The following is a 72,089-nucleotide window of genomic DNA, read 5'->3' as shown; positions in this document are numbered from 1 at the left end:
CCGGTCGCCTTGCGTTCTACACTTTATCACCTCTGAGACGGGCGTGCGCGCCAGTCTCAGAGCCATGCGCTTCGTTTTCCCAAAAAAAAAAAACTACCAGATAGCGCTCATGTCTGACGTGTGTCGTGACTTGATGCGTTCGTTCACCTCCGCTGTACGCTCGAGGCACTCTAACGCAGCGCCTCCAGAATACCATTTGCCAATTTCTTGCGCAGAACATCGAATGTTTTGTTCACTCTCTTTACACGCAAGATCGTCTTTCGACGACATTTGCTGATTAACATGCAGATACAGGGCCAATATTTTTTTTTCCTTTCTCACTTTACACCCTCTTCCTTGCACCTATTTCCCCACTCTATGGCAAGGGAGCAAACCAGATGCTAATATCTAGTTATTCTCTCAGCCTCTATCTTCAGCTTTCTTTTGCTCCTTTTCTGCTCATGCAACTCAAGATTTCGTGCTTGATTTGTCAGGTCAACGTGTTATGATGATTTCATGAGATGGAATCAGCGTCATCTAGCTCATATAAAGTCTGGACGATGCATAAAACACAAACGCACAAAATGACCTATGTTGCTGTGAGAACACGAGCTATATGTACATAGAGTGTCTATTCTCGCAGTAGCCGAGGAAACTCCAGAAATTAAGTTTATCTGTCAGTTGCACATACATATATGTATACCACGTTCAGTAAAATTTTTGTGGGGTTGATTTTAGCGGCCTTAGTGGGTCTAAATCCAACAAGGAGCCATGCAATGGAAAGCAGAATAGTTCGGGTGGAATTAAATGGCACGTTACTTATTGTATGCGTAGAAAATAAAATTATTAAAATTAAGCAGCGCCTTTCTGCCTTATTAATGTCCCTGAATATGAGACAGCTAACGCACCTGAAATTGAAAATTTCGCTTGTACGCACAAGTCCGAACTGGTTAAACAAAGCAAAAAACTATGGCGTCTCCTATATTCATATGGTGAATTTGGGACGTTAAACCCGCATGTAGATCAAATTATTCAGGTTTAAAAAAACCATTATTGCTGACGAGCAGCAAATTCGCGAACATCTTCCACAAGTGTCAAATATTTTTGATGAAATTCTTCACTTTACCATCGAACAATTCCGCAATTGTATTTGCATTAAGCGTATATCTAAATAATTTTGGTGCCATTCAGGAAGCCTTCACAGTTTTTGCATAGTGCGCTTTGGTTTACTGGTGTTGAGTGCTGGACGTTGACGCAAAGCGTTGTATGCCACGTAAAAACTGCTGCCATCCAGCTTCAGCTCTCCAAGCCAGGAATTCATTGGAAGTTACGACAAGCATCCAGTTTTCTTGTTGGTGGTGCACAAAGACATATCAAAGGCGATCGTATGAACATAGTGCAATATATGCCCCGAAAAAAAAAATGCACTAAATACCCACGAGCAACTTGCGAAGATACTTTATTTTTTTCGTTGCAATTGCTTGACAGCGACCACATGGCTGCACCTGTAAAAAACATGTATTCTTCGCGCTCATGTGACACCGTCCGGCGCAACATGTTTGAACACCTAATCGCGATACAATTAAAAGCTCGCACTCGGCATATGACTGTATATGAAACGATGGTAGTCAGTGCATTTGCTGCTAGAAGGGTGACATTGTTGTATCTATGTGAAGCGATACAAGTGATCTAACTGGTTGACTTTAAGTTGTCACAATTGGGCTAGTAATGTTTCAAAATACGAATACCAAGCACTTTCTTTTAGCTTTAGCAAGAAAGCTTACGCGTATAAACCTTGGCAGAATTTCACCTGGACGCCTAATGTATGGGCTAAGGGAAGCTTTCAGATGTCAAAACGCTTGAGTTCTCAAGTTGTTGTACCATTGAAGAAAAAGATGTTTCGGTGCGTAATAAACTTATCACACACCTTTTTTATCTTGAATAGGGAAGCTTGAGACATGGCTAATAAATGATCAACTGCACCAGTGATTTTAGATGAACGGGGCCGTTGCCGGAATTAATGACATTGTTAGATCCGCGTGCGCTGGACAGTGCCCTTTTACTGCTGCGTTTCTGTAAAACATCTGCTAGTACAGCTAGGTTGAACTACCTTTCCAGCACTATTTTTCAGTTTATTACAGTACAAACTCATACCACTTTATCGCATAAAACGATAGATATTCTTTATAAAACCTTCTTGTCTGAACAATGCTGAAGTGGCTAGAGGCCAGTGTCCTGTGCGATGTTAGTGCACGTTAGTGAACACCAGATGGTGTAAATTTCCGGAGCCCTCCACTGCGGCGTCTCTCAAAATCATATCGTGGTTCAGAGACGTCAGGCGTAGGCGGCCCGCTCAGCGGAATCGATTCAAGAATTTGGTGGCATGTTGGCTGACAAAAAGAGCCAACATGCCGCCGCATTCTTGGATGAATTTCGCTTAGCGGGCTACCTACGGGGATACGGAAGGCATACTTCTTCCAATAACTTTCCTCATTAAACACGCGCTCTTCAGAACCCATCCGTCAGCGTTTACCTTCGACATCTTGGTGTTAAAAAATACGACGCCTGCTTCCCCCCCCTCCCTGTTTGTAACTGCTTTCTTGTTGTATGTCTCATTCATAGGTTTTCGGGAACAGGCGTACACCGCTATAGTCGGCAACCCTTTCTGGTAGCCGGCCGCGGTGACCGTCTGTTGACTCCGAAGCGTTAAGCTATTTCACTTGTTCGTGTCTGAAGCGGCCGCCCCACTGTGGCCGCCCCTTTTGCAGCACACCGCTCCAACTTTGCGCTTTTCCGTTTTTCCCACTCTCTGAGAACATTTTTGAATCCCTACCACCTGATTTGAAGTGAAGCCACATTTTGTCGATAAGGAGCCCTAACCCTGGCTAAACCTGTAGGTTTAGAAAAAATGGTTGACGATTTAGAGTACATTGTACTGTACTATGGGAGAGCAGATGTCAGAACTACTTGCTAATCTTCAAGAAATGTCAATAGTGGTTGCAGTGCTGCCTACCCAACTTTTTAAACATTACATATTGTAGCGATGCTGAGGCAGACTGGCTAAAAAACAAGCAACTTTATTAGGGCGAATTTGTGCCCACAAGTCTGATGACTATGGTCGTCGAGTCCGAGTAGCCGAGAGGCACAGATTCAACTAACTTCCTCTTCCTCGTTGTTGGAGCGCGCGAACGCGTGGCGCATGCCAGCCGGGTCTTGCTGGTGCTCTTGCCATGATGATTGCGGCGGGCTACTTGAACGTGGCCAACCTGTCGCGGCATTATCCCCCTCCTCAGATGCATCGTCCCGATGCTTGAGAGAGTGAAATGATACATGCGCCCTCTCACTCGTTTTCCGACGATCTGTCATGATAGGGCTTCATGTGGACTACGTGTACCACTTCCGTGGTATTGCGGTGTCTTGAGCTCACGTGTCCCGCGGATCTGACTTCATAAGTGACGTCGCTGATACGGTTGAGTACTTCATAAGGGCTGAAGTATCGACAAAGAAGCTTTTTCAGAGAGTCCGCGGCGGCGCACTGGGATCCATATCCACACTTTGTCACCGGGATGATAGAGTGCATCACTGCCTCGCTTGTTGTACCGACTAGAGTCGATGCGCTGCTGACGGCGTATTCGGTATCTTGCCATTTGTCGTGCTTCTTCGGCTCTTTGCAAGAAGTCATCTAAGTCAGGTGTATAGCTGTTTTCGTCCTGTAGTGGTAACATGGCATCCAGTGGGGTGGTCACTTTTCGGCCGAATACTAGTTCGAAAGGGGCAACGTGGGTTGTTTCTTGAACGGCCGTATTATATGCGAATGTTACGTAGGGTAATATTTCATCCCACTGTTTATGTTCAACATTGACATACATTGATAGCATGTCGGTCAGAGTTCGGTGGAGGCGTTCGGTTAAGCCATTTGACTGAGGGTGATACGCCATTGTTCTTCTGTGATCGGTATTTGTCATGCGTATCAGACATTGCATAAGGTCTGCCGTAAATGCGGTGCCCCGATCCGTAATAACGACGATGGGCGCACCATGTCTGAGCACTATGTTGTTCACAAAGAACTTGGCGACTTCGGCAGCTGTCGCACTGTACAGAGAGTCAGTGTCAGCATAACGGGTCAGATAGTCTGTAGCTACGACAATCCATTTCTTGCCTGCACATGATGTCGGGAAAGGTCCTAGGAAGTCCATGCCGACTTGTTGGAATGGGGCATCCGGAGGGTCTATTGGATGGAGAAGGCCGGCTGGTTTTACGGCTGGAGTTTTGCGCCGTTGACATTGACGACAAGTTTTCACGTAGCGCTGCACTGATGCGAGCAACTTAGGCCAATAGTATTTCAGGCGAATCCTGGCGAATGTTCGGCTCACACCCATGTGGCCAGATGTTGGCTCGTCATGGCATGCATGCAGAATTTCCTGTCGCATGGCTGTGGGCACGACTAGTAAAAACGTTTCGCCATTAGGTTCAAAGTTCCTCCTGTAAAGGACACTTCCTCGAAGGCAGAACGTGGAGAGCCCTCTGGAGAATATGCGAGGAACTTGAACGTCGAGACCCTGCAGGTGTTGTATAAGCGCCAGCAAATCCGGGTCATCTCGTTGTTGTTGAGCGATTTCGAATGCGTCGACAACGCCTAGAAACGGGAAGTCTTCCTCTTCAGGTACACTTGGATCGACGGGAGAGCGTGACAGGCAGTCGGCATCACTGTGTTTCCTTCCAGATTTGTATACGACCGTAATGTCATACTCCTGCAGCCTAAGGCTCCGTCTGGCTAGTCGACCTGACGGATCCTTGAGATTTGCTAGCCAGCATAGAGCATGGTGGTCACTGACAGCTCTGAACGGTCTACCATAAAGGTAGGGTCGAAACTTATTTATTGCCCAGATGACTGCGAGGCACTCTTTTTCAGTAGCAGAGTAGTTTGCCTCAGCTTTTGAGAGCTTGCGGTTGGCATAGGCTAAAACTTTTTCTTGACCATTTTGCCACTGGACTAGGATGGCGCCGAGGCCGACATTGCTGGCATCGGTATGGACTTCAGTGTCGGGTGTCTCATCAATACGGGCAAGTATTGGTGAACCCTATAGCCGTTTTCTTAATTCATCAAAAGCTTTCTGTTGTTCGCTTTCCCATGTGAAGGGCACGTCGTCTTTCGTTAGTTTTGTAAGAGGTTCCGCAATCTTTGAGAAGTTTTCCACAAATCGCCTATAGTAGGCACATAAACCCAAAAATCGACGCACTGACTTTTTGTCTTTGGGTGTAGGGAACCTCTGAACAGCGGCTGTTTTTTCGGGGTCAGGACGAACACCGTCAGAACTAATGACATGTCCAAGGAATCTCAGCTCTTCGAAGCAGAAGTTGCATTTTTCGGGTTTGATTGTCAAGTTTGCTGACCGGATGGCTTGTAATACTGTGCGCAGTCGCTCTAGATGTTTGTCAAACGTTGCAGAGAATACCACCACGTCATCCAAATACACTAGGCATGACTGCCATTTCAATCCCGCGAGGACAGTGTCCATCATTCGCTGGAACGTCGCTGGCGCGGAACAGAGGCCGAATGGAAGCGCTTTGAATTCGTAGAGGCCATCTGGTGTTACGAATGCCGTTTTTTCACGGTCCCGCTCGTCTACCTCTATTTGCCAATATCCGCTTTTCAGATCCAAGGCGGAGAAAAACTTTGCGGATCGCAGCCGATCTAGTGTATCGTTAATACGTGGCAACGGGCAGACATCTCGTTTAGTTACACTGTTGAGTTTTCGGTAGTCGACACAGAATCTGAGCGTATTGTCTTTATTCTTAACGAGCACTACGGGGGACGCCCATGGACTATTCGAAGGCTGGATGACATCATCCGAAAGCATTTCCTCCACTTGCTTCTTAATGATTTCCCGTTCTTTCTGTGACACTCGATATGGATGCTGGCATATAGGCCTCATGTCGTCTTGCGTTATAATTCTGTGTTTCGTAATTGACGTGCGCTGGACCATCGAGGCAATCGAAAAGCAATCAGAGAATTCTTTTACTAAGGCGTAAATCTGTTTCTTTTGACTGTCCGGAAGGCTCTGGTTGATGGTCACGGATGTCGATGTTGCAGGCCACTGGTCGAGTGGTTGACGTGGTTAAGCTGCATAGTTCGGTCGCCATACAGAAGTCGTGTAAATAGGCAATAGCCGTGCCTTGAGCGACGTGTTGAAGTTCATTGGAGAAATTCGTAAGTAGGACATCTGCACGGCCAATCGTCACGTGAACAAGACCCCGAGCTACGCAGACACCTTTTTTCAAAAACAGCCCTAAATTTGTATCCGCTATGCCTTCGCGGTTGTAAAATGCGTCATTCTCTACGAGCACCATTATACTGCAGCGTGGCGGCACAGTTACGTCATCATGAACTACGCGTAGAGCAGTTAGGCTTCGCTCCTCAGATTCCTCTACGGGTATAGCTCGTTCAGTCGAAAACGATACGCTGGACCTATGCAGGTTAATTACGGCGCCATTAGCTCGCAAAAAATCCATTCCTATAATGAGGTCTCTTGAACATTCTGGTAGCACAATGAAATCGGCAACGTAAATAAAGCCCCGTATTTCAAGTCTTGCGGTGCATCTGCCAAGGGGCGTAATAATGTGACCACCTGCCGTGCGTATCTGTGATCCACTCCACTGTGTCACAACTTTGTTTAACTTCTTAACCATCTTGTGACTTATCACTGAATAATCAGCACCGGTGTCGACTAAGGCATTCAGCTCCCATCCTTCCATTCTCAACCGCAAATCTGAAGTAACGCTTTCGTGGCTGCGTCCATTTACCGGAAATACACCGTCGTCGCCCTCAAGCCATATTGGAGGATCTTCGTAATTGATGTTATCAGCGGCCTCACTTCCACAGGTCGCTTGCTTCAGTTTTCCGGGAGTGGACTTGGAGAGCGATGACCAGGCTGTCTTGAAGGTGCACGTGGGCTGGATGACCGGTAGCGCATAGGCGATGGTGACCGTGACCGACGCTGGCGTATAGGTGGCGAGTTCTGGCGCGTGGACAAGAACTCCTCAATCTCCGCTGGTCGTTCGCCGTTTCGGGGGCACGGTGCATACGACGAAAAGCCTCTTAATCCGGCCTGTCGGTAAGGGCAGAATCTGTACAAATGACCCGCTTCGCCACAATGGAAACAAAGAGGCCTGCGCTCGTGATCACGCCAGACGTCACTTTTCCTGGGCCTAGGCTCCACATAGTGATGCGTGCTACGTGCTCCTGGGGGCAGATAGGTAGCCGTTGGTTCCCGTGGACGAGGTGCGCTGCGTGCTGTAGATGGGAGAGGAGTCGCCGCCATCGCAACTGCTGCATTGTTGTGTACTGTGGGTTGTCGGAGAACTTCAGAGTACGTTCGGATAGGTCGAACCGGCTGCAGTTCACGCTCTGGTTCTCGTATGACCTGCCTCAGTTCGTCACGAACAACGTCTGTAACAGATAGTGCAGTTGGAGTCTGGGGCATTTGCAGTCTGCTCAGTTTTTCCCTAATAACTGATCTAATGAGCTCTCGCAGGGCTTCAACGTCGTTTCGCACGCCTCCAGAGAATACCTGTGCAGATGCGCAGTTAAGATTCCGGTTGTACTGCCGAGCGCGTTGTTCTAGTGTTTTTTCGATGGCTGTCGCTTCCGAATAAAACTCAGCAACAGTGCTTGGAGGGTTGCGGAAGAGAACGGCGAACAGCTCTTGCTTCACTCCGCGCATTAGATGGCGCACCTTCTTATCCTCAGCCATGTTGTAATCCGCACGCTCGAACAAACGGACCATGTCCTCAATGTACATGGCAGCACTCTCGTTTGTGAGTTGGTTCCTGGATTGAAGAGCAGCTTCCGCTTTTTCTTTTCGGTCCATGTTCGCGAACGTAGCCACCGCTTGTCGTCGAAATACCTCCCAGGTAGACAACGAGGTTTCATGGTTCTCAAACCATGTCTTTGCGAAGCCCACCAGGGCGAAGTATACGCGACGGAGCTTCTCTCTTTCGTCCCATCCATTCAAGTTCGCCACTCTCTCGAACAAGTCCAGCCAATCTTCAACATCCTCGTACGAGTCACCGTAGAATACTGGTGGCTGGTGCGGTTGGCTAATGAACACTTGTGCCGGTGTTACCTGGGTAGTCATAGTGGTGGCATTCATAGTTTGAATTCCCCTTGGTGTGAAGTGAAGAGGACCGAACTCAGGTGAGTCACCTCGAAGACGGCGACTTGCCCTCTGGTGTACAGGAGTCACTTCCACGGGGTTGATACGCTGGTCGTCGGGGCTACGCTGTCTTGAGCTCGCGGGGCTTCGATTCATACCCAGCAACTCCACCAGAAATGTAGCGATGCTGAGGCAGACAGGCTAAAAAACAAGCAACTTTATTAAAGCGAACTTGTGCCCACAAGTCTAATGACTATGGTCGACGAGTCCGAGTAGCCGAGAGGCACAGATTCAACTAACTTCCTCTTCCTCGTCGTTGGAGCGCACGAACGCGTGGCGCATGCCAGCCGGGTCTTGCTGGTGCTCTTGCCATGATGATTGCGGCGGGCTACTTGAACGTGGCCAACCTGTCGCGGCAATATGTACTCGTTTGATACAGCCATCCAGTCGGGTTAACCTGAATTGTGGTTAGTTGTCATGCGCTGAAGTTTATTTATGTAGCTGTGTCCAGGGCCAGCATCCTCGCTAGCATCAGCGCATCATATCAGCTTCTGGTGTTGCTAATACGCATGTTCCAGTTGGCATCATCGCGCAAGTGCAAATAGTTGGTTATATAAACATCTGCAACTCTTCAACATGCGTCTGTGAGTGCAAAATTTGTACATATATTTAGCGTCATTTGATGACGCGTTCTATTTTTTTTTGCCCACCCCTCTTGCTATGTCCCTCAGGAACGAATGTAGCTCAATCAAACATTGCAACACGGTCACCTTCCCTTCGCATGCTTCGCATAACGTCAATTCCCAAGTACGTGAGATCTGCTAATTTTTTTTTAAATTTTTACCGCGAAATGAGGGACATTGAGACACGAGACAATGCTGCCTTCGTTTCGCATGCGTTTGTACTCTGACGCTTTGCGCTTCGTGTCGACGCAGGGGGGGGGGGCTGGGGGAAGAGAGAGAGGGAAGTAGACATGCACACGCAGTTAGGATGGTCACGCCGCACACCGCACTGAGCTTGACGCCAAGAAGCCTCAGATCTAAAAAAATTGGCAGCATATCCATGGAGTGAATGATGGAGAGGGGGGCGAAGCATTCGTCCGTCCATTCGTTATTGCTTCCGTCCGTCCATGCGTCCGTCTGTGTGACCGTCCATGCGTCCATCCGCCCGTACGTGCGTGCGTCTGTTCGTGCGTCCGTCCCGGCGTTCGTCCATGCATCCGACGCTGCGTCTGTTCATGCGTCCATCCATGCATCTGTCTGTGTGTCCGTTCGTCCATCTATTCAACACTCCAAGTACCACCATCTCGCATCTTTTCATCATATATTCCCCATATAGAAGCATAGCCATGCAGCGGACATTCCAAGGACTAAACAAGAGGTGGCATACGCACGCTTTCTTACGGCTTGCGCTTTGGGTCTACTTCCCTCCTCGAGTTCATGGTATAACTAGTTCATTGTATTAATGGCACTGCGGCTCAACGCTCGCTAAGTCTTTCTAAAACTAAGGAGGTTGCACCCAGCGAGTATAACGTAGCAACCGTTTCTTGTCAGATAGTGCTCAATGTACATGCCAATGGCTGCTAATTGTGTCGCAGCATGTGCGTTAACTAAAAGCCGATTGCTTCTGTCTCTCATTCCCCATTAGCAGCTATTGGCATGTACATTGAGCACCATTTTTTATTGTTCAACAATGCACAGAACGGATCTCCCACCTGTATCTCCTTGGAGGTCATAATGCAACAATCGTTACACACTACGACTACGAGGGACGAACGGGTGCCACTATAAAAATCTTCGCCCCTAAAAAATCGCAGTATATCCCCGGAGTACATAATGATGAGAGGGGCGAAGCATCCGTCAGTCCATCCGTGCCTCCATCGTGCGACTGTCCGTGCGTTCATCCGTACATCCATGCCTCCATCGTGCGACTGTCCGTCCTTGAGTCCGCCTGTGCGTCCATCCGTCCGTGCGTCCATGTGTGCGTCCGTCCGTCCGTGCGTCCATATGTACTTCCATCTGTGCGTTCGTCCCTGCATTCGTCACTGCATTCGTCTGTCTGTTTATCCGTGCGTGCGTCCGCCCATCTGTGCGTCTATCCATCTGAGCATCTGTCTGTCTGTCTGTCTGTCTGTCTGTCTGTCTGTCTGTCTGTCTGTCTGTCTGTCTGTCTGTCTGTCTGTCTCTCTGTCTGTCTGTCTGTCCATTCGTCCATCCGTTTTGTGAACAGTCCAAGTACCGCCATCTCACATCTTTACATCATATATTCATCATACAGAAGTACCGCCATCCAGCGGACATTCCAAGGACTGAACGAGAGGTGGCAGGGTCGGAATAGAAGAGCGGCACGCACATACTCTCTTACGGCCTGCGCTTCGTGTCTAGTTCTCACCATTCAACGCCGCTAGTTCATGGCACTGTGGCCCAACCCTGGCTAAACCTGTGGGTTTAGAAAAAATGGTTAACGATTTAGAGTACTTTGTACTCTACTATGGGAGAGCTGAAAGCCGTCCCTGGTAAAACCGTGCTAAAACCAATGAGGTTACGCCCAGCGAGTTTAACGTGACAACCTTTTCTGGTCAAATAGTGCTCATAGTGCATCTTTCTGGTACTAGTTTTTTCTAGTAAGCATCAAATTCAAGGCAAATTTTATTAGAGATTAAGTCATTAACACTTTACTCAGGAAGGTATTTAATCAGGAACAACTATCTTTTTAATTATGAATAACGTGCGTGGGTTTCCTCCTCAATTGAAAAGGGTGCGCGCGTGCCACTGCTCTACTCCAGCCGTGGAGGTGGCTACCTACTACTACGATGACGAAGACTACTACATCGACGATGACTACTACTACTACTACTACTACTACTACTACTACTACTACTACTACTACTACTACTACTACTACTACTACTACATACATCGCGGACGCGCGACTCACAGCATAGGAAGCTTCACCCCCTAAAACGAAGCTTCTCATGGATTAGTAGAGAGCGAAGCAGCTAATGTCGATGCTCAATGCGGTGTGCGTATCCAACGGTGTTTACTGCGCATGCGCAACGGCAGGCCCAAGCGCTGCCAAAACGTGCTCACGCTCGAGTGCGTTGGGGCCTCTGTGAGGCGTAAAGTGTGAAGCAATGTGTGGTATTGGGCTATATTTGGTATTCTATAATTAAACTGCTGAGCGCAAAAAATTTACACCATCATCACAAAAGACTCTTGTTTTCCCGTCTCTAGTAGACGTGAACAAAAGGATTGCCCAGCCGCTTATCCATCGTAAGGAGCTGGGTAAGACGTTGTGTCTTCTCCGCATACACTGTCTCAGCAAACATGTGGTAGCGTCGAATGAGGTTTTCAGACGCATTATGAACCCACGTGCTCCCGCGTGGCGTGGCGATGAACCCTCGTGGCGTGCTCCAACAAGTGTTCGGGACGAGTAACAGCAACATAATCTACAGTGAATTCACAGTGTGCTCCACTTGCAAGGACGCGTTAACATCTGATAAGGTGCCCATGATAAATGAAACCCTAAGTCGACTTATGCGCTGCATTGCATGCTACTTGCTCATTGCTGCTCATGGTTACCTTAAGTGGGAGAGGGCGTAACTTTGTTCAAGTACTGATAGAAATAACGATCGGCTTCGAAATCCTTATCTTATGCCACGCCGTGGTGGTTCGGTGGTTAAGGTGCTCGGCTGCTGACGCACAGGTCACGGGATCGAATCCCTGCTGCGGTGGCTGCTTTTTCAATGGAGATGAAAATGCTGTAGGCCCATGTGCTCAGATTTGGGTGCACGTTAAAGAACCCCAGGTGATCAAAATTTCCAGAACCCTCTACTACGGCTTCTCCCATAATCATGTGGTGGTTTTGGGACGTTAAAACCTACACATCAATCAATGCCCGTCTTATGTTGACACCCGTAATACAAATATTTAAACTTGTGAGGTAATGCCGGGAAGATTGTATCAAGCATATATGTCCGTTGCAGTCAACTCCGCCTTGTTGGCCCCGCCGCGGTGGTCTAGTGGCTAAGGTACTCGGCTGCTGACCCGCAGGTCGCGGGATCCAATCCCGGCTTCGGCGGCTGCATTTCTGATGGAGGCGGAAATGCTGTAGGCCCGTATGCTGAGATTTAGGCGCACGTTAAAGAACCCCTGCTGGTCAAAATTTTCGGAGACCTCCACTACAGCATCTCTCGTAATCATATGGCGGTTTTGGGACGTTAAATCCCACATATAGTCATCCGCCTCGGTGACGCAATGGTTATGGCTTGTGGTTACTGACCCAACAGTCACGACTTAGATCAGGGCCACGGCTTTTTCACTGTGGCGAAGTGCTCGAGGGCTGTGTTCTGTGTGATGACAGTGGATATTCAAGAATACCAGATGCCACAAATCTTCGGGGCCATTCACTACAGCATGCCCCAAAATTGATTGATTGATTGATATGTGGGGTTTAACGTCCCAAAACCACTATATGATTATGAGAGACGCCGTAGTGGAGGGCTCCGGAAATTTAGACCACCTGGGGTTCTTTAACGTGCACCCAAATCTGAGTGCCCCAAAATGGCACCGTGGTTATAGCATGTAAAACCCCTGATAATAATAATATTATTGGTGCACTTAGCGATCTAGCTACGTCGTCACCGTGCGTATATGAATGTTTAGATCGTCTGTTACTTCATGACCACATTATGGCGTCGTCTTTATGAGCCGCATACGAGCGTATCTTGTGCACGAGGCAGACAGTGGTACTCCTGGCAACGATGATTCCGACAATTCTTTGTCGGTCCCGTAACATCGGATATCACTTCAATAATCCCGGTATGAAGCTTTGCTTTCTCTTTATAACTCTCTCCCAGGCGCACTCAGCGAGCATACCTGACCTGCGCCTGCGCATTGGCGCACGAACTTACGAGGTTACAAGAAACCCGGAACGAACAGCCGCCAGACTATCGACAGTTACCTATGCATGTTCGCGAGAGCGATACATGGCTGGCTTTGGCGCCTGCAACGATGTACACCTCGTCCGTCGTGCTTTTCCGACCCCGGCGGCGTGGTTAGCCCTGGCATTCCTCGTCGGCTTCCATCAGCACAATGAAGTGGGCGTCGTCGCGGACGACGCCGTCGAAGGCCGCATCAAGTCGCCCTTTACGTGCCAGGGCCGGCCGTACGGCTTCTACGCCGACCCCATGTCCGGATGCCACGGGTTCCACATCTGCAACCCGCAAGTGATTGGCGGCCTGCTGCACTCGCGCATCTACAGTTACCAATGCCGAGGAGACTGGGTGTTCGACCAGCTGCGCTTCGCCTGCGTGCCACCGAACGCGACCAGACCAGATGTATGTGAGCAAGTGGAGAGGTTCTACTACATCAACGAAGCGTTCACCATGCGTGCCAAGCTGCTGGAGTCTCGGGTTTCCAAACGACTCTTCAGCTGCGACCGAATCGCGCCTGGAACGTACGCCGACATGCGTTCGGGATGCAAGTACGAATTTATCATTTCTATTATCTTGCGTCGTATAACCTGTATGTTGTTGTGCACCACGGAGAAAATATACCGAGATTTTCGAAAATTACCGTACGTTAGATTTCGCGTCACCTGGAGCAGTTGAACACTGACTATAATGTCCTCATACACACAACATTCACATGAAACAATGCTTTGATGAGCAATTAAAATTGGAAACACCCTTGCTCAGATGTTCTGTTGAGGGTTGAACGAGTGGCATGCGTGCTGAATATTAAATCACCAAACCTGAGGTGGGGCCACCCATTGTGCATATGTGTAATTAGATCGATATCCGTTCTTTCGCAACAATTAGTGATCAAAGTTTGTCCGGAAAGAGCGGTTTTTGCGTTGGCTGATTATAAGCTACTGCGGAGGCTTCGTGGTTACTGTAGTCGACTGCTGACCCTCAAGAGGTGGGTTCTAGTCCAACCGCAACAACTGCATTTCGATGCCGCCGAAATTCTAGATGTCAGCGTACTGTGTGACATGAGCGCACGTCAAACAACCACCGATTGTCAAAATTATGCGATGCCCTCCACTACGACGTCTCTCGTAGCGTCAGTCGCCTTACAACGTTAAGTCCTTCCCACCCACACATTAACTAATTCAACAACCAACCAGCGTTTTAACAGCCTGTTCAGTTGGTGCGAGTTAAACGACATTGGACGCTCGTGTGCTTAGATTATGTTCCGTCAAGTAAGCAATGGTTCAGAGGATACCCGCTCTACATGACAACGTTACTTGTAGGCGGTTTTAAAACACTGGAACATGTAAAACGTAATATAAAGGGCGCACTGCAGCGCATACGCGTCTTATCGGGGCGTGCTAATAATTCAGAACGAAAGTTCGGGGCTATCAAGAAGTATGGCCTAACAATTTTTTTATTTTAATATCGCACAAGCATCGACTGTAAATAGGCTGTAGTTTTTAATATGGACGAGAAGCAAAGAGTCCTTCGATACAGCAATCGGCGCACTCTGGCTTGTGAAGCCATCAGTGCACAGATAAAGCAGAAAATACGTGTGCATCTCAAAGCAAACAGCGTAGCAGATGGCGCTCGCTCACGATTGATCTGAGCTTGCACATCATGCGTAAAACTGCGCTCTTCCTCGTCTACATCAGTTCCAATCATATACAGGTCAATGCGAGCACCGTATTGTTGAATTGCAAGTTGGTACGCGTATACAAATCGGGCCCTTACAGCTGTACAACGTGCGGTACGGAGCCCCGTCGTGGTGGTCTAGTGGCTAAGGTACTCGGCTGCTGACCCGCAGGGCGCGGGTTCGAATCCCGGCTGCGGCGGCTGCATTTTCGATGGAGGCGGAAATGTTTTAGGCCCGTGTGCTCAGATTTGGGTGCACGTTAAAGAACCCCAGGTGGTCTAAATTTCCGGAGCCCTCCACTACGGCGTCTCTCATAATCATATAGTGGTTTTGGGACGTTAAACCCCACATATCAATCAACGTGCTGTACGGAGCGATACATGTACGACGTTCTGAAGGAATGAACTATATTATAGCGACTGATGCTATGTCTTTGATTGATTGATATGTGGGGTTTAACGTCCCAAAACCACCATATGATTATGAGAGACGCCGTAGTGGAGGGCTCCGGAATCGTCAATCTGTAATGAACAGCGCTTGGAAACCAATAACTGCCGCAGTGTTTCCAGGGCATCTCAGAGACTTTGTCTGGCGGTTGGGCTGGGGCTTGCTCCCCACGCGGGATCGGTTGCAGCGATGGCAGGTGGTTCGCACTTCCACTTGCCCTAACTGCGTCATGGTAGAGACCAATCGTCATGCGACGTTTGAATGTGTGGTTTCACCCTTTTTTGGCGTGCGGTTAATGCTGGTTTTCGGGGACAGGGTGTGCGAACTTTCGTGTCCAACGGCCGATTGCCGCGTAGCCGCTTCTCCACTCTGTTAATAGTTGCGGGGCTGTTCAGCCTTTGGAGAAACCGATCTGAGGCCGTAGCTGCCAATTGCCGCTGGCGTGCTTTGTGGCCGGTACTGGGAAGAATGAGACGAGAGATCCCCGCGTTCCTCTTCGAGGAGCTTTTCTTCCTCGGGGAGCAAGAGTTTCTGCGGCATTGGTCATGCCCTTTCGTCAACGTGGAACACGAAAGGATACAACTAATTTTTCGACTGACTTGGTGCTAAGCAGCGCCCGTTGAGTTGTTATATATGATTTCATTTGTTGCATATCGTGTTTCATTGCATCTATTGTATCGTTATACCATTGTATCATGATATCGCATTGAGTTAATTCTTGTGTACACATATGCCAACATTGTCTTGTATATTAGAGCAAATGTCTTCACTGTAACGTAGTGATGTTAGTCGTGAAACATAGATGTGCCGAAGTGTATGTGCCCTGTTACTGGAATGGTATGAATCCTTTGTGTTCTGTACATGCTGTAAATAATTTTTTTCTAAACACTCGATTGCGCAGGTCGTACTTCATGTGCGCTATCGTCGATGGCGAAGAGATCGGAGCCAGGATGTCTTGCCCCATGCCCACTGTGTTCGACCAGCGCACCAAGAGTTGCCAGTTTCCCGACTTGGCAACCCCTTGCGAGCTGTCGGAGATGTACTTCGACGTTCCCAACTACGAATACATCAAGCTTACGCAGAAGCCGACAACAGTATTCAACCTTTCCCCTCGAGGCAATGTCCGATTGCCTAGCATGCCGGAGCATTCTGCGTATCGGAGTCCAGTTGGGAACAAGGTGAATCTCAGTACATGCTCACTGAGGAACTTGAGTCAGCTCTGTTGACTGTCCCCGTGTTCATTTTGTTCAGATAAGGGTGTGACGCAGGTGAATGTGATGAAAGCAGCTATAGAACTCGGCAGGAATTCTGTCTACTGTACTTTACAGGTGGGGAACGAAGATGACAGCCCTTACAAATAATGAAGTTTAACAAGTAATTACTCCCCTAAACTTTTACTTGGAATGACATTGCTCATAAGCACTTGCCGAAAGTAATGTCATCACATTGCTGTGTCTTTTAAAATGTAATTCAATTACTTCAGAATTACTTGAACAGAAGTGATTAAAGTGTGCGACACATCAGTCAGTACTCATGTGCACCCGTTAGCAAAAGTATACGGACTGTGGATGCGTAAGCCGCGGTCGCCGTCGCGAGCCGTCTGATGTCGAAAGCATTTCGGATATCAATGTCCAAGTAAGTTCGAACGCTTCAGGATTGGTATTCGGAATAAATGGCATTTCTTAGCTTTCTTTTTTTTTAAGGGATTTTTTTATACGTTAAAGAAAGCGGAGATGCTGTATTTTAGTGAAATGTAATCGGAACAGTAACGAGATATTGTTAAAGTTACTCGCTGAACGTAATATTAACTTGCCGGACCCAAAAGTAATCAGTTACAAACCTAATTACAGCAAAAAGTAATTTCAGTAGTTTGACCAATGTAAATTAGTTGCTGCCAAGACTGGGGTGCATAATGTTAATTCCTTTTTACGCTCTTTAACATTTACCCCAAGGTAGCTCAAAACAAACAGATAAGAGAGGAACTGCCTTGCCCTATGTTATGCCGGTTGTGGCCAGACTGGAGATGCGAGACTGCTAAACTTGAATGACCTCCCGTTAATTCCTACAGTGTCATTTTATTTGCATTTGTTAAGGTGACTTGAAAACCAACTCTATTGCACCGTGTCTAAACATTATTATTTTACTCTAATTTCACTAACAAATCAAACTTTCGTGAATTTGTAATGGTCTATTGATCTGCCAGGTCGCCAAGTTCAAGAATGGTTCATGCAGGTTATAGAAAAAGTAATTTTATACTGTACTCTCCTTTGGCCTTCTATGCATAATTTATGTACATGCGCACATTGCCCTTAACGAATTTGTGTTTTTTTTTTCACTTTCGATTCCTCTGGAGCAGTATCTCTCTAGCTGTTCTCGTCGATATGCGCCATTTGCGTTCGCTGAGGCCTTGGCACTCGCCATCTGTTTGGTCATAGGGTTTTGCCCTTATCGTTTACGACACGGCTATTGCCCTCTGCGGGAACAAACAGCACTCTCTCATCTCGCTGCACCCCACGTGACGCTTTGTTGCGAACCGCGGTTAGACAGTTCTCTGTGTCATAGACATCCGGGAAACGCTACGAAGGCTAGACAGATTCGTCTGGTTGCTCGCATTCTCTATGCATACATAGTGTCTCGCTACTCGAAATATGATTGCGTGGTGGAATAGAGTATATATAATACTTCTATTTTGTAAACGTATGGCTGAGCTATTGCCGTACGGGCGTCGGTGGTCGTAAACTATTAAACACCGCTGTGGCGACAGAGTGATAGCGGAGCAACACGATTGTCCGTATATGTCCTGCGACCGCAAGTCAACGCCTGCGTCGCGACTATAGAAGGTACTGCATCGCGTACTCTTGGCTAGCTGCCCTCGAGTGCGTCTCTCACGCCTGAGTCGATGTAACGTTGCGTGCACGAGCTGTACGATTGGAGCTGTAGTATGCTGCGTTTATTACGCGTAAAAGCATTGCACGTCACAAAGACTGCCCATCTAAGCGCGGAAAGCGAGACTTGTATGAGTAGAACATACTTACGCGTAGGTTCCACCGCGTTGTGATGGGACTATATGCATCACACAAACTCCACTTTTTGAGACCTGCCCTGTGCTTGTCGTCTATGATGTCCCGAATAATATATTCCCGGCAGAATTTCGGGGTAGTCGAAATAATAATAACAATAATAATAATAATAATAATAATAATAATAATAATAATAATAATAATAATAATAATAATAATAATAATAATAATAATAATAATAATGATGATGATGATGATGATGATGATGATGATGATGATGATGATGATGATGATGATGATGATGATGATAATAATGATAATAGTGATGATGATAATAGTGATGATGATAATAATTACCCGTGCGTTTGTGTTTAAATGCTCAATAAAAACGCCACAGGCAGAAGGTTAATATGAAGATCGCACTATGGTGTGCTCCGCCATATATGGTTGCAGTTGGCAACTTCGATCCAGGGTGTTGTCACCGCTTGCAGATTTTCCCTTGCTTGATGCACTCTAATTTAAAATATAACATCCCAGACTGAAAACAAGGATGATAGACATAAATAATAAGTGCATGTGGGTGTTTTTTTTTTGTGTATACACTTGTTTGCGTTTATTTTATATGAATAACAAACTGGCAGCCATTTCGTTTTTAGTAAAATATTTCCTTTGTCTTTTTTTTTCTTTCTCTTCGGCAACGCCATGCTACCGTCTTTGAAAAAAAAAATGCGAAACCAGTTGCTCTCATCTGAAGTGATCTTGGCTGGACTCGGGGTGAAGCACATCATGGCGAAGCACGCTGTCACGGCTTCCAACGGCCACAGCGTCCCCGAGGCGCCTCCATCGAACTTCAGCTGCTGGGGTCGTCAGTACGGCTACTACGCCGACGTGGAACTGGACTGCGAGTACTTTCACGTGTGCACCGTCGTAGTGGGCACCAAGGGACAGCGACTGTTCCTGAAGTACTCGTTTCACTGCGACGAGGGCACTTTCTTCGATCAGGAACAATTTGAGTGCCGCATCCCCGCGGAGGCGCTGCCGTGCTCGCAGGCTCAGGTTTACTACGACCGAAACTCCGCGTGGAACGAGTAAGGAAGAAGTGAGCCTGCGGACAACATTTCGATGACTGTTAACGAAAGAGGAAGTGTGAAAGGAATTCATCATTAAATGGCTACATTTACGTCAGTGAGGAAGGGCTTGATTGACGCAGTTAGAGAATAAAGCTAAGTATTGTTTAACAAACTCTGACGTTATTATCCGGGTGGTCGCGTGACCTGCCGTAGTTACGGCGAAGACGTGGCTGTCGGCTGTTCACTGCTTGACAAAGTCAGCGTCACTTCAGTTCGTCGACCATTATACTACTTTGTGGAACCAGCAAAAAAAAAAAAATCTTGTGTTTAACACGGGATCGTTCACGCAATGTTCCGACTTTAAGGATGTAGCACTGAATCCTAGTTAGCCCATATTAAAAAAAAAGTTTCTGAAGCGAGAAGCTCCCGTAACAGCAATGCTAACACACCGGTCATCTCACCAAAGCGCGTCTCCAAGAAAGCAGAGACTAAGAGTATGTACCAGTTTCCTCCTTGCACTGTTCCTCAGAGCACATGTGTTTGTGACAACTTACACCTGCATAGTCATTTCACGTTACGCGCACTTCGTTTTCCTTAGATCTCACGCTCACTTCTCCTTTTAAGTGACGGAATTCTTGCTCTAATTATGGCTCATTGTTGACGATTCACTCACCTTGAAAAAAAAAAGCTCGTTGCTTTATTATTGTCAGTGTATTCTAAAAGGGGCTCGAGGTGCAATAAATGACGCTAAGTGCATGCAAAATAAGCCCCCCGTTGCACTTATCGGTTCTTTGTGTCGTGCTTCGAGCATCACAGCCATTTTTGCGATGTGCGTACTAAAAACGGCGCCTACGCCAAACTCTACCGAGTCGCGTATGTAAATAATGCTGCGGTTGCAAGGTCGCACGTGACGAAGCCGCAGCCTTTACTATAGGACTTGCCCAGGCGGTGAAATCACCCAGGCGATGTGCACATGTTTGATGAAATGCATCTATCCTTGCCTTATAACTTGGCTTTATTATCGCTTCTTCCGCCATGTTTCGCCGTGGGTGCTATCTGTTAGAACTGTCGATGGCAGGAATACAAAGCACGTGCTCAAAAGCTTCGAAATACTATCACCGTGCGCACGACACATGAGAAAAGACGGGAAATATAGACTCCTCACTTCAGTACGCAGGCTAGGCTCTGATGTGATTTGCAAACGAATCGAATGCGCCTGTAGCCTTGTTAACTTGAAGAGTGAGGTGCCCCATCTGACGAGAACGTTAACGCCCCTGGATATCGACCGGGTCTGCTCAAGACGTTCTGCATAAACTTCTCATTTTGTTGGTCAACGAATCAATTTTCGGTGCCATCCTAAACTTAAAATATCCGTGCACCTTCGCGCCCTCAAGGATCAGAGGCCGTTCTTTCGCTTAGATTAGGAGCCGATAGATGTCGCGTGTAGTTCACGAAGTCAACGTCGATGCTTTCGCTTTTCCCAGGCTCGAAATACGCGCCTCGCCGGACTCGTTTGGTGACTCCCGCATAGATGGCACCGCTGTGTGGTCTCGTGCTTTCACGGCAGCAGTAATGAAACTCGAGCTTCCACTTGCTGAAAGCCAGGTGGGACGGCCTCGCCCTGCCACGCGCGGCTGTTCGGGTTCCTCAGCGTTATGCAGTTCCATATGCGCTTGTTTGTGCATGTAGTACCGCCCGTTGTATTGCCCCTTAAGCCTTTTCACATTCTCGGTCATGCCTGGTGCACCCTCTGACGTTGAATCTAGATTCCCAATTCCAATAAAAATAAGTAGCAAAATATAAAGTGACGTGTTCGTCCACATGTTATTCGCATATACGTACAGAGAGGGAAGGGGGTTGCCAAAGTTCCCCAGGCCACTCTGACTTAGGAATGCATGAGATAAAGGCCCGGCAACTTTTGACCAGCCCTGTTCGTGTGCGCGTGAACGTTATATTGTGATAATTGTTGGGGCTTTACACCCCAAAACCACGATAATGTTAACAGCGAAGCGGAAAGATATGGTCCTTTTGACTAACTGGGGTTCTTTAACGTGTGTACCTAAATTCAAGTGCACGGGCCTCTAACAGTATTGTCTCATCTGAAAGTGTGGCCGCTATGGTCCCTTAATGACACGACGCGTAATGACACGGACCAACAGCCAGCTATGGCAAAATAGCTGTGATCTATAGGGCGTGCGCAGGGTGCCACATCAGGGGGGAAGGGGGGCGAGGTTCATCGCAGTGCTCCCCCCCCCCCCCCGCTAAACTGCTCCCCCACTCTTGCTCCCGGACGCCTAAGCTATAGTTTTGCAACGCCAAGCATTTGCATTTCATTCAAGTTCTGGTGGTATTATGACGTCCTACGTAATGTTTCTTCTCATGTTCCATGACTTTGTTGCATGTGACCGTGTTCAGAAGTGGCGGGACTGCATCCCTTGGGTTTAGAAAGACGCATGCACAGCAGCAGTCAACGACGTCAGCTCGGTACTGCGGCGATTCACTTGATAGGCGTGCGCCACGCAGCATGTGCTGGCAGCTTTAACACAAGACGGCTGTTACGCGAGTGTGCATTAGAAACAGAAGACGATGGCTCGGCAGGCGAGCTGAGGCTCAAGGACAGACGAGTGCTGTAGCGTAAAGAAGATCATACTTTTTTTTAGCGTTCAGCCATCAAATCTATGGTTTACCAACTCAGGCAAAAACAACTATTAACGCCGACACCTCAAAAAGATTATGAGCTGTTGGGAATGCTGTTGAAAGCACATTTCTTTTTTTTTTTACTTTCATTTAAACTGCCAGCCTTTTTTTTTTTGAATGTGCAGTGCGAAGTGAGCAGCAACATTCGAAATACATAATTGACTGCGAATTTGCAAACTTAGTGGGTCGAAAACGTAGAATAAAAGCAAGATAGGCACACAAGTAGGTTGAAGCAGCGTTTTTTTTTTATTCACTGCTCACTGTGCTCTTCCTCATTATTCAACAACTAAAGTCAAAAGCTCAGCCCTTAGTATCATAGTGCGCTCAGATATCTCGTGCTTCTTTGTAGGAAATACCTAAACTGTTGCTGTACATGTTCTTAAGCTGGCCGAAAAGCCGCTAGATATAATAAATAGATGGGAATTCATTTTATGCTGGAAATAATAAATAAGTGATGTTGGCACGTCTGTGAAAAAATAGTGAAACCTACGTGCATAGCTTTAGGCGATTTATACGTGACCAACGCGAGGTTGTATTCCAAAAATTGTGCATCGTAACGAGCGCCAACTTAACATGTTAATTAACAAGCACCAAATGGCCCCAAATATCTGCGTTTAATAGTCTATTCCAGAATAGTACGTTTGAGATAAACTAGGTGATCGTCAACAAAGGTATGTATATGTAGATGTAGATCATAAACTTGTATATTTGTATATACGTATATTTTTTTGTGATCCACTTCACTTTATTCTTCAAACGCGAGCTTGTGCGCTGGAAAAAAATAAAGATATGTGCCAACAGAACCTGCTGAAAAAAAAAAAGAAACGTTTCATAGTAACAAGCATTCACCGAGACAACCCGGGTGAACCCCCTTTTTATTTTCATTTAATTTAATAGCGCGTGCACTCCCCCCTCCACCTCCCACCAACTGGATTCGACCGCCTTTGAGCAAGCGACAATCTCGTGTGATGGTTAAAACGTTGAAGGCTGCCGACAGTGACTACATGTCAAATATTTACTCACGCTGATTCTTGTTCTCAGTGAAGGGCAAAACGCGAAGGCCATGAGATCATATGCGCTTAAGCTTTTGACACAAAGTTTGATCGTATATCGGATTAAATCTGCCATTGCAATTGGACGTGTGTGCCGAGGTCTGAATATGAAGGGACACGAGATGAAGCCACTGGCTTGAATTTCTTTCGCTTGAAAAACCGTGCTGTAATGTCGTTTTATGTAACTCCATCATTATGATGGCGACACCACTAATTTGGGCATTAGGTGACGTCATCACAGTGGCTGCTCTGACCACGTGACTCGCTGCATCGTTTGTGTTGACGATGAACTCGGTGGCTGCGATGGAGGAGGAGGAGGAAAAGGACACTTTTCGCGTTTGATGAGTCATTTAGGGCTATCGGCATAACATGCTGCTGTTAACTACAGTACAACTATATTTAGTGTCGTTAACGTGATGTGCGGACAACAACTGCCTTGTATTTAAATTCAGGCGGCATTGCTATAGCTCGTTTACGGCCGTAGCAGGGTCAAAATACAGAGGCCATTTCTGTGCGATAAGATGCCGTACGATTTTATGGGGGGCGATGACCGACTGATTACAGGGAGAACTGGCGTCCTTGCCTGTCTGATGCACTTGTCCTTGCATTTTTCTTATCCAGCTTTTGGTTGTGTTGAGCTAACGTCGCACCATGACATGGAACCATGTCAACTAGCTCACTTGTTTACGCTGCCATGTGTTGTTTGTTCCTCCTCAACGGTAAAACGAAGATAAACACGCTTGTTTGTCTCCTCGTTTTACTTTATCGCGATCGGCACTGATTCTGAACAATACAGCTGTGACGGTTCCTAAACACAGGATGCACTGCTTCAGCCATTCAGAAACCGGATGGACTTGCCACAGCGGTCAGTGCTGGACTTCGGTGAAAGCGATAGTCATACCCTACGTTAGACATACCCTAACGTTAGACATACCCTAACGTTGTAACAACAAAAAAAAAGGGGGGGGGGAGGGAAGATGGCAGGGTGATCAGGTGCATCTAAAGATCTAAAAGCAATCAACTCTGAACTTTGTGCGCATAATGTTTTAAAGTATTTCAGGAAAATATTTTTTTTTACAAAATCAAGCGTAAACGTGTCGTTTGAATTTATTCAGATTACTTGCAGCTTAGGGTAGATTTCTTCAGATTACCTGCCGGTTCATACACACACGTACATATAAGCTGTGCATTTAGGTTGGCAACAGTAGTCTTACAGAAGAAATACCTAACCGCACATTGGCAGTTGACGCCAGTAAACAAAAAAAAACCATTTCTGATGAATACTTCAAGACATTAATCGCTGAAAACTACATAAAATACCATTTTTGGGGCACTCTGATGTCACATTTTGGTGTGCAACATGTAAAGTTTATGCACCGCTTTCAACTGTAGCTTCCTTAATCTTAGTTCGATGTAGCGAAAACTGAACAGTTTTACAACCTTATATGCAAGGCTGCCCATCATGGGACGAAAAACAGTTTTTACTGCAGGAAACGGTTCCTAGTTGTGGGCGGAAACTTCTACGAAGAAATGAACGTGTGAACATACAGATCTTCCGCAAGTGCTCATTCCTATGCGTTGGCCACGTCCACTTATATTCGTCGAGCGCCAGAATTGACTGAAAGTTCTATTCCAGCGTATAAGGGGTTTCTGCAAGTTCAGGCCAATATATTAGGTGAAGCAGTGGCATATGAATGAATTATTAAACTGTGTTTAAAGTGTATCGTTCGGAGCAGTTGACTAACATTCTTCCCCCAGCATCGCCCAAAGGAAACTTGTCCTGTTCCTCCCCCACCCGATAATCACACTGGTGCCTCAGGTAATTGCTCGAAATCATTGGACCTGGTATCCCCGGCTTGCCGGATAGCTCATGGCTGGTCAGCCAGAAACATTCTTGTTGGTTGGGGGGGGGGCAACTATATTTTGTGCATGTTCGCGTGCGCCTTTGTATGTCTAGCTGCATATCGTCATCATCATTATCATCACAATCATGATCAGCACCATCGTGACTACGCCCGCTGCTGTACAAAGGCCTTTTCCATGTTTCGCCAACTGACCCGGTCCTGTGCTTTCTGCTGCCACGCTATACTCGCAAACTTTTCAACTTCATCTAACTACATAACTTCATGTCTTCCTTTTACACGTTTACCTTAATTCTCTTAGGATACAGTCAGTTACTTTCAATGACCAGTGGTTATCCTGCCTATGCGCTACGTGTCCGGCTTATGTCCATTTTGTCTATGCGCTACGTGTCCGGCTCATGTTCACAACTATGAACGCTCAACCTTGAGCAACATTGGTAAGTGCTGCGGATGGAGTGGAGTGTTTGGCGTACCGACTGGTGCCGTTCAGAGGACCCGATCCCGTAAGGGTGGACAAACAGACAGACAAACAGAGCAAACTTTTTGCATCAAAGGTCCCCACGAAAGACTATCGTCTTTAAAAGCCGATGCTAGAGTTTTTATAGCACTAGTACAGCCGCCATGGCATCATCGATGAAAACCATGAGGAAATGAGAAGTACATTCCACCGATGCCATAGTCTCAAGGAAAGATTGTTGTGTAGCCAAGGATGAAAAGAAGGTTCTAGAATTATGTCGGAGAGAGAGGACATCCCCTGATGTATCTATTCCGGGCCATGTTTTTGGGTTGGTCCTGAATCCTGGTCATTAGGAGAGCGCATGCCGTGAGCGGCGTGAACGTAATCAAAAGATCGTTCAAAGCAGCTCGTGCCAAATAATAAATAAGGAAAATAAAGCAAAGTACAACAAGGAAAACCAGTGGGTCACGCCCATTTGTTTAGATCCACAAGACGATGCTTTACGAAGCAGGCGAGCTCTTCGCGTTTTGAGTATTTGTACGATACAGAATGCTTGCACAGGGCTTAATAATGTGCAGCTGTTCTGCAGTCGCCTTGATACTTGCAAACTGGGTGTGATTGCAGTTAAATTTGATGAAGAATGGAGTGCTCCTTCGAGTGGTCCTTAGATGTTGTAGCAGAGGCAAAACAAGACCATCGCAATCGGAATGAAACAACTGTGCAACTGTGCCTCCCGCTTCCTTAATCAATTAAGCATAAGCACGCGTCCGTTCATCGCGGGTGACGCAGTCAGCTCATAACGGCCTGTGAAGAGCCTAAGCAATCATTTCTTTTTCTTCTTGGTTTGTAAGTTCGCCGCACGAGGAAAACACGGCGCTTCTAATTCGAGAGAAAATTTTTCTGGCTCCATACGTTGCCGTGGAGAAGGTGGAAAGGAAAGCAACAAACTCCTTGTCCAGAGTACATATTTGCGGTTTCTCGAGCCTGAAATGGGTTAATTGTGGATGTTCATCGTCAGTTAATTTGCTTTTCTTTTTTATTTTTTTTATTTATTGCGTCAGCTGGTGCATTATTCTACTCTTTCCCTATGTCGCTTAGTTCGCTTATTGTGCTTGGTTGCACGCGAACCTTCTATCACCGACTGACGTTCAAGTTTCGCACTCCCGAAAATCTTCAATTTTGCGTGTGTACACACACACGCACAGATACAAAACGCACGCACGAACATACGTAAAGAATACTACATTTATTGGGAGAGCCGACTTTACGAGGCAAATATATAATTAGTAAAATTAAGGTAATCAAGCGCTGCTGAGGCACTTTCGAGATTTCATACACTTACCAGAACAGCTTTTGCTCTGCGTCGAGTGTAAGCAAAGCTTAAGGACTGGGTAACGCTTTTCGCCCTCTACGCCAATGCCTTAAAAAAGGCACAAATTTCCAAAGTAGCTCGACAAGATCTTGTAATACCATTCTACATAAAAAATTCATTCAATTGTCATCTGCCTGGAAAGGTTTTCATTTAACCAACACCTCGAAACAAGTATAAGTAATAAATATGCCAGTAATTAATAAATAAAGACATTGAACGGAAAAACCAAAGGAAACATCGAAGCTGGCTTCGCTTAATCATGAATATATCACGTCGTATTTTTAAGTTTATTGTTACTGTGCCACTCAAAATGCCCTTCGTAAATGGTCTTTCACAGCGCTTGAAACAATGACAGCGCAGAAAATTATGTTATTGTTCACAAACATTAGCTTTTTTCTTCATATATTTCGATGGTAAAGCTCGGTATGATTGGGTGAGGGCCTGAATGTGAATTAATAGCCTGTAAACCTTGTAAACGACGACCAGTGAACATTGTATCGTCCTCACATCAGCTAATATCACCGGCGGACAGGCACAGCAAACTGACTTCAAACGCATAAATGGTGTCGCGATATTCACCATGGTGGATCAGGGGCTACGGGACTTCTCTACTGACCCAAAGTTCGTGGGTTAGATCTCGGACAAGGCGGTTGTATGTCGGTGGAGGCTGGATTAATGAGGCCCGTGTCCTGTGCAATGTCAGTTCACGCTGAGAAGCACCAGATGGTCAAAATTTCGGGAGCCCTCCACAACGGCGTCTTTCGTAATCATATCGTGGGTTTGGGACGTGAGACCCTAGATATTATGAACTATACTGCCACAGTAAAAAAAATTGAAAACAGCCACATTTCGGGGATAAGTGTCTTTTTATTGAACCAATCCCGCTACGTAATAAAAATTATATATGGCGCCTAGGATGATGATTCTCTTGTATGTACACGGGTGAGTTTGATGCGTCGTATTTACAGAGTGTCATCTTTCCGCATTTTCTCGTACAGAGACTTCAGCTCGTCGAGGTCCATGTAGCAGCCTTTCAGGTGCCTGAAACAAATCAGACGACAGAAATGCAGCAAAAGCATGTTTGCGGGATGCGCACGGAAAGCACTACTTCATTGTCAGCTGGCAACAAGCGTCTCAGCTAGAATATGATTGGTGCCAGCTCATATTGCACGGTCTTGTGGCGACCTATTATTGCGTAGTTTGTTTTCTAACTCTTTAAACCGCCCACCCTCTAGCTGCACTCCCGATGCACCATAGCCTGAACCAGAAAATGACTCGAGAGCAACTAGAGAGACATAGGCCCAGAATAGTAAGCTGTACTCATCTTCCGAACCCTTTATGTTATCCAGGCAAAACAACTGACTAATTTTTCTTAAACAAGGTCATAAATTATTATCAATAATGATAAGAAGAACGTTAGCCACGAAGCATGCGAATCATTAAGCTGGTGTCACGCTGTTGTTGCAAACGTCTTTCTTTCTTTCTTTCTTTCTTTCTTTCTTTCTTTCTTTCTTTCTTTCTTTCTTTCTTTCTTTCTTTCTTTCTTTCTTTCTTTCTTTCTTTCTTTCTTTCTTTCCTTCTTTCTTTCTTTCTTTCTTTCTTTCTTTCTTATTGGTGCCAGTACCACCACTCACCGCCACACATCTGTTTTCGAGATGCTCTCTGACAGCGTTTGTATACGAGACTAAAAATGAACGAGAAATAGATTCGACATATTGATTGAAAACTGTTTCTTACAGTTTTAGTTAACGTAGCAGGCGTTACTAGCCGACTCATGAGATACACCAGCGCGATTCTCACCTGTCGACTTTGGTGGGGTCGTAGCTCGTCCTTCCGTGCAAGATCCTACGGTTGTTGAGCACTACAAGATCACCGGGGCTCAGGTAGAAGGAGTACTGCAGCGTGCTCTGCTCAATGCGCTGCGCGAACAGTCGCAGTGCCTCGTAGTAGGCGGCCACCTTGTCCTGCGGCAGCAGCGGTGGCCTCATCGAGAACGGGCTGAAGTGGATGTCCTTCAACTTGCCCATGTAGTCGACGCTTATCACGGGCCATGATTCACGGAACCACCTCTGCGTAAAAGCATGGTTCGATCCGCTATTTCACTCGATTTGTCTATGCTGTAAGCATGCCGCAAACGTGTCACGAATAATAGCAACTTCTTAAGCAACAGATGTTGTGGGGCCAGTCAGTTCGTAGACTAAGCCAAATTCCTTGTTTACATCAAAGAACTCTTTTCATGGCAAAAGAAGTGTGCCACCAAGCCATTACAATCATTTTAGGGACAATAACACAATCAGAAACTTGTTGCGCTGTCGACCAACGAATGTTTCTTACTGCCTGGTGAAAATAAGATAGCCAGCAGGCTACACAACTTTCAAAGGACTGTTTAACTCGTACTTTCATGTCACTTCTGCTTCGTATTGATAGGAATTCGAGAATATATCCGCGTCAATCACTCAGCGTATGTCGGATTCGGGGAATGTGCATGCAGTTATTCTGTTTCTTGCCATAGTGATCGCTTTCACCGGGAGCTGGATCTCAGCAACATCCGACTTGTGCAATTGAAACACGCGAAACATACTTCGTGTTACCACACAATTAGCGTGGGCTCCTCTACCGCGACTTGCTTCATAGCTCAGAATGCAGTGCGGGAACATTCAATCCAAAACTTTAAGAAACAAACGAGTCCTGACTTGCCGCGCATTTTACTATATTTAAAGACACCCGTGAGCTCCCTTTGGAGATGATGATGCTCTCTGCGGATAGTCGTGGGACCCAAAATAAGTTAACGTGTCTCTTTCGAAGAGACTCGTAACAGGTCATAACACCGCGAAAAGAGTATTGCTTACTCTTTCTTTTTTCATAGAGTTTATCCCTTGTCTCGCTAGAAACTTCTGTCTGTGACCCTCTGGACAGTGCACATATATATACTCACGTCTCTCTCGGCGTCCAGGAATGAGAAGATGACCGGCGTCGTGGAGAGGATCTTGAAGTGCTCGGGGTAGTTGTAGCGCAGCCACTGAGCCGCGTAGAAGCCGTCCACGAAGAAGGACTTGCCTCCGGCCTCCTGGCCACAGGTGGCCGGGTCGGCCGCCTTCAGGCAGTGCAGGAGCTGGACGCCCGGAGCTCGTTCCCGGTACGCCAGGTCGGTGTGGTGGCTGAACGTTACTCCCGTGTAGGACAGGTGCGTCTTCGGGTCGGCGTTGTAGCGCACGTCAAAGGTCAAGCCGTAGCCGGTCTCTCGGATGTAGCCCATGCGCCGTGCCACACTGATGACCTCGAGCTCGTGCAGGGGCACTCCTAAGCGCGAGTACAGAGATGGCGATCAGATTTTGGTGTTAAAGGCATTTTCACTCGCGAATATGACGTGGTTGTTCTTTGGAAGCGGAATGTGAAACAAGTAAAACACTTTCAACTTCACCTATTAGAATATGAACAATTTGTATGACGCTTTGATAAGTCAAACATGGCGACAGAAAAAACGTTACCTGTTTCGTATTTATTGCTCTTCTTTTTTATATACCGCACATGCGCATGTTCGTGCATTGACTCTTTCGTTCTATGTGTGGTTTCTTTCGTTCATCAGCCTTTTGATGAACGTTATGGTTGTGTCGTTGTATGCTTTTTGAACATGCGCATAGGAAACTGTCATTAAAATAGTAACCGGTGTTTCTTTACTAGGAGCAGTTATCTTTCATAAATATCTAGATATGCGTAGTGATCTAGAAAAAGCCGCAGTGACAGACAACAACAAAAAAAAAACAATGGGAAAGTTTACCTTTGAGGACGGAAATGCCGTACTTGCACACGTTCTTGAGCATCTTCTTGAGGCCAGCTCGCGTGCCCATAAAATCCTCGTACTCCACTTCAGGCGGGTTCTCCTCTATCTCGTCGCGGTTCCAAAGGATCACGGAGGACTTCTTGTTCGTGTAAGCCTCGTCTTTAATGTCATCGTGAGGCTGCGGCAGAGCCATGGGCTCGGCAGCGGAAGCAGCAGGGGTGGCCGCTACTTTAATGGGGCTAGGTTCTCTGCATACAATAAGCAAATTTGTTGTTACATAATCGTACTGCCAGTTATACGCGGACATTGAAACATTTTGCACAATCAATTTCTATGATGCTATTTCACTAACACGAACTTACAAGGCCACTTCGACACAATATTTATATAGGTCGACTTTTAGAAAAAAACTATAATTGTTTATATTAGTGCGCGTTTGAAAGATTCTCTGAGGTCTCTTCAATACGGATACCCAAATGCGGATCATGTGACCGATGAACTAGTATTTCAACTCTCAGCCAAATAATAAAAACGTTGCTTTAACTTTACAAGCACTGGTTCACCTCACATTTTCCAAGGCTAGTTTTGATCAATTTCGATGCAAGACCTCCGCAGCTGTTATATAACTTGTGACGTGTAGCTGTTATATGAACTAATTTGTGCACAATGATAGTAGAGTTTTCTTAGTGTCAATATACATATGTGTAGAGTATTTTCTTAAGAGCTCGCATCTTTTATCTGATGCACTAACTTACGGAGCATGCAGCGTGGTCCGGTTAATTTTAAATGGCTTAAAAATAAAAAAAAAGACTCGATACTTACGCCTCTCGCTCCTTGGGCTGGAAGAGTTGGGAAAATTGGTGAAGCCATTCGGCCGAGTAGGTGCTGGCATGCGGCGGCCGGCGTGCAGACTGGGGCCAGAAGACCTCCAGAAGCTGCGCGTTGTTCTCGACGTCCCAGGAGAGAGGCTGGATTTTGGGGTCTATCTGGGCGCTGTTGAGCTGCTTCTCTTGCGTCGGTGGATGCACGCATGCCTGGCACCGGCAGCTGTCCCGCAGCTGTGAGGTGAGACACCAGAAAAATATGAGATCACCGTTTTTCTTCATCATTTCATATGATCGAGAACCTAATGATTATTTGCACTAAGAAAACGAATTTGACTGTGCGAGCAGCATCGTTGAGTCGGAGCCTCATCTAATGCTTAGAACTAGATTTGAGTGTTTGCATCTTAATACCATTTTGCATAGCATCTTCTGAAGTAGAGAAATTATGCACGCGTCTCAACGTTTTCGTAAATCACAACGTATGTTTCAGGTTGTTCCTGAAGTGTGTGCGGCCCAGTGAAGCGAAAATTTTGTGACGCAACAGCAGTCCATTATAGCGGGTAGCTCACATAAATACGGGATTCATGTTACAACACTAGGCGTGCGAGCCGGTGTGTACGAGAGAGGTCAAAACCGCATTCATGTTTTCGTGGGAATACCAGCGGCACCGAATGAAGCTGAAGAAATCGACACGCTTTTGTCTGTCCTGTCCTTGCCTCTTTTTTTTTGTCTCGGTTTCTTCCGCCTCATTTGGTGCCGCTCGTATTCCCACCAAGACTATGTACTATCTTGCTCAACAAGCCACCCTATATAATAAAATGCTAATGTTGTTTTCGCTTGCCTCTTGTGTCCTTGTAGGCCCTATCTGTATTGTAAGCTTCCCTCTCTATCACATTGTTCTGCGAAACAGAAATGCGATCATACTCACCCAAGTGCTGCTGAACTGGCATTTGCTGTTGTCGGAGAAGGTGACACATAGGGTGTTCTCGCTGGATTTGTACACGTCTTTGATCTTTGGTGGGGGAAGTGAGAATTCTTCATGCTCTTCGGCGAGAACAGTGCTCATAGAACGAGCCGATCTCGCCGCCACTGGGTGAATAAAAAAAAGAGACAAAATCACTCGTAATGCCAACTATTTCATTGTAGCTATACCATCTAATCAGCCCTCAAATATGTGCACACTCGCTCTTGCGTAGATTCTGGTGGGTGAGGCCAGGACCTATGGCAGAGCATTCGATCACCAGTTTGAAAAACATGCTCGTAAAGCGAAAATAGGGCATATACCTGAAAGAATGCTTGCACGAGTCGGCGACAGGACAGATTAGTTATCGGTTACATTGATATTTGTATGTTGGAAATTTAATTAGGTTCGAATATACAAATTTCACATTAAAAATGTTTGATAAAGTACAAAGTAAAGCATACGCACAGCCGAAGGCTTGTTCCAAATAATGCTGCGCCTAAAAAAGATGCGTTACGCGAGGTGTGTTACCTACCTGTAGCTTTGGTGATTGGGACGCCGGAAGTGCGGCATTGGATGATTTGCCTCCCGGTTCTAGAAAGAAGGATTTTTCTGCAAACTGCAAAGAAACAAGATGAATACGGTGTAAAGATCCTTGTTCACAAAAAAACCACCCAAAAGCGATGAATAATGTAAACATTCATTATCTGTTTTTTTGTTGGGAACCTCTGTGTCATTTGGCTGGGCGGGGGCATTTTGAAATTCGGATGTGGTTATATGAGTGCGCGAACACGCAGAAGCGAAAGGTGATGGTCTTACATAAATGGCGGCTGAACTCCCCTTCCTGTTTCTTTCTCTGGTACTGAGAAATAAAACTGGCATGCACGCTTGAATTTTTTTATCTATTCCCCTCTCTTTTTTTATTATATGGAGACAAAATACTGTGATTTCTCACTCGGTGGTTAGGAGATTTGCCAGCTGGTGGACTGTTTTATTAAAAGACAAGTTACCGTTGTGCGGTGAGAGTTCGTAACGTGTGCGGGAGACACATAATTACTGGTGGTTATAGTATGATATTGACAAAAACATAACATGTTTCCATGAAGTCTACTGACAGGGAACGCAGTATGGAATCATTTCTAAGGTCAGTTCTACGAACCACGTGTTGTCGCCATGATTAAAAACTCAGTCTGCTTCGAGAACACTGTCCGGCAGTGTTCGTGATGTAATTACTTTGATCACGGTAGCTTATCAGTCCACAAGCTATCAGCGACCCACATCTTGATCTTTTATAGAGTTGTTACTTGGCAGCATTCGGCGTTTACTGACTCAGCAACAGTTCTCTCTCAAGCCTATTGTTACGTTCGAGTCGCGTGCCCTTTGAATGGCAATGGACGTGCTCTAAGGCACCACACAATGCAATGATAAATGGCAAGGATGCGTGAGATAATCGCATGTCACGTATGCCGTTTGCCGAACCGAGGCTTTCCCAGTGGACCTTTGTAGGATGACGTCCAGGTGATAAGACGCGATAACGCCGGCGACATGACACGGCTAAAAGAGAGCACTGAGGGCAATGTTGACAGGTACTTCACGTTCATCGGCGCACAATTCGCTAGTGGCATCGGTTATCATTCATCTTTCACAAGATAACGGCGAGGTCGCACTTTTTTAAGTCTAACAAAATGTAGTCATAAAAAAACAAGTTTCCAGCACGTGTCTCCCAGCAGTCACTGCCATATTGAGTATCGAGCACTCCGTATTGCGCCACCACATCTCGTAGTTCCGGGACTGGTTGGAGGTGGATCGACTTAATGATGGTGACCTGAACACTTAGTTGTCCTTGTCGCTTCTGTTGCTGTTACTGCTTATTGTTTTTGGATCTTTTGTACATCCACTTGTTCGAGGGGAGATAAATCTCTCCTGAGTAGCTAAGCAACCAGCTACTATGTGAACGGTCTGGCCCAAAAACCTAGGAAAATTGAAAAGAACCTCTGGCACAGGTACGATACGATTTGTGATAAATAAATATTTGAACGGGATGAAAAAAAACGGTGAAGTTGAAAGAGAATCATGCTTTTGAACTTCGTGAACTGGGCGTGATATTGTCAGCCGTTGATGTTATTGTATCCATACTGTAAAACAGGGGAGTGGCCAGAAGGGCGATAGAACCCTACTACCCCCCCCCCCCCTAAATTTTTACTACATACGCCCCTGCTATAACTATATTACCGCCCTTCGGTAACATTTTCACTTCGAGATTCTATGGCGTGCAAGGCTTCACTAACCGCGAAAGTAACTGAACGTTTTCTGCATTCACATATGCATAATTTTTGTAGAGTATGTATACCTTTTGGATACATGGCGATGCGGGCTATTGTTAAGTATGTCATGCCTCCTTCCCACACCCTGCCACCTCGTCTTCATCTCGAGAAAGCTATGAGGAACGAGTCAAGCAGGGGTGCCCTTATCTGCAGTGGGGGGAGGCACTCTTATCGCTTTCCAGCTGTCTGTGCTTTCGGTGATATAACAGCGTTGCAGATGCCATAAAGCTAGCAAACAAAGACTGTGCAACGGAAATCCTCGGTCCAGCTAGGGACACAAGCGACAGCGATAACGTATATACTTGAAGCTTTCTTCCTGGGCCGGCTTTTTAACAAGGAAGGACACCGCTTCGGCAGCTTGCCAGTCACCGTCGCTGCGCTCGCAGCGCGCGGGCTTTTTTGCCTCGGCAACTACGAAACTCGCAAGTCGTGCTCCTGAGGAGATGTCGACGGGCTCTCGAGTGGCTTCGTGAAAAAGTAAGAAAAAAAAGGACCGAAGTCGGTGCATCTATTGAGCAAACTCATGATCGACTTCTATCAGACGATAACTTGGCATCACTCCAGTGGGACACCATCAAAGAGGAGCTTGGCTCTATGCCCTTCTCTGCATTTAAAGGCGAGAAAAAAAAATAATGTGATGTGTTCGCAACCTGAGCATCTGTTCTTCAAAGTCCATGGGTGTTATAAGCGTGGCGTAGCTGTAAGCACAAGCAAGTGGATCCCGCGGCTGTCTCTAGTTACGTCCACAGTAATTCTTCATAATTGCTTGGAACCGGTCGGCCGACTCCAGACCTTTGCACAAGATACTTCGGGCAGCAGGAAGCGATATGATTTATTTGAAAGCTTTCATTATCCGTATATGGACAGCTGTAATCACGAGTTCTTGCTTTTTGTTCTTTGAGAAATTCTAGATAGCCAAAACACGATATTGCCACGCAGAGAAGCAAAGACAGCACCTAGTGCCAATTTTTTTTTTTAGATAAAGATGGTCGCAGAATAGCTGCTATATGCCACAGAATAGCTAGTCGATCAAAGACTTGCTGGATACTCAGAGATTACGCCTACATACAGCTCAAAAACAAATCGTCCTCGAGAACATCCGTTTTGCTTGTATAGCCATTTCAAGCAATGTTTTTGTTATTTACCAGTATTTTCTATAAAGGACAGGGATGGTGTATTCGCATGCATACTGCGATATGAGCGAAAAAAAAAACTGTCAAGCAGAAACGCCGAAGTGCTACAGCATACTTATAAACACGCTCTCAAGACACGAGCTCACAAATGTCACTTCTACAGGTTCTCTGGATTTTTTCCCGCACCAGCATGATCAAAAGGACGCGTCTGTGCGTGGTAACCGTATCTAAAAACCGAAGCGAAAGCATCAACGTCTTGCTATATACTTAACTATCTGCAACGTGCAAGTTTTTCTACTCAACTGGACAGACACCTGTCGAATGGTTACATTCAAAACACTTACAAGTTTCCACTAGGAAACGGGAGCAATGACCAAGCTTGAGGCCGTCACATGAGATAATCGCTGGTTGAAAGGTGTTAACCAAGTCGCTTCAGGGCATGACTGAGAATATTTGGCTATGCGCTAAATTTTTGTTTACAGGTAAACACGCACACAATGCACGTGTACTCACCTTCCATGGTTGCAAGAGTTCGCTCTGCCAACTTTTCATGTATGGGATGGTCAGCTATGCACTGTAGTTCAACTTGTTTTGAAAAGACCTCGAGCGTCCGCCATTCTTTAAGCGTCTCGCTGACCAATCAGGGGCCAGACCGCTAACCACGTGGCCAACACACCCTTCGCTTTCCGCTTCCCTCGCCCCGCGAGGTCAGACTCCGCGCGCATCTCTTATCCCGCTCTCATTTCTACGCGACTCTCCAATTTTCGAGACCTCTCGCTGCTCGCGATAGAGAGAAAGGGAGCGATAAGGGACGTCTCGCTGGAGCGCGTGCGCTGCTCACAGCACGGTGTCGCGGGGTTCCGCATACGTCACGACGGAGCCGGAATGCTAAGAATGAAATCCCCGATCACTCGACCTGGTTAGTTTAAAAGATTGATGGACAGCAACGTCTAGTTAACACAGGACGTTGTTGAAACGTTCAGATAATATTGAAGTGCAGCTTCATAGCAGGTGCTTGGCGAAATGTACGCATGTTCGCGATATGTCATGACAATGACATTTGGCATGCTTGTTCATTCTTTTGAACAGAAATAACATCAGAGTTTCGTATCTATGGCCACCTAAAGTGCGTTGAAGCCTTTCCTACGTGCCCCCACATCCACGTAGACGTCGCACGTTTCACACGTTTCGTTGTCGTTGATCTCCGGTAGTGTTTTTTGTTTGCATGTTTATTGTAGCTGTTCTAACGTGACCGATGCTAATAAGACATCGTAGTAAACCAACCTGGGCGCGTAGCGGTTGCTTTGACACTCCCTTTATTACCGGCAGAGAAGTAGGTCCATTACCATATTCCCTTCTCCTCGTGCGTTTCCAGTGGTCGGTAAACAACCCGCAAACATTCGCGGATACGACTTTCCGCACTTTAACGACAAAATTACCCTACGAACTCCTTCCTTAAACTTCGAATGTTTGCATTCAGCTTTGACCTCACAACGAGGGTCTTTCGGTATCATTTTTTACCGAGGGGCCTTTTTTCAACTTTTTCAAACTTCTTACCAATATTGTTTGCTTAGACGGAGTATGCCTCTTGAGCAAGAGCGGCATGACACAAACAACTGCCGACGCAGGCGACTGCGACGATGGTGTTCCCCGACCTTGAAGTGAGGCGAGAGAGAAAAAACATGGCCGAGAGGGAGAGAGGTGGAGAGATGATCCAAGATACGGAGTAGGCTCGTTTGCCTCGCCGTTTGCACCAACACAACTTCGTCGTCGCCATTTTCTCCTCCGACCCAGTTAGACGCGTGTTGCTAGGTGGCTGTCGACGCGCGAGATGACAAACATACCGCGTCATTGCCGGCTGCTCACCGATAGCGCTCAGCTGCAGAGAAAGGCCAGAGTACACTAACGCCGCCAGCACGCAGAAAATGAGGAGAATACCCTCCTATTCTGTGGCAGGTGGCAGTTATGGCTCCACTTTTGTTGTCTCGGTAACGTAGCGTTGCCTGCGCTGTATTGTCGATTAAACCAGCGTCTCGTGCTACGGACGCACGACGTTTTGGTGTCGCAGCTCTCTGCCTAAAATGAGTAACGCACGTGTTGTCGTAACAGTACGAAGACGGTGAGCAATCCCATAAAACAATTCTGCGTGGCTCATAGCTACCAAGTTGAAGTAGCCCGTCATTATCAGATATCCTGCAAACACCTGATGATGGTTACGTGAGTCTACGCCGTACTAAAGGTTCGTTGTGTCTCCGACAAAGATTGCCACGCTGCCATTTGATTTAGAGGTATCTCGAGATCCTTCATGTTGTGATCTAACAACTGCCCAATGGAATAATACTAACTCACGGTTTTCTTGATATGGTACAAAACCCCTGTCTCATAGTCTTGTTAATTTAAGTGCCTAGAACAAAAACATGAATCAGGCCGTTCGTACTCTGCGTCATCTGTGGGTTTAACTACAAAAAAAAAAGCTACTTGAGATGGGCGAAGCATATAAGGAAATGTGTTTCAACTGCGCTAAAATGAAACGTTAAAAATGGCGAAACATGCAGTATGCGCTGATGTCTCCCGAAGCAAAATCGCTGCTAATGGGCAAGAATAACAGCCACAACAGTCAAGGAGAAGAAGAGCAACAACGACCTCAACAACGACGACGACAACATCCTGATTGAGGTAATTTGCCACATTGTTTTGAGAAATATTCATTCTATGAATCACTACTGGTGGCAACCCCGAAAACGAGCAAGTAGGGAAGGCTGTTCGAGCTCCATAATGTGGTCGGCCCTTTGTTGGGCTTTTGTTGAGCCCTTTGTTAGCTTCTTCATACTTAGTGGACGGGTGGCAAGTAAGACTCCATCACTTTGCAGATATGTTTCAAGGAGTGGCGTTCTCATTGGATTACTTTACCGAGGAAATCCACGTTTGTCTATCTAATTTTAGGCGAGAAACTTGAGTGCTTTGATAAATTTTGTCGGGGATTCTGATGCTACTGCTAAGCTCATCATTAGGTTTTAGGCAGTAATGACCAACCTGTAGCTCAAGATATGCATAGTATGAACAGGTGGCGAGTGATGGGCTTTTTCTCAGTTTTTGCAATGCATACCCGTTATGATGAACCATTGATTGATTGATATGTGGAGTTTAACGTCCCAAAACAACTATATGATTATGAGAGACGCCATAGTGGAGGGCTCCGGAAATTTCGACCTCCTGGGGTTCCTTAACGTGCACCCAAATCTGAGCACACGGGCCTACGACATTTTCGCCCCCATCGGAAACACAGCCGCCGCAGCCGGGATTTGAACCCGCGACCTGCGGGTCAGCAGCCGAGTACCTTAGCCACTAGACCACCACGGCGGGGCGTTATGATGAACCACGACGACAACATGACAGGACGTTAAGCCGAGACCCTAAGGACCTTCACCCCTAAAAAAAGGAAGGCGAGATGAGTGGCTCCAAAGAAACGTTGCTAGTATTACACGTTGTTTGGGTAGACGTCATGGTAACTCACTGCCAGTGCTTCACGGCGTTCAGTTTTCGTGGAAAGTAGGCTCCACCTACAAAAGGCGTGGAGCCTTCGGATGCACTTAGCGCTACGACTGTTTAACGGCCTAGCCAATTACCTGGCAAACGCAGAAGCTCGACAACCATTTTTGATGGCCGTATTCATTTCTACGGAAGACAGTAAATGAGTGCTAACGTGCGCAGGCGTCATCTCACGAGTTGGAAATGCATCGACTGTCACATAGACGATTGTCAACGGCACCTGTATGTACACTTTATGCTGAAGTATTGAAATTTATCAGCGATGAAAACAGAAACAATATATCAGGACATTCATATTATTATACATACCTGTTCTTTTTTCTGCGTTTCAGAACCAAAATATCGTTATAAGGCACGCCTTAAAGTAGGGTTCCAGAAGTATCGACCGTTAGGTGTTATTTAACATGGAGTGACATCATACAGCACACTGGCCTCTATAATATTGCCTACATCGAAATGTGACCAAGATTTTTCCTTGTTATAGCATTATCGCTTATTCCTTTAGATGCTCCCCTATAGGTAAATATGGAGAAGACGAGATAATCCCTAGCTAAAGCATTCCCAACTACCTATGTGTGTCAGAACAGTAGGCACTGCACAACCTCGGTGGTTGCTAGCATGACTACGAAATCCAGAATACGGACATCATGACATCCTCTGAATAAGAATTTTCCGTTGCCCGATTACATTCACATCACAGAAAAAAGAGGACCGTCTGCATGCCTGTTCAGTCTGCCAGAATAATCATCCGACGACGTGCTCTTTCACTGACAAATTTACTTTGAACACGTGCATGCGTATGCTCCGTTGCAGGTGAAGGGGATTCAGTGGAAGAGATATGACGTTTGCACTTGCATGAGGCTGTGCCTTTGTGATTGCGCGCTCAGCGTGGATTCGATAAGTGGTGGCTGTGGTTTCTTTTTTGTTTTTGTCTCAATTCGCGTGCCTGCATTCACCCAATTCGCTTTATTTTTTATCGGGTGTGGCACACGCCTCTAGAACTCCAAGTGATGCCTGACGACGTGACTAACTCCTTAGTGAACATGCAGTCATGGCTCGTTCTCAAAGTGAGGAGCGCTTTAGGGGGCCAGGCTGTAATCGTGTGCTGTCGTCATCGGTCGGCATCACGCAGGCACAGCCACGCATAGGGTTTCCTAATACACACTAGAGGGAACTTTGGCGCTAGTGTCTATGGCAGACGCAACACACGGCGCTTCAGCGAGCATGGGAATGATGGGTAGTACACACATTTGTCTAATATTCATACTTGTGGCCTGCTTCTGGCTCCGTGTGGGTTCGTGTGGCTTGAAGTTGTTTTTTTTTTTCATGAAACAAATATTAGCAAATGTTCAGCGGTTGCGCTTCAGCATCTTATTTTTTTAGACTTACTTTTCGAGATCGGGTCATGAAGTTCAAAAGGGTTGAATCTCTTTCTCAAAACAAAACCGAAACACAGCAATAAACGACGCCGCAAACACGATTCGCCGTCCGCAAGTACGAATACTACGCAAGTGTGTGTACTGCCCATCATTCCCAAGGTCGCTGAACGATCGCAGCGCCAGAGTGCCCTCTAGTTAATTTTGGGAAACTCTATGCAGCCACGTTTATCGTAGCGAGCTGTAGCATATTGAGCGTGTGCTCGCACCGAGGAGAAGCCGTGAAGCCTTCTTCCTCTCGTTCTTCCACTTGTTATTCGGGCGCCTTTATGATGATATTAGGTGCACACATTACTCATATGGCCAAGGAAACACAACACAAAGCACGTACGAAAATTGAAATAGGAAGGGTGGCTCTTTGGCCTCGTCGGTGTGGCATGTACGTAAAGGTAAGCGTGCCACTGAATTGACGAGGACAAGAAAGGGATTACACACAAGCGCTAATTTTCAACAGCGAATTATCGGAAGCCGGATAACAGGGTATACACACGCAAAGGTAGACATTCAAGCATGTGCATATAAGGTGGCGCAAAGTAATGACAATATTTTTTCTGAATAAAAATAAATTAGAGCTCCATGCACACTCTTGGCATAGCTTGTGCGTAGTTGCCGATTCCACAGTCAACCGCGTGGTTTCATCTTTGTGCGTGTTAATAACCGAGCACTTGTCAAGCACAAGCGATAACCAGAGAGAGAGAGAGAGAGAGAGAGAGAGAGAGAGAGAGAGAGAGAGAAATACAAATAAACAAGAAAAAGCAGAGATAAACTAAAGAAAGAACAACAAAAACAGTGGGGGAATGAAAGAGAATACCGTAGAGAAACAAAGAATGCTGCCCTGTTTCGCACTTTCTTCAGTCTTGGCAACCCTAGGGGGAAAATGCCTTTCTTATATATTTTTGTTTTTTTTTTTGGCGGAATCCGTAAGATATTTGGCATATATTTTGTGCGCTACACTAAGTTTAGAGAAAAACGCGAAGCAGAGACGCTAATTTAAAGAAATGCTCGTTAGGTAATGCTCGACACGAAGAGCATTGAACGGAGATAAAATATGTTTGCTTCGGGAATGCCAAAGGGACGCTAAAGATCAAAGTGATTTTCGTACTAGTAAATTGCTCTTTCTATTCCAGATTCACCGCGCTGCATTCGCTCGACAGTACGCTTTGGAAACCAGAAAACATGCAAAAATAAATTATCGGTGGTGAAAACCCCCTCAAAACTTTCGCACCAAATGCCTGGTGACACCATACGTTTTTGTGGTACCTACTTGGTGCTGCAAAGTTACTAATCAGAATAAATAAATGTAGATAAAGTTTATTGTCCTTAGAGACGGCCATTCGCTTAACACTTTAAAGGTGAACGAACTTTGTTGAGCCTTTGTCCCCAATGTCGGCTGATAAATCAAGACGCCATGATGTCTAGACTTGGCTGCTGAAATGTTAGCGCGCTGAGATATGCATTGGAAGCTTGTGAGCAGATCAGAAGTTGTTCAGCGCATGCAGAAAATAAAACCGACAGCGTGCGCGTCACTCATCACCTCCTCAGTGCAGGAAAAAATTGATTCTCACAGCGAGCAACACTTGAAGAAGTACATTGTGATAAGATCAGGGAAAAGTGAAAAAAATATACATTCAAAGGTGAACATTCGTCATAAGTGGGCCATGGTTGCGGTAAAAAAACTGGAGAAGAAAAAACTGCAGACCTATGTGGAAGGCGCAGCACAGTCACAGCGAAAGCTAGAAGAGCAGCCTTTCAGAGCCTTTTCAAAACACTCCTTGAGTAATTACTGCAAGCACAGTTGCTTGATACCCACTAGGGCAATAACAATAATAAGCTTTTGAGTAGCAGGCCGGCACTCGCTAGGATATTTTTCGTCAGTCTTCTGAGAAGCGTGGTATCCGCTAAACGCTCGCAACGAATTTTGTGGCAATTTTTCATGCAGTGGCTGACAACGATGAGAAATTATGGCTGAAGGGGGTATGCACCGGAGTTAATTGGGAAACAAGAACAAGCTTTTGTAATTGGTTGGAGCATTGGACGGCCCACTTGTTATGCTAATCGCAGTGTGCGATGACTGGTTGTTCTTTCACTGTTTTAAAACGCTTTATATGTCGTATTAACGTGATTGCTTTCCTCCCTACATCAAGCCTGCCTAAGGCAAGTTTGTCCACTAGTCACAATAACCGGTGTAGCTCAGTTGCGATCCAATAACAGCTGTCGCCGTAAAAAAAAAAAAAAAAGCCCCCGACAAAACTTATTTAGACAACCTCGATGTGAAGAAACTAGTCAGGCTTCCAAACCGCAGGTTTTCCTAAAATACATCTCGAGCTTCCTCTTTCCTTCACCCCCCCCCCCCCCAAAAAAAAAAGTGCGAGTCGTGTATGTTGTACCGCTCGTCCCACGCTTCGTCCTTCAATTAACTATGTGCGCGTGGGGGGGGGGGGGGGGGGTATACCAGGCGATACACGTAAAAACAAATTATTTCGGAGCAACAGGTCAATTTCTTATATTATAGTTAATAGTATATGTCCCTGATATTTCAAAAAGGATTTCATTTATTGCGTGGCTAATGCATTCTGCATATTTTCAAGTCATTTTCAGCACCTGAGCTGTTCTAGCTCAGTGTGAAATATCTTTCGTGACCCAAATCTGTAAAAATCACGAATTAGCACGCGCGAAAAAAACAGAAAAAAAAGCAAATGAAGAGAGAAAAAAAAGATAACAAGCAAGACAAAGTGAGCCAGAAATGAAGACGCAGTGAGAAAAGAGAGAAAATGCAGAGAGGAAGTAAAGTAGAAAGAGAAATTCATGGAAAGAAGAGAGAGATATATAGGAAACAAAAAGATATAGAAACGAATAGAAACGAAACCCAAAGGGAAAAATAGACAAAAGCAGAGTTCAACAAGCTTCACTTCGTGGACGCCGCTAAAATAGCGAAGCAGGTATAGCTGCCATTATCAGGGAGATTTTTAAGATCAACCTAATTTTTTTTTTGCGCATCTGCAAACAAGAAAAGCTTTGTGGTCTCCTCATCATTTAGTTTTCGCAATAAATTTTGACATTTTGATATCACCCTCTGGTGCCTCAAAGAACACTAAATCTTTTTCTTATTTTTAATATATTTTTTTCTGGTACCGTGATGCATTGACCATGATCCTTGGTTTCCTGAATATCTAGAGGTGCTCCTATGAGCCCACCATGTGGGCCTGCGGGCTTCGTTGATGTTGCGCTGTGAAATGCACACGATTGCCTATACATTGAAAAAAAAAAAGCCACTGAACACTCACATTTACCGATCACCCTTCGTGGCGTAGCACGCAGCACTATAGCTCAGTTAAACGCCATGCTACAGGCTGCCCTATAAGGAAGACCACAAGAACTACGTAAACGCGTCAATGAATACGTAGAGAGATATCATTGGCGTGTTTGTGAAAGAAAATTTGATCCGTGGTGGGCATCGCATATTTGAGAAGTGTGAAATATGTTATATTATGTTTTTTTCTTGATGACTGTCGTAATATACTAAAGAAAGAGAATAAAATTTGTGTTCTTTTTAAAATAACCTCTTACCTCTGACATCACCTCTTTCAATTTGCTGCCATTAGATTGAGTGCAGTGCTGCGTGGGCATATATCATCATGCATGGATCATCTGACGCACTAACATCCTGGATTGGTGGACGTTTTGATTATGCAGGCCTCTGTGCGAGTGCAAATAATGTGTTTGTTACAAAAAATGGAGATGCTGAGTGTGCAGGGGAGAGTGTTAATGCTCAAACGTCTGAATAAAGTGTTGCAAAGCTGGCGCCTAGTAAGAATAACAATTCATTACTGCTATCTATTAGTCGTTACTCCAGTTTTGTTGAAATCATACGCTGATGAAGTTACGCTAAAGAAAAACCCGTGAGTGTAAATAATGCTCAACTAATAGAAGTAGCGGTGACATCAGGAATCATGAATAGTTTTAATCAATTTATGCAAGAGAAAGTTTGGTAAAAATGGGGAAATTTCAACTGTATGAGAGAGAAATTTCTCACTCACGGGTTGGCAGCCCTGCTAATGGCGTTCCCATAGTCAGGCTAACGCGTTTATTTACTTTGAAGTTTTCAGATATGTTGTATCGTTGCTCTTTAATGAACTGCTTGTTATTTAAGGTGGTATACCAGCCCCCGCAAAGTATCACGTGACAGTGTTGTGACTATGGTAGCTCACACGCCATATGAGAGCCTAACAGTTGCCTTGATTCTCTTCTGTAGAAGTTGTGTGAAGTGCAATTCATCCAATTTCTGTGGCGCGTTTAGAACGATGATGGTCCTCTGATAAGCAGCACAAATTGTAGTGTTATATAAACCCGTTTTTCGGGCGTGCTTTCATTTTTAGTGGCCATAGGTCTTATATACCATGCCTAACTCACCGGTTCTCGTCGTCGTCCCTTTCAGTGGACTAGTGGGGCGTTTACTCAATGTCTGTGGCACATACCCGTTTATGATTCCCCCGCACTTTGCCGCGGATGCCGGACATGAAGAGTCGATCAAGCGCAGCGTCGCTCTTGAAGCAAATCATATGGCGGTTTTGGGACGTTTAACCCCACATATCAATCAATCATTCTTGAAGAAAAGAGTGCTAGAAAGAAAGAGAAAACCTCAAAGAAAACTAAAGGAGGCCGCCCAGCTCCGCAGTCTCTTCAGGCACGACCCTTCGAGAGCGACGCTATCCGTCAGCTCCGCTGTCTCTTAAGCATTGTAGCGTCGCCGCAGTGGTCTAGTGGATGAGGTATTGAGCTGCTGACCAACAGGTCGCGGGATCAAATCCCGGCTGCGGCGGCTTCATTTTCGATGGATGCGTAAATGCTGTATGCTCGTGTACTCAAATTCTGGTGCACGTTAAAGAAACCCAGGTGGTCGAAATTTCCGAAGCCCTTCACTACGACGTCTCTCATAATCTTATGGTGGTTTTGAAACGTCAAACCATACTTATAAATCTTTTAGCATTGCACCCCCGTTGAAAGCCAAGCTAACCTTTTACTCTGTAACTTCTTCGCACGGCCTCGCCGCGGTGGTCTAGTGGCTAAGGTACTCGGCTGCTGACCCGCAGGTCGCGGGTTTGAATCCCGGCTGCGGCGGCTGCATTCACGATGGAGGCGGAAATGTTGTAGGCCCGTGTGCCCGTGTGCACGCTAAGGAACCTCAGGTGGCCGAAATTTCTGGAGCCCTCCACTACGGCGTCTCTTATAATTATATGGTGGTTTTGGGACGTTAAATCCCACATACCAACCAACTTCTTCGCATGAGAAAAACGAATCAGTTTGAACACCGTTTTCTTGGTGACGCTACGTAACGAAGTGTAAGGCAATGCCGAGTGTTTGCGTTCCTATCAGTAGTTAAGAAAGCCAGATCGGAGAACGCTTCAGCGTGAAAACAAGCCGCAGCGCCGCATGTGCGCACACGCAATTTTATTGTTCTCGCACACATTAAGTGGGCGCAAGCTGTCTTTGAGGTCTCAACAGTTGTTAACAAAAAGTGCAGAGTGTACATGTTCGCTACCTCTTGGCAATGACTCGTGACCTCTGCGAAAGTTTTCACCGCACTCATAAAAGCGGCTCACGTGCTTCAAATAACACATCAAAAGTCAATGTTCTCCAATTGTCATCCAGATCACCGGTTGAAGGGCTTGTAGAACAGAGTACACCGCAAACATATTGACGGGCACCAACGTTACTTACTTACTTTTAGCTTTGTTCATTCGATAAGCATTTGTTTGCGAACCTATCAGCTTGTTGCATTCTGTGATAAATGGTCGTAATGAACGGCTGTTTATCGACCTACTTGATTTCTTTTCGTAGCGTTGATGCTGATGGCGCAATCTGTAGCGCGAGTATTCACAGCCATGTTTCGGTGAGGGAAAAAAATGTCCGGTAAACGCCATTCCCAATTTTAGTCCGAAGTTCGGGTTATGCAAAGCTACGGGTGAAATCTGAGGCAACGACCCGACATAGTGGTGTACTCGTTGTGGTACTCGACTGCTGACCCAAAAGGTCGCGGTATCCAATCATGGCTACCCCTGTCACCTTTCGATATTTTGTACCCGTGTATTAGACTTGGGTGGGTTTTAAAGAATATCATATGGTCAAACGTTTAAGACACCGCCACTAAGGCGTCACTCACAATCGTATGTGGGTTTTGGGACGCAAAACCCCAACAATTTCATTGTTCCCCGATGCAACGAAAACAGTTCCAAGCCAAAGGAAAACAAAATGGGGGAACCTCACAGTTCTTGCATAGTAGTACACGGACTGAAAGCCGCTTTCGCAATACGTTCAGCTAGAAATCTCAGAGCGATCGCAGACGTCGCACTCACGCGACGAGAGGCGTCAGCGGTCGCGTGTTTATCTAATACCTCCTTTCTTTATTCGCATTCTTTGATACAGCCAGTCTAGCTCGCGTCTTGGGGCTGTTGGCGCCCACGAGTAGCGGCACGTGGATTCATGTGGTCTGTGACGTCACAGGCGTCCAAGGACGCGGGCAGTTTTATTATTCTTTTCGCGCGCGTTGCGTATCCTCCGCGAGGGGGTTTCCTGACCTTGTGGCTCGCGTTCGTCCCCAAGGGCGCCCTGCTCCACGCCGGACGTGCCCAACATCGAGAAAAACTTCCGCACTCCTTAAGCGTGTTTACTGTCCTTTTGCGCGGAGACGCCATGCCGTTTTTCTTAGTGGAAAACGTCCCACAATGCTCTGTGATGTAGCTCAATTGTCATGAGAGCCCAGCTCGAAAGCTTACCGTATTATAAGCGTTATCTCGACCATGAGTGTGGAAACAGCGCCATGGTACGTGTTTACGACGCAGAAAGTAACGCCCAGCGTGTTTCTCGATGACAGACGTATTGATTTGTTAGGTATAAGATTGGACGACTCTGTAAAACAAGTTGCCCCTTTTGTTCAAACATATATGCTCTTTGTATATGCTAATCGGAAACGTGCGAATTTTAATGCAACATCTGGCATGCGTGAAAACAGTGAAAACGTATGTCCAGGCTTGAGTGTTGCTCATTGCGAGAAGCACATAATACTCGTGAACCGTTTCAAGTTCTGTCAAACTGGTCATGCGGCTTTCAGGCGTCGCACCAAGCTTAATTCTGTTTTAGGTGGTGTTACGTCAAAGTCATTGCACTGCGCACTAGCTGAAACTCGTAAAGAATGAATTAAAAGAACGTGACAGAAAGGCCACAGTATGAACGCTGCACTCAATCATATTTGTCCTGTCGAGTACTACGCAGCATCACTTGCTTTTCATTGTATGATAATGTTTTCGGCGTTTTCGCCACTTTTGATATTCCTACTTCTACACTTCATTCTTCCAGATTTTGTTTCGTCCCCCCCCCCCCCAAAAAAAACAAAAACAAAAACACTCGCGAATTGTGGCGCAATTAGAGGTACAGCATCCGTGATGTTAACCTCGACCCTGGTCGCTTTATTTTTATTGCGTGATCTGTGCCGCGATGAGCAGAATCACAATCAGCAGCAGCTATATTACTGTCTCTACCGATACTTTATCTTTACGCACAATAAGTGATTCATAAAATGCATTGTATTGTCGGACTGGGGTTTATATCTGATTAATTTATATGTGAGGTTTTACGTCCCAAAACCATCATATGATTATGAGAGATGCCGTAGTGGAGGGCTCTGGAAATTTCGACGACTTGGGGTTCTTTAAGCCCCGCCGCGGTGGTTTAGTGGCTAAGGTACTCGGCTGCTGACCCGCAGGTCGCGGGTTCAAATCCCGGCTGCGGCGGCTGCATTTCCGATGGAGGCGGAAATGTCGTAGGCCCGTGTGCTCAGATTTGGGTGCACGTTAAAGAACCCCAGGTGGTCTAAATTTCCGGAGCCCTCCACTACGGCGTCTCTCATAATCATATGGTGGTTTTGGGACGTTAAACCCCACAAATCAATCATATGGGTTCTTTAACGTGCGCCCAAATCTGAGCACACGGGCCTACAACATTTCCGCCTCCATCGGAAATGCAGCCGCCGCAGCCGGGATTCGAACCCGCGACCTGCGGGTCAGCAGCCGAGCACCTTAGCCACTAGACCACCGCGGCGGGGCGGGTTTATATCTGGAACATGCACTGTATGAAAACTTGGGAATACATAACTCGCCCAGAGTACTTTCTAGATCGGTGCATAAGAACCACCCCCACCTCTCCAGCCCTCAATAGAAGCCCGCAATGAAGGAGGTCCTTTCGCAAACACTGTGGCACAGGGTGGCAAATGAAACTTGAAGCATGACCATCCCATCAAGCCCTTCCGAGTCAAAAGAGTCACAAGATTCAGGAGATGGTGTAACAGCTGGAGCGTTTCTGAGGAAAGGCTCAGCGCCGCTGGCGATAGAGGTGGCGGTGACGTCGTTTTGACGTCAGCGTGAGAGCATGTTGCAAAACAAGTCCGTTCGCGACATCTTCGTGGTCGGCGGTGACTCGCGAAAGGCTAATATGTTCAATAAATCAGGTGAATATGTTTTGTAATTTATCTTATTCGACTGTTCGCATAAAACCGGCCATTGTTTGCTCTAGAAATGTCAGTTTGGGTTAGACGTTCTTGGGATTGTTGTGCTGAATGCTAAATATAGCTTGACGGGGTGGACGGTGACTGTAAACTGCTTATGGTATGATCCTTAACTGGCAGTACGCAGGAAGTCATGCTTCTGGCAACATTTGTACATATTATTCACCGAAGTGCTTTATTTCAATCAATTCAATGTCTTAATGCAAATGAATAGGAATAAAGAAACTTGCAGAATGCAAAAGAAATGGTAAAAAAAATGACGTTCCAGTCGCGCAGCCTGGTTGTTAAAAACTCCAGACATGTACAGTCGTAATGTCTGTAACGATTATCACACATTTGTATTCTTTACTGAATTATAAAGATATGGAACCGCACGATTGTTTAAGCTGTATTGCGCCCGGCGGGACGCAGAAGTTTTGCATTGGTACACCTGCAATGTTCGTATAGTGTTCTGTAAGAAACAGAACCCCACGTGTAGTCAAGGACACATAGGACCAATTTCAAATGATTCGTATTTTTTATCAAGAAAAGCTAATTATTAAACTTAGAATACGTGGCCATCTATTTTTACACCATACCTTATGATTTAAGTACAGGCCGCATACCACCCTCATGGATTTACAAGGCGTATAGCAATTGGGGTAGCATCGTGAACAGGTCAAAGAACACGTCATCTAGATAAGTTTACGGCTCAAGTCTGTAATCTGAGGTTGAGCTGTCGTGGTTAGCGTACACCTAAAAATGATCATTGATTGGTTAGTTTGTTGTATAATTCCTGTGAGTTATACTTACTCGCATGTCCGCAGTCCTTGCAAACGTGAAATATTATATTTAGTACGGAAAGCACGTTCATCTCTAACATTCATAGCCCTGCGACAACCACAGTTCGAATAACAATGTAACCAAGTTGCACGTACATTATTTTCTGAAGCTTTCTTTATATCTTGTGCTGAAATAAAAAAAAATATATGTTAAGGTGTTCCGGTCGCCATTTATTAGCTCACGCGTGGCAGTAAAAGAAATGCACAAACCATGAGTGTCGATGAGTTACGGGCATGGTATTTGAACCACTTGTTATAACATCTTCACAAAAACAAGCGTTGTTCTAGAAAAAAAATAACTTTAATGTCATTACAGCTGCAGGTGCGTACACCATGTGCCCACACGGGCACGTGGTAACATGCCTAAAGCTGCTATTCTGTCGTGTTTATCTTCGGAGTCGTCTTTTGGCATTATGTCACTCGCGTATTCCAAATATCGGACCCATGTTTGTCGCAGTTTAGTGCAAACAAGGCAAGCCACCAGAGCAGATGTGGCGGCAGCCTTGGCAGACGTCCATGGTTTGGCTCTCGAGAGACGAGTCAAGCCTACATAACGCTCACCTTCGCTATCACTGTTGCCACGGAAACGAAGCAAACGATGGGCCGGAAAAAAAAAAAAAAAACAAGCCCGCATGATGCTTACACCCGGTAAGGAACTTTCTCGTCTTTTCTGGCCTCGATAAGCGCTCTCGGTTCCCGAACATCACATGCAACTGAATGTGTTGGTGTCGAGTATGAGGTATTTCTATGATCGTGGCCTGTAGAGTGAAGCTGTTAAGTGAAACCAAAATATGTCTGTCTTATGTTCTTAAGAACTAAGAACGCGTATGTATGCCACCAATATTGGGCAAGCTCTTTTGTTCACCACTGGCCCAATGAAAAGAAAGAAGAGAACGCACGGCAGGATCGCCAATTAATATTTCTGGATGGGCGTTACCAATAATTGAGAAATACTTTAATTAGCCGCTGGAATTAACCCTGTGATAAACACCCAGGCAGCACCGTTCCTCTTAGCTGGTAAAGCATCTGTATACAGTCCTTAAGTGGTGATGTGTCCTGCTTCTTACACCTCACATAACAGTAAGAAAAGCTGGTGCTTAAAAGTAATACTAATGAAGGCGTTACTATACCACAACGAGTTGCTACTATACTGCTGGTTCAAGCACTCTACTCATGTGAGCTGCACGAAAGCACTGGGGTAACAAGCCCATGTGATATCAAGTTTGAGAGAGTCAGAACAAGGTGTCATAGAGTATTGAAGGGCTGTCTAACGTATTCAAGAGTACATGCATGTGGATACACCGTGACTGGCACAGACGAAAGGCAAAGACAGGGGCGCAAGGCCGCGCGTATACTGTCAATTTAGGCTTTGCTTCATAACGTTGTCCAATTCTTTGCGTTAAAGAACCCCAGGTGGTCTAAATTTCCGGAGCCCTCCACTACGGCGTCTCTCATAATCATATAGTGGTTTTGGGACGTTAAACCCCACATATCAATCAATCAATTCTTTGCGTATTAGCCATAGGTCAGCGAACTCACTCATGGGTCGACTCGCTCAGGCTCACTCAGACTCAGATGAGGCCGTGAGTGCGAGTGTGAGGAATATTTTGGTGAGTCCGAGTCAGTCCGACTGTGTGAGTGCATGTGAGCCCGAGTGAGTGCGGCGCAGAAACTGAGTCTGAATAAGCCCGAAGCCCAGGACATATTTCTTGAGTGAGTCTGAGTGAGTTAATTTTTGTTTTACGAGCTGTGATAGTAGCGCTGCAGCCATGATGAAGCTTATTAGCTCGTCCAGTGTGCCACTTAACTATATTTCTTAACTATATTTGCGAAGTTGCACGGATATTTGGGGGCTACGCGTATAAAAAAGTGAGAAGGAAAGAAAAGCGGGCACAAGTTCAGGGACAGTGAACTAGGCCGCTTGTGTCTGTGCCTTGGGTCTGTTGACGGGACCTGCTGGTCTTCTGATACGTTAACATCTTAGCGCTTAACATCGATAACGTATGTGGCGGGGATTCAGTGAATTTAGTTAAATCTGGGACACTCAGTGGAGTAACTGGCGCACCTTTAGAGAAGGATCTTAGTAATTTGTCATTTCGTGGATTCGTTTAACCTTCTTCTTAACATCAAAACATGCCTTACCTCGAAGTATTGGCTTGTACGTAGGATCTAGCAGTTTACTGTATTTGATGCGATCAAGAACCTTTACTATTGCTACTACCGCGGTACCAGTTTTTTACACAATAACGCTTCTATTTAACAAATGTAGTCATCCTTATATTTATAGGTAACTGGCAAAACAGAAAGTAAATCAGTGACATGTTATGCAGCATCTAGCCGAGAGTATGCATAAGAGTTGTGCAGTTACTGGGTCATGTCATCGTGTTTGCGTTATTGCAACTGCCTACCCATGCGTCTTGAAAAGGAGAAGCAGTGGCCTGAATAGGTTACCTAGACGTGTCCGATAACTCGGACAATGCTTTCATTGCTCTACGTTACGAAATGTATTGACGGCTACTCAAGCCTTATTTATTTATTTATTTATTTATTTATTTATTTATTTACTTTTTTATTTATTTACTCACACCTACTGCAACGCTAACTACGCTAAGGCAGGAGAGAGTATAGAAGCATACTCAGAAATTTACCTAAAGGCAATGGGAATAACCCAAACAGGTAACATAATAACATTGTGTGAACATTAAGGCAAAAAAATATTAAAACCGCCTCGCCGTGGTGCTCTACAGTGGCTAAGGTACTCGGTCGCTTACCCGCAGGTCGCGGGATCGAATCCCGGCTGCGGCGGCTGCATTTACGATGGAGGCGGAAATGTTGTAGGCTTGTGTGCTCAAATTTGGGTGCATGTTAAAGAACCCCAGGTGTTCGAAATTTCCGGAACCCTCCACTACGGCGTCTCTCATAATCATATGGCGGCTTTGGGACATTAATTCCCACGTATCAATCAAATCAATTAGAACATAAAAAAAGAATGAACAAATACGATTTGCAAAGAGATTCGCGTATTTCACATATATGCGTTGTGAATTTCGGCTATACAAAACTCTGTGGTATGAACGAACAGAACCAGTTCATTACTTTCATTCTTTGATGGAACGGGAGAAAAACTTAACTTGAACATAGTTAGAGCGTAATAAAGCCCAAATTTAGGTCGTGGCAGCTTCATGTACTTCTCGTTGTTTGGCAGTTTAACCGTGGAGGAAACGATGCTTAGCAATAATTTTCATGGCTATGTTCGGCGCCGCAAAAAGAGTGAAGTTAATTGCAATGAAAGTAGAGTAGAATATGGTGAGAAATTGTGGTCGTGAAGGTGACATATCACTCTTATCATATTTTTCTGGACTGCTTCCAGTTGTTGAATCTCCATTGCTTATACGGGTTCCAGACAACGGGCACGTAGTCAAGTACAGGACGAATTAGCGATTTATGCAAGAGAAGCTTTGTGTCTTTGGGGGATTTATTCAGATTGCGACGTGGATAGTCTAGTTTCTCGATGCTTTGTGACATATATAGTCGATGTGATTGGAGCATGATATTGTGTGCAAAAATGACATCAATAAACGTATAATCTAAAACGGTACTTACAGGACAGTTATCAAAAGAGTATTAAAAAACAGAGGATGATTTATTACAAAAAGACAGAAGCATGGTTTTATTAAACTTAATGTTCATCTTCCGGCTTTTGCACCAACTGCAATACCCAGCGAACTACTCCTAGAAGCGGTAGTTGTCGCAGTGTGTTTGGTCACTTCGTACAAAACGCAGTTGTCGGCATAAAAACGAAATGTAGAGGAGGTGTGGGCAGGTAAGTCGTTTACGGAAAGTTAAGAGAAAGTAAAGGTCTAAGAACAGACCCGTGTGGCATTTCAGATGTTACTTTAATAACAGCAGGGTTGGTCGACTTGTAGGAAACAAATGCAGATCGATAAGACAAAAAGCTAGATATCCAGTTAACTTATTGTTTAGTAATGATCGGAGCGATGCAAGGAGTTTAGAATGTAGTACTGTATTGAAGGTTTTTGTGAAGTCTATGAAAATAGCGTCAATCTGGTCGCTATGATCAAGGCTGAGCAAATTATCATGTGTGAATTCGACTAATTGCGTTGTTGTGCTAAAACCACGTCCAAACCCATACTGTAGGTGAGATATTAATCGATTTCATTCCAATAAGAGCGTAATTTCTTTATAAATGAGGTGTTCTAACATTTTGCATGACTTAGAAGTCAATGATATTGGTCTATACCTTTAAATAGACTGCTTATTGCCGGATTTAACGAAAGAGCCATCGTCCCTCAAGGGGGAACAGTGCTAGAAGATAAAGGCTTTTTGAATGTGATTGGTAAATATCTGGACGAACACAGGGAGTAGCGAACTAAGAATGAATTATGTACACTGTCCGGGCCGATGCGTTTTTTACATCAAATTTTAGGATAAGTCTCGAAACGCCTTCATTCGTTATTTCTATCACTACTGATTGGTTCAGAACGAGGAATACCTGTCAGAGAACGAAGGGTGTTGTCAGAATAACGCGCAGACTTAAAATGGTTATTAAAAGCATCAGATATCACTTGCGTGTCAGTAATGACGTCATCCTCTATTTCGAAAGAAGAAGGCGAGTCAGCATGAGGCAAAATCGAACACCAAAATTTGTGGGGATTCTTCCTCAACAGATCCGGCAACTGAACGCGATTAAAGAAATCTTTCCTCGTTTTCATCATTAAGTTAAGTTCACACTTAGCCTTCTAAAACCGGTCTAGAGCGTCAGGATCATTAGATCTTCGGCAGCGCCTAAGTCAACGAACACGACGAGATAAGTGTAAGAGATCACGAGTAATCGAAGAAAGGCTTGCGTTGTTTTTTTTTATTGTCTTAATTGGTACGAGTTTTAGGATACACAACTTTACAAGATCTTCAAAGTAATTGACAAGACAATGTATATCCCAGAGTGTGCTCAAAACGTATCAAACTGATCAGTCAAAATGTCAGTTATGGAAGTGTCGTCAGTAGTAGTAGTAGTAGTAGTACTTTTATTTACAGTAAGCCGGATACAGAGCTCACAGCAGGGGCAAAGGGCTAAAGGCGAACAGCCTGACAAAGGCCCTTGTCCCTCCGCAGTCCGTGACAGTGCAAAGCTTAGACATCAGCACTGACAAGCAATATATATATTCAATACATTGGTTTCAAGCAACCTGCAATTGCACGCACAAAATTCAAACATAAATAGCATAAGAAGTTTACATAACACATTTTAGGAATTAGAGGTCACTCTCGTAAAAATTCACAGCTACACGATATCAATGAAAGAACTCAAAAACAGACACAAAATGCATGCGGATACAATGAATTGTGCTGTATACACTCGTATAATTGACATAGAAATTTATGAACAATTTAAGCATTTGCAGAGGCATGAGACTCCATTACGTAGTTTCGATAGTGTAGACCGGTGGTTATGAATAAGTTCTTTATTTGTTTCTTGAAAGTCGCACTACTAGCCCTAAAGTTCAATTGATCTGCACGAGTGAAATCAGAGAAGCTATTGAATGTATCGGGCAATTCAGACGTGGGATAGCAAAGTGTTAATAAGACACTTTTATGGTCCGTTAATTCGTCAACAATCTCGCAAGAGAACCTTCTGTCAGCTAGATCTGTTCTGAAGAAAACTAAGTCTAGGATAGAATTGAGCCTAGTTGCACATGAGACGGCTTGAGCAAGCTCAAAAGATAGAAACATTAATTAATTCATTACAAATCGCAGCATCTTGACCCGTTACAGTCAGAAAAGGCCAATAGATGTCAGGAGCGTTAAAATTGTCCACACAGATCAATCTTGATGAAGCAATATTTACATTGCACATGAAATCAGCAAGAGCATGAAGGACTTGAAGGGATGATCCAGGTGATCGACATACAACGCTAATTACAGTACACTGGTTATTTAGGTAGACCTGACACCAGAGGATTCAATTTCAGGAGGCGAGGGTAGCACTGAGAATCGGATATCTGAGCGGATAAGTAGGGCAAGTGCTGCCAATGCCTTCTATCATGTCAATACGCGCGACAATAAAACCGGGGGGAATACACTTAGAATCGTAAATGTTACAATGAAGCCATGACTCTTTGATGCCAATGATATAAGGGGAATAGGTTGGGACAAGTGACAATAGATCTGGAAGCTTTTTAGCAATACTATGAGCATTAAAGTTCAAGACTACCAGGTCCTAATGCCGGCTGTACTGAGGTCATGTAGTGGATAAGGTGGCATTCGAATAGGCGGGATAGGAAATCGAGTGCCATGTGCTCAATCTGAGACATTCACTAATGAGGTTGAGGTGTTGTCTCCATACTAACGTACGTTGTAAATGAACCCATGATCCTATCTTAACTTCACCGCAGAGCCGCCGTTGTGGAGAGGAAGTGAAAAAGCTCCAATTTATTTCCTTATATATGTAATACGAGCAGAAAAGCCTTCCGAAATAACCACGTTTGTGCCTTTTAGAACGCACTTTTCGAAGCTTGTGGAAAAATTTGGTTTGCGGACATGTAATTTTCAATGTGTTGTGAAACACAGAAGTTACGCTGCCTAACAGCGTGTTAGTGTTTTCATTTGGATTTTCTAAAATACCGTGTACGAACAGATTATTACTCTTTGAATGATTATCGAGGGCATAGATTTCTAGGACCAGTTGGTTGATCTTCGTAGTTAAGCAATTCTTTTGACGTGTAAAGTCCTAGTATCACTGCGTTGAATAGGGTCAAAAGAATGTTCCGGAGCACCAACACGCAATTACAAAGCATCGAAACGACAGGCATTCGTTTGTTGAAAAAACTTGTCAGCAAATCACGAGCTAGCTTATTTTGACCCTACAAAAGTGTTGAGAACATTTCAGAGACAGACAGAGGATCATCGCCAGCAAGCACGGAATCGGAGTGTGCATAATCAATGATAATCCTTGTTGAGAGCGTTGGAACCAGCTGCTTTCCTTGTGTTTAGCCTATTACTAGAAGGATTGGTTTTACTGATATACGTCGATTTACTCGGAGGCCACGGATTTAGTTCCACATCATCATTTAAATGATCGATATTTGCAGTATAACGCTTGTAAGTATACAAAACACAACACTACGTGGGCAAGGTGGCAGCAGTAGAAAGCGACAATCAGAACTAACGAATTCAGCATTGGAAAGGTAACATGCCTGCATAAATAGGAAGAAACAAATAAACATCGAGCTAATGCTACTGCGACCTAGCCCACTGAAGAGATGATCTACGGGCAGTGCATTTATACTTCATCTGGAGGCTGACGTCACAGTCACGCAGTTGTCGATAAATGGCTGGTCAAGTAGAGGGTGGCCGCGATATACAGACTTGCGGTAGTTCGAAGGTTGCGCAGGCATTGACCCATAACGAAGAGATATGGCTATCCCTAGATAGACCATACATGACGTCCACGTGTCCAGATAGAAGTCATTGGGCAGAATCATGCATGCGTTCAAGTGGAATCGTGACGCCCCAGTAGTTCAGATCCGCAAAGCCAGCTAGGAACTGCAGAAATGAAAAGCAACGGGTAAACATCGTGCTGGTGTTGCTGCAACCTAGCCCACCTATTCAGGTGGATGCCACCATTAAAATGTTTGTGATTAGTTGATATGTGAGGTTTAATGTCTCAAAACCACCATATGATTATGAGAGACGTCGTAGAGGGCTCCGAAAATTTCGACCACCTGAGGTGTTTTAACGTGCTGAAACGTTCGTATAAAGTCAGTTCTTCACATTAATGATTTCGTTTTTGCTGTGTAGCTCTTCGGTTTTGTGGGGTGTGATAGACATAAACTAGATAGGTCCTCAGAAGCTTTGCCCCATAAAAGCGTGGACATCAACCATCCTATGACAGAGCCATGTCGTGTCTCTAAACTATTTTTTAAATAAACACTAATGTTCATAAAACGTCAGTTGTGGTTGCTGTGCTGGCTATCCAATTTTATAAATATTAGATATGTACTTTTATGATACAGCTGTCACATCAGATTAACGTTAATTGTAGTTAGGCGCCATGTACTAAAGTTGATTTATGTAGCAGTGTCCACGGCTACCATTCTTGCAAGCACCAGCGCTTCTGGTGTTTCAAATAATCGTGCTGCTGTTGGCATCATTGCACGAGTGCAAACAACTGGTTATATAAACATCTGCAACTGTTCAACATATCTATGTGCGTGCAACATTCGTACGTATAACTTGCGTCAGTTCATAACGTGCAACTCAATCAGAAATTTCCACCTAAAATTTCTACCTAAAAGATCCCACGTACCACATCAATTCCCAAGGTACGTCGGATCTGTCGACTTTTTATACAAAAATATTCTGAGGTGTATGAAAACGAGGCAAAGAGCAAGAGAAAGGTTGGGGTCATTGTTAAATCTTCTAACCGGTAAACTGTAAATTTTTAAAAAGGTTTGAACCATTAGGCAACCTTCTTTGTTTTTCTTCTATTTCTTCTTCTTTTCCTCGGCTTGGCTCCGTCTTACTTTCCGGGTTTTTGATTGATTGATTGATTTGTGGGGTTTAACGTCCCAAAACCACCATATGATTATGAGAGACGCCGTAGTGGAGGGCTCCGGACATTTTGACCACCTGGGATTCTTTAACGTGCACACAAATCTGAGTACACGGGCCTACAACATGCCCCGCCGCGGTGGTCTAGTGGCTAAGGTACTCGGCTGCTGACCCGCAGGTCGCGGGTCCAAATCCCGGCTGCGGCGGCTGCATTTGCGATGGAGGCGGAAATGTTGTAGGCCCGTGTGCTCAGATTTGGGTGCACGTTAAAGAACCCCAGGTGGTCAGAATTTCCGGAGCCCTCCACTACGGCGTCTCTCATAATCATATGGTGGTTTTGAGACGTTAAACCCCACATATCAATCAATCAATCAATCAATCAATCAATCAATCAATCAATCAACGGGCCTACAACATTTCCGCCTCCATCGGAAATGCAGCCGCCACAGCCGGGATACGATCCCGCGACCTGCGGGTCAGTAGCCGAGTACCTTAGCCACTAGATCACCGCGGCGGGGCTTCCGGGTTTTTCTCTCTTCTTTTTATGTCTAATTTTTTGTCTACTTCGTTTTCTTTCATCTTCAAGTCGTTCGAAGAAATAAAAGAAGCAGCTTATTTGTCTTTGACACGAGTGTGCGCTCAATGTGCTACAGATGACTCTGCTAGGCATTCGTGCTTTTGACTGCGTCAAAATAATCATCAAGGCACTCGAAGAAGGAGAAGAAGAAGAAGAAGAAGAAGAAGAAGAAGAAGAAGAAGAAGAAGAAGAAGAAGAAGAAGAAGAAGAAGAAGAAGAAGAAGAAGAAGAAGAAGAAGAAGAAGAAGAAGAAGAAGAAGAAGAAGAAGAAGAAGAAGAAGAGAAATCCATATAGTAGTTGTAGTTTTGGTGCATAAAGCATTACAGTTCAGTTTAACTATGTTCATATATGAGCTTTACAATGGTTAATTGAGCCTGCGCATCGTGTTATGAATGCCACTTCAGAAAGAACCAGTAAGTCCTTTTCGAGCCACGATGTGCTGCGACACCATTGCTCTACGACCGTAGTCGGAAGTCAACGAGGTGGCTCTTGACGTAACCGCTGTCCAGATAGCGTCCTAGGAGAGCGCAGCTGCAAAACAAATCTGAGAATCGCCCCGATAACGAGGCCCACCAACAGCTACCCCATTTCTCAGCTTTGTTCTGATAAGTGGGGGCTGCAGCCGCGCGTGCACCGTGTCGAATTAAACCTTGTGGTGCGCCGATGAGGCTCTTTTTTTTCTCTTCTCTTTGTCCTTATCACTTGGCTCTTACGCGGCTGACGTTGCAACGGATGTAATAAAAAAATAACCGGCGGAAAGATGCTTCGTCACTATTGAGATGTTAGTTTTTGTTCCTGGCTTGTAGATCGCGAAAACAGTATGAATGGCAATAAATGCATTGTCTCTGCGCTGCATTTTCTAACGCACACACGCTGCGTCATTCAGGCCGTTAAGGTGCGTACGCAGTCAAGACCTATCTGAGACGTGTACCTTACCCCCGTATTCTAGAACGTCCCTTCACTCAACGCTTCACCTTCACTTGAGAAAACCGATGGAAGCGCTCTCCCTAGGCACGGCAAGTCACTGCATATCAGCGATAATGTGGTACGATTCTCGAGCAGCACAGCGTCATTTTCAGCCGAGAAGTGGCGCAGTGCTCAGCTCTGTCGAGTGAAGGGTGAAAGTCGAGTCGAGGAGCGTTTGTGAATACGGGGTTTAGTCTAAGTTGACGGGCCTCGAGCACTTTCGCCATCATAAAGGAAAGCGAACACTGCAGCCGGAACTTGATCCCGCCACCTTCGGTTCAGCAGTCGAACACCATAATCACTAGGCCAGCATGGTGGATTCATCGCCGCAGAACCGGCGTGAAGCAGGAGTGTCATCTTTCCTCCCGACCCGGCTGCGCTGCTGCTTACGCGAACGGTGCAGAGTCGGTAGAAGTACACGCACACCTTGCGTGATCAAGTGCCTTCTTAAACATCAAATGCACTAGATGACTCTTCAAATGTGAAAATTAACTTTTGGCGTCAGTGGTGTGAACCCAGCATTGATGCGAAAAATCGGCACATGATGACCCTTCCATGGGACGTCACAGAGATTCAAGATATTGTGGCGCCATTATCACATCACGTGACGTCATCGTACAATATTTATATTTATTTATTTATTAATTTATTTCCAGATGCTAACAAATCCAAAGGGATCACCTCAGAAGGGCGTATACTTCAGTTGCGCAGATAACGCTGTTTATTCAAGGATGGGACGATATCGAAGGCCGTTCATACCAGGTGTTGTGCAGAAAATTGACTATTCCTCCGATGCTGGAGGCTGTGCTAAATCACGTCAAAAGCCGGAGACTTTCAGAGATTCCGGGGGAGCACCAGTATGGGCACGCAGGAGGATTAATACATCCACGGTTGCAATGAAAGTTCAGCTTGGCAGAGAAGAAAAGAAGAACAAGAGAAAAGGCAAGGAGGCAACCCAGGCACATGCCCGGTTCGCTACCCTACACTGGGGAAATGGTAAAGGGGGTATATTAGTGGTAGAGAGAAAAGATAGAGAAGGGAAAGAGCTTGCATTGTAACTGGGGTACATAGCTAGGGCTCCGCGTTTCTGAAGCCTACTTTTGTTGAAGTTTGAAAGACTTTTACGGAGCCTTTTTTTTTTTTTTTACAAAACTTGGCATTTATGAAACTCGGCACTTTCGGATTCCCTCACATTGAATCTTCAATTTGTTATACGAATTCTTTCAGTGTCCTCTTACTTAATTTTACTTCAAATGAAAATTTGCCGCATTGTTGCTCATAATCTCGTTTTCCCTCCATTATATTTTTCACACTACTTGCTGATATATTATGTAAATATTGTTGTGGATGCGCACTGCTGCAAATTTCGAGAGGTGTTCTTTTTTTTGGGGGGGGGGGGGGGGGGCAAGATTAGGTAGTCAACTTGCTTCGCAACTTTTTCTCCCAGTCTCCCTCATCTTCTGAATGCAAGCTAGAGCACTTATTAGTAATATTAGGCTGAACACTGCGAAATATAAGATAAAACGATATCTGTACACGAAAACATCTGAGCGCACTAAGTTTATTTTAGATGTCTGGAAGGTATGAACATGCAAGAACGTCGACCTACAAGCCCAAATACTTGAACACAAATCACCTTGATTCCAGCAGCCTTAAAGCTGTAGCTGTATAAGAAGCAAGCATACTTTACGAGGTTGTTGCCGCTGATGGAGGTACGTTCCTTTCGATTGACAATTGTCAGCCTTGGGAATGTCCCTTTAAAATGTAACTGATTGGATAAATCAAAATTGTCAAAAGTTTTACCATCGAGCGTTTTATCGAATATTTATTCTGATTTTTGCCAAAACATGGAGCCCTACATATCGCTTAGCGCAATTTTTTTTTTTGCGTGGCGTATTCACAATCAATCGCTAGTAGTGTCTAGTTTTAGCTGTTGTGTTGTTACTTTGAATCTGTTGTTCACGCTAAGCTACCAAAGTTATGATACAGAATGCCTTACTGTCACAAAGACTGCATTAGCAGTGAACTCAAACTGTATTTTAAAAGAAAAGCCGATACGGCGTCTTGCCAACATATCTCCAAGTGTTGAAGTAATTGGTTTATTGTCTGTGCACTGGCTTCTCTATGACATTTATTTTCATATGATTGCTCGAAAACAAAGGGCTCCAGATTTTAAAAGGTTTTATCTGAGAAAAGGTGGTGCAATACTCTACCATGAATGCCGAGTTCTTAACAAGTCGGGGTGCCTACAAAAACTCCAAGGAAACCACAATGTTAGAGGTTCGTATAGAAAAAAAAAAGAAATAAGCTCGGTGCCGTTATTGCCGCTCTCTATGGAGTGCACCTACATAGTACCGTGCAGGGGATGGGGGATGGGAATGAAAGAGAAAGAAGAAAAAAAGGTAAGGGTAGGGGAAAAAAGCATTCGATCTGCCTCACGTACGCGTGCAACAACAACCGCGCGCCACACGCAGGCGACCATGAATACCGCCAAGAAAGCCGGGAGTACAATGATGTGCACGTATTGAACACGGGCAAGAGAAAGAAAGGGGCCCTCGAAACTCACGGTGCAAGTCCGACGGGCCCCGTTGGTAGCACCGCTTCAGAGGCTAATTCATACACTTGAGGACGTCGTAGCCGTGATGTCGTCAAAAGCTGCGATGTCGTCATCAATGCCGCCATATCTTCAAGGAGGAGGAGAAAGAGGCAGTTCCGAAAGAATCGACATCTCCAGTCATTTTTCGAACATGCACGACTATTCCGGTGAGTGAGTGACTTCTCTGCTTGGGTTCGGCGTTCACAACAGAAACGATCTCTTGACCGTAGACGTACATCTATCTATCTATCTATCTATCTATCTATCTATCTATCTATCTATCTATCTATCTATCTATCTATCTATCTATCTATCTATCTATCTATCTATCTATCTATCTATCTATCTATCTATCTATCTATCTATCTATCTATCTATCTATCTATCTATCTATCTATCTATCTATCTATCTATCTATCTATCTATCTATCTATCTATCTATCTATCTATCTATCTATCTATCTATCTATCTATCTATCTATCTATCTATCTATCTATCTATCTATCTATCTATCTATCTATTTGCTTCGAACATTCCAATCGGCCAATTCTTTTTTTTATCCCTGTGAAGGTTAAAATACCAGTTATTCTCAACTGGTTGATACGACTGCCTTTCCGTGTTTCCTTCCTTCCTTCCTTGTCATCTTGCAAGGAAGCTTGAAAGAGAAGAAAGCTTAGACCCAGGCGGTGTCCCATTGGGTAGTACGGAAAAAATATATTGTGCACCAGACTACTTGCTCATTCAGGATGGCTCACAAAAACCTTTATGACCACTGGCACCAAAACGTGGAAGTTTATGTACGCATATTGATAATAAACAGCATGTCTAGAACGAAGTGCAGTCGCTTTGGGGTTTACGAGTGAGAGAACGATTTTGGATTTCGTACTCCTCGGGTAGGAATGATAAAGCGTGCGCTCATGTTCTCGCGTCTACCGTTTCCGTGCCACAAGACGTAATCTATTGACGATAATTTTATATTGGCTTTGTCTTATTGACGACGACCTCAATAATTATTCGTAAAAAGAAATGCAGTGCGTGCAGATCTTCAAAGAACAAAGGGCAAAGAACAACCTTCTCAGAACTCATGCTTTTAGTAATTTCACATGATAACACGGTGGGTCATCATTACAAGAGGGACTGCCACCGTGGTCCGATGTCGAATAAAAAACTAAGAGGAAAAAAACTTGATTGCCACGCAATGCATAAATGCTATCTAATCGTACAGACTGCCGCGCTGCATTTTCCCAGGAATGAGCGTACAGATCAGCACTGTACGACAGGCGTGGGCCGCGTAACCGGCTACTATACCATCCGCACATTCCTTTATCCTAGCACTGATTAGATTGCGATCCCTGGATCTCGTAGGCTTGCGTCACTAGAGGACTCGAGGTCGTCTCGAAACAACAAGTGCGAATCAGCTTTCCTTGTGAGCTGCGATAACACGCAGTGCAACAGCATGCACTATAACGTGGGCTCCCGAGATAAGCACTACAGCATACGCGGAGCTCCGAGGAAAATTATGTTGCCAACCGTGACTAAGCACAACGCCAATCTTGAGTTTGGGGGCAACGTACACATAAACAACGAGCATACCGCCGTCCTCAATAACGTAGTTAGCTCTGGTGAAGTGGCACTTTGCTCGTTTCCGCGATCCGCAGCTGCCACAGTTAAAATCCCTCGTAGAGGTTTTCTTGACTGCATGGCAAAAATATATTTGCGGGAAATGTGTGGAACAGTGTATATGTAGTCTTCATACACACTCACAAGAAGATTTGTCTATAGGGAATCCCTCGCATTTCTTATTTCAGTGTAATTTGATGGCGTGAAGGTAGTGTAGACAGGACTAAGGAAAACAAATATTGACAAGGGCAGTTAAAAACATATGCGAAGAAAGGACTTAACGACATCTGTAAAGAGTTAGTGTTCAGCGACCAATGTTTGCAGATAAGCGGCTGATACGGGCCGGTAATCTCAACGGTGACTGCCCGATTGCGACGGCTAAGTAAGAGGGTGACCCAGTTTTGCGGGGCCGCAGAACGGTGAACATAACCTAACACTCAAGATAACAATCGGGCGATCTCAACAGTGCAGGAACTCTGCGGGAACCTTAGAATGATGGTGCTCGGCTTCTGTTTCTACGCTGTGTAGCTAATCCGTGAAAAATGCAGCCAGTTTCTCTTCATGAAGCCAGAAGAAGAGTATTAACAACACATATTGTCTAAAGAAATCACTGAGTCCCTCATGCATTCGCCTAAGACGACTCGAAAGTGTTATGGGGGCGTAAAATAGACGTCACGGTGGTCTGTGACATTATGACGCTGCCAATGGTGACGTCATGACGTTATAATAATTTTTTTATTCACTCGTACTGACCCTTCCAACGTGAGACGCCGATGGTCAGGTATCACGTTTGATGAGGCATCCAAGGCGTTAGTCTTAACGATGCCATCTGAAGTCAAGTTAGGGAAGTTGAGGCGGGTCTTGCGAAAGAAGTCTTTAGGAGCTGTATGTAGCAGCATTAAAAGATACACCTTCTGAGGGCTCTTCATGGGCGTCTACTGAAAAAAGTATTTTTTGCTTGCACGTTTTTGCAACTATATTATCGTGACGAGTTTCTCAATTACTTTCGAATAAGTTTGACACGTCCGCTTTACATATATCAATAAACAATTGAGTCGTGAAAAAGACAAACAGCAAAGACAAGCTAATATCACGGTGCAAACCTCAAGCGTCAGAACAAAGTTTCTCGAATAACAATGCTTAAAATGCTGTCGAAGTAACTTGACTACTTTGACAGCCTAACATTCTTTGTTGTGAGGAAAAAAAAACTTGGCCCGCTCCATAATGGTACAAACAATAGTAAGAATATTTTGACTTTTATGTTCCCAAACCACGGTATAATTTATCGTGAGAGACGCCACAGTTCAGGGCTCTGACAATTCAGACCGTCAGGCGTCGTTTAATGTCCACTGACAACCAACAGTACAGTGGTCTCCGGCATTTCGCCTCCATCGGAACGCTGCCGCCGTGGCCGGTATCGAACCCGCGACCTTCGGGTCAGCAACAAAGCATACTTTTGAAAAATAGTACTAATCCTTTGTCATTAGATTCGGCCGGCTGCAATTTATATTGTAAATTTAATGCGTGAAACGTTTGAAAAGTTCTAAAAAAGTAAGTCAATAGGTCAAATAATAAATTTTTAGAAGTGATTATGTCATATTTGTGTGTATATTACTTAAAGCAAAGTACATTTTTTTAATTTCTTGTGCGAGGGAACTGCAAGCTGAACAGCGAGTTTGCACTAACGCACGGACGACCCTTCAAGCCCTTCAGCTTGAGCTCCTCTTGTCACTTGAGTCAGGCCCCTATGTCGTCATGCCGGCCTCTCTGAAGGATCACTCCGCTTACGGAGGCGCCCGGGAAACTGCAGCTCTACAAAGGCATTCCGGAAGTTATCAGTATATCCACGAGCCTTTCCAAGAGGGGGGTGTGTTGGGTTCGTAGCGTTCTCGTTTGAAAAAAGAAAAAAAAAAGATACCGGGAGAGTACCTGCACTGATGATAAGCGCAATCTACGTGGCATATGAGAGAGGGCGTACCGTCTCCGGTTTAGAGCAGATTCAGGTGTTTGGCAAAGTAAAACAATCGAAATTGGATACTGTTGGCTTTGCTCGAGGTGTGCGCAGTTTTGTGGGGGGTAAAGCAGAGCATACAAACGCGATTGACCCCCTCGCGTTTGGGAAGGCAATACTGTATAGAAACCGCCCAGAATATGCTAGCATGGTTCTTCGACCAGTGAAATGCACTTAATACCTATCACTTAAGTCTGGCATATTTGTAAGAAAATATTTTAAAGACGTTTGTGGAACGCTTGTGTAAGGGTCGACGGTTAGCTTAAACAAAGGAATTAATCCACGGACCCCGAGTGGGAGCTGCGTCTGCGTACAATGCGGGGTATATACTAGACAGGGCTGTATACTAGATGCCGTTGGAGAGGGTGACCTGCTTTAGTGTTCGTTCCTCTACACTACAAGAGGAAGGTCTTTTGGGTATGAGACTCCGCGTTTGTGTCTGAACAGCGTGATTCTTCCAATCAGCCTGAATATTTCTGTACAGTTAAAGCTCGATCTAATAAAACTCTATTTTACGAAGTTCCCAATCTAAAGAAATTTTTTTTTTCTCCGCAGGAACCCATTGGTTTAAACTTTTTCGTTAAACCCAAATGAACAAAACTAACTTGGCACCGAACCCGGTTTAACGAAGGGCTTCCTGAAATACTTCACTAGAAAGCGATGCTTCAATTTATATTTTTGACATAGACGGGTCTTGAAACGTACGCTCTTAAGTTATAGCATCCTGACAAAACAGGACGCCACGCCCTTGCGCGGAACAAGCGTGGCAGCTGTAGAGTTCTTACGTATCGGATGATGCTAGGGACGGTGGTGGTTGCTTTTATCATTTTTATCACCATCCCCATCTCTTATCGGCCCACGAGGCAGTTATAGCGCTCTTTGTGCGAACGTCTACCACTTTTGAAGTAATGGTACACGTTGCAGTTCTATTTTTCCTTTTTTTGTTTTCTTTTCTTGTGTTCTTTCCTCTTCTTTTTGTCTCTCTTCATTTCTCCAATCTTCTTGTTTGGAGTAGCCAACAGGAATTTCACGTGGCTAACCTCCCTGACTTCTCTTTTTCTGCTTTACTCCTCCTCAGACAGGCAGCACCGCTTGTCCTCTCGCAACTTTCTCGCTCAGCCAGAAAGTTGCAAATCGCACGAAAAGACAACTTGCGCTGTGACCTTCGGAAAGTCGCAGGCTCGGTAGCGCCAACTTGTCTTCTTCTTCGTTATCGTTTCATTTATTCTATATCACAAATATTACGATACGCTTTTTCAGCGAAAGCTGTTATGAGATCGCAACTCGGGTCTCGCGCAGCGCCGTAGTTGTCCACCGCCGCCGCCACCGGTGTCCGTAACCACATCACGTGACATTATAAAAAAAAGAACTAGTGCCAATTACACAGTGCGGCTCCAACCAAGGCCTGCTGGATTCCAGCGCAGTATTCTACCACTGAGCCACGCCGGCGCTTTGGACTTGTTGGCAAACTTGCATTAGGCAAGCTTGATGTTGGAAAAGCAATCGCATTAATATGACTTATAAAGTGTTTTAATCGCGTTAATAGGACTTATAAAGTGTTTTAAAACAGCGAAAGAACGACCAGTCGTCGCACAATACGAATAGTGTAACGAGTGGGTCGTCTAATGCTCCGACCCATTACAAAAGCTTGTTTTTGTTCACCTATAAACTGTGGCGCATACCCACTTTAGGCATCATTCCTCATCGTTGTCAGCCACTGCATAAACAATTGCCACAAAATTCCTCGCAATAGTTTAGCGGATACCACGCTTCTCAGAAGAGTGACGAAAAATAGCATAATCAATGCCAGCCAACTACCCTAAAATTTTTATTATTAATGCCATAGTGGGCATCAAGCAAGTGTGTTTGCAGCAGTTACCCAAACAGTGTTTATAAAAGGCACTGAAAGGTGGCCCTTCTAGCTTTTGCTTTGACTGTCCTGCGCCTTCAGCGCAGGCCTGGCTCTTTTTTTAAATAACAGCACAATTACCGTGTCCTGTGCGTTCCGTCGCCTAATTATCTTCTAGCTTTCATTGAGCTTGAGTCAGACAAAGAAGCGGGCCCTCTAAAAATTTCCTAACTGTTTCACTAAGTCGTTCATAAAAGCGAGTGCCCCGACTTCGCAAGTCATTGTTTTTAAAAAGCAGTACCGCAGTTTCTTATCGGACAGTGCCGTTGAATAGCAGAACCTGCCTCGTCTTACACTGGGATGGAGACACTGAAACACCCCTCGCTTTAAGCAAGTGGGTTGTCGCAGCACAGATAAACTCAACAAACCTCCGCGACAGCACATCCGATACGTCGCTGGGAGCATTAACTTTCGTTGTTTTCAAGTTTCGTTTTTCTTGTTCTTTAGGCATTTCAACAGCTATGTTTCGACCTGTGCTAGAAATCGCATCTTTTGATACGGTACATGCAGTAAGTCGTTGTCTGGGATCAAGCCGTATGCAGGTATTTCAACAGTTGTGATTTGGCCTGTGCTTTGCAAGTCATGAACTGCCTCATTGTACAGCCGGTAATGTAACGAGTCGTTCCCGCTGTACAGTTGTACAGCCGTTCTTGTTAATGAGTGCCGTGACACAAAGCTTTTACGTCTTTTAGGTCCTCTGCTTGATGTGTGCGTCTGCTCCTTCCAATAAATTTTAGTTGCGAGTTCAGTCCTTGTCAATATTTTTGTGTGGTTCAGTTTGCATCCCAAATTAGACCACGCTCTATTATACCTAGACATTGGCTATCGAAGTTTAATACAGAGCGGAAACATCTGTGTTCAACGCCCGTTCGTATTCAACGATAAAAAGATGTTTAGAGTCACTACTTTTGAACCACGACTCTGTTCAACACGTACAGTTCTGATTTACTGCCTTACATTAAATCCAGTGCTCCTTGTTGGGACTCCGGGTCCTGCTGGTCTCGTTTTCGGTAGCTGGCCCCGTCGCAGGATCCATCGTCCAACAATTCAGCGAGAAGAAGCGCCCGAACGAAAAACAGAGATTTATTTACATGTGGAGAAGTGGTCAACTGACCCGAAGAGAGAAAAGTGCGTGTGATACAAAACGTCTTCGGCATTTTATAGCGCCGCGCCGTTGACACTGGGCGCCCCGTCCGCATCGTCAGCCAATACGGTGTCTCCGGCCCCTCGGCCACGAGAGAGGGGAAAACACACCTCACAACACATGGAGTGGCACATCCCAACACGAGGTCCATATATGGTCACGGCGCCCTAAAATGTTACCAAACATGGTCACGAACGCACAGCGGACCCCGGAGCTCTCCCGGCGAGGAGGAACCCGAATGTGGAGGTGGGGGTGGACCGTCAGGTCAAGAACCAGTTCTCCCCCAACCTCTTCCTGCTTGGCTCCCCAGGGCCGGTCGTAACAGTCTCTCGCGCGGGGGGGGGGGGGGGTGAAGATCTCGATGGGCTGAGGTTTGCAGCCACTGTCCGGAGAGATCATCGCCGGCAGTCGGTTTGGTGACGACCGTCTTTGATGAAGTAGAGGGCAACACCTGCTTCATTGAGGGCTCAACAGACATCACATACGCACATGAAAACACAACTACTCAGCCGGTGAGCGCCGGACAATTCCGCCAAACTCCACCAGGCAATTTTCCCCTTTAACTGATATTAAAGGAAATACACAATTTATTCAAAATGTTACTCACACTTTAAGGTGACACAAAACAACAACACTGGAAGCACACCGAACCCGAAACCCTGGATAGCCGTTCCTAGAATGTGTCACCCTCTGTGCTATCCTCTGTACTACCAGGAATCGGCTTGGGAGCAACGGCATTTTCTATTTGCTCGGTCAATGAGGCGTAATTGACCCCTTCCAATTCGGGAGGAGGTTCATCGTCGCCTTTAGGAATGGTTGCTTCCGCGACTACGGCTTCTGCAGCCTGTTCTCGCACAAGTCGATTTGTTACCGTGGTGTCCAACTCGCAACCAGGCCCGTTGTCGATTTGAGGCTTGTTTGCCTCAGTGAATGTTGCTCTTGCAGCCAGCGCACGTGCCTTCGATCTAGTCAGTGCCTGCACTATGCCTTCTCCCAACGTTAGACCTTTCTCCTTCAGCATTTGATCTGACTTATTTGAAAATAAGTAAGGATACTGAGGGGGTAGATATGGCGATACCGCGGCTTCCGTTTCCAACGTTCCAAATGCGCCTTTAAGGACAACTTTAGCTACGGGAAGGCACTGACTGTTTGCTTCTACGGCTTGTCTAATCCAGGCACAGTCTCCTGAATACTGTCCGGACTGAACAAAGGACGGATGAACTACGTCCATAGTGGCTGCGGAGTCTCTAAGAACCCGACACTGCTTGCCGTTCATGGTAAGGTCGTACATATAGGGCTCTAACAACTTCATATTCTCGTCGGCTTCATTTATAGATGAAAAGGCCACCTTTTTTTTCGGGCAATGTTTCGCGAAGTGCCCTGTTTCGTGGCAATTGAAACAAGCCGCCGGTTTTTTTTTGCCTCAAATTTCCTTTTGCTTGCCTCTGCCGACGCCTCATGGTTAGATTCCTTGTTTTCCTCACCCTTTTGTGCGAGACTTGTCGGTTGTTTTCTAAACGGCGCCTTATTCGGTCGTAGGAATTTTTCCCTTTTAGGCTCGCTATTTGCCCCGAGGGCGCGGCGCGTAACGAATTCTTCAGCGAGCTCTGCGGCTTTTGTTACGGTGTTCACGTCCGGTCTATCCTGCACCCAGAACCTCACCTTTTCTGGTAACCTTTGATAGAATTGTTCCAGACCGATACACTCGAGCACTTTGTCATGATTCCCATACGCCTTTGCCTCTTTGAGCCACTCCCCCATGTTGCCCATTAACTTGTAAGCAAACTCCGGGTATGAATCATTGTTCTCTTTTACGGCGTTGCGAAATTTTTGTCTGAAACCTTCCGCTGACAACCTGTATTTCTTGAGAAGGCTCGACTTTACCTCCCTGTACTCGTCAGCCTCCTCTTTCGTGAGGCGCGCGATTACTTCTGAGGCCTCCCCCGGAAGTAGGGACAACAAGCGTTGAGGCCACGCATCCTGGCTGAAACCTCGCCTTTCACAAGTTCTCACAAAGTTGACGAGAAACAGCCCAATGTCCTCCCCTAGCTTGTGCGATCTCATTAGGTCCGTCATTTTGAACCTGACCCGCTCTGCTGTACGGGATGCCTCGCTGCCTCCTGCTCTACTATTATGGCTAATCTCTAAATCGAGGCGCTTCATTTCAAGCTCGTGCTTTCGCATCTTATCTGCTTCGGCTTCTGCCGCTTTCCTTTCGGCCTCCGCCGCCTTTTCTTCGGCCTCGGCCACCTTTCTTTCGGCCTCTGCCGCTTGCCTCTCCTGAATCTCCTCGACACATTCTGACAGCTCGTCATCCTCCGCCCCCAATGCGAGAATCGCCTCTATCAGCTCTGGCTTTCTTTGAGAGTCCGACGCCTCCAGATTCAACTCCCTTGCAAGTAGCAACAACATGGACTTTCGCAGGGATTTCAGATTCATGGCTGCCTCCAGTACCGCTTTCTCTGTTCCACAAAGATTCCTGTCCTGCAACTAATTAACCTTGACGGCAACGACAGCTCTAGGTTCCTGCCTTGCCTCAAGTTTTCCGTTAACTTAGTCTACAAATAAAGCTTCAAAAAGCTCT

At 45.5% G+C, this 72,089-nt stretch overlaps 3 protein-coding genes across 3 annotated transcripts in view; 2 read left to right on the top strand and 1 right to left on the bottom strand.

Moving 5' to 3' along the window:
* LOC119172231 (cholinesterase) overlaps positions 1-13,120 on the top strand; it is a 306,247-nt gene extending 293,127 nt beyond the window's left edge. Inside the window, exon 8 of the mRNA XM_075893348.1 lies at positions 12,994-13,120. The gene's annotated coding sequence lies outside the window, so the exon portion shown is untranslated. The remainder of the gene's footprint in view (positions 1-12,993) is intronic.
* Positions 1-19,455, top strand: part of LOC119172229 (uncharacterized) — a 21,900-nt gene extending 2,445 nt beyond the window's left edge. The window contains exons 1-3 of the mRNA XM_037423264.2: positions 1-13,619; positions 16,095-16,371; positions 18,952-19,455. The exon at positions 1-13,619 is cut by the window's left edge and continues 2,445 nt beyond it. Of these exons, the coding sequence (XP_037279161.2) occupies positions 12,898-13,619; positions 16,095-16,371; positions 18,952-19,305 (1,353 nt within the window). The 5' untranslated portion in view covers positions 1-12,897 and the 3' untranslated portion in view covers positions 19,306-19,455. The remainder of the gene's footprint in view (positions 13,620-16,094; positions 16,372-18,951) is intronic.
* Positions 19,456-27,570: 8,115 nt separating this feature from the next.
* On the bottom strand, positions 27,571-36,407 carry LOC119172228 (gamma-butyrobetaine dioxygenase). Its single transcript, XM_037423262.2, has 8 exons — positions 36,260-36,407; positions 32,825-32,908; positions 32,257-32,417; positions 31,327-31,562; positions 30,502-30,752; positions 29,659-30,023; positions 28,524-28,792; positions 27,571-27,764 (listed from the first exon to the last, which is right to left on the bottom strand). The coding sequence occupies exons 1-8, from the start codon at positions 36,264-36,266 to the stop codon at positions 27,686-27,688; spliced, it is 1,452 nt and encodes a 483-aa protein (XP_037279159.2). The 5' UTR covers positions 36,267-36,407; the 3' UTR covers positions 27,571-27,685.
* Positions 36,408-72,089: the final 35,682 nt, after the last annotated feature.

The sequence above is a fragment of the Rhipicephalus microplus genome, chromosome 4, assembly GCF_043290135.1.
Source record: "Rhipicephalus microplus isolate Deutch F79 chromosome 4, USDA_Rmic, whole genome shotgun sequence".
Lineage (NCBI taxonomy): Eukaryota > Metazoa > Arthropoda > Arachnida > Ixodida > Ixodidae > Rhipicephalus > Rhipicephalus microplus.
The sequence above is the reverse complement of the archived record's forward strand: the minus strand, read 5'-3'. Positions and strand labels throughout refer to the sequence as shown.

Excerpts from the sequence above, each read along its gene's own strand:
- LOC119172228 (XM_037423262.2), bottom strand. Across the intron at positions 32,418-32,824 it reads CCCAATCACCAAAGCTACAG|TGGCGGCGAGATCGGCTCGT; the intron begins GTAGGTAACACA and ends TTATTCACCCAG. Across the intron at positions 27,765-28,523 it reads GACCCCACCAAAGTCGACAG|GCACCTGAAAGGCTGCTACA; the intron begins GTGAGAATCGCG and ends GATTTGTTTCAG.